Source organism: Rissa tridactyla, chromosome 11, assembly GCF_028500815.1.
Source record: "Rissa tridactyla isolate bRisTri1 chromosome 11, bRisTri1.patW.cur.20221130, whole genome shotgun sequence".
NCBI classification, from domain to species: domain Eukaryota; kingdom Metazoa; phylum Chordata; class Aves; order Charadriiformes; family Laridae; genus Rissa; species Rissa tridactyla.
The window spans coordinates 13,411,442-13,483,530 of record NC_071476.1 but is presented as its reverse complement, the minus strand read 5'-3'; the positions used below and the strand labels follow the sequence as shown (position 1 = coordinate 13,483,530).

General features: G+C 39.5%; 1 protein-coding gene across 1 annotated transcript; it reads left to right on the top strand.

The window, feature by feature from the left end:
* The first annotated feature begins 14,385 nt into the window (after positions 1-14,385).
* On the top strand, positions 14,386-67,476 carry ATP10B (ATPase phospholipid transporting 10B (putative)). The gene is made up of 22 exons (XM_054217611.1): positions 14,386-14,663; positions 15,731-15,925; positions 28,216-28,420; positions 31,271-31,356; positions 34,074-34,180; positions 37,780-37,911; positions 40,362-40,489; positions 42,202-42,454; positions 43,345-43,580; positions 49,764-49,943; positions 50,491-51,076; positions 51,603-51,709; positions 52,452-52,578; positions 54,094-54,278; positions 57,577-57,889; positions 59,085-59,161; positions 59,706-59,831; positions 61,188-61,388; positions 63,033-63,113; positions 63,222-63,326; positions 63,783-63,970; positions 66,978-67,476. The coding sequence occupies exons 1-22, from the start codon at positions 14,389-14,391 to the stop codon at positions 67,474-67,476; spliced, it is 4,392 nt and encodes a 1,463-aa protein (XP_054073586.1). The 5' UTR covers positions 14,386-14,388.
* Positions 67,477-72,089: the final 4,613 nt, after the last annotated feature.

The window sequence follows — 72,089 nt, the reverse complement described above, 5'->3', positions numbered from 1 at the left end:
AAACCGCTTGTCATGCCTCTCTGCTGAAAAATCACTAAAATACATTTCCTTCTGTAATCTTAGCATCTGTGCTGCTGTTCTTTAGGTAACATCTATATACAGCAAAGCGGGTGACAGATCTCTTGAGGAGAACTGCCTCATGTTGTACCACAAATCCCGAGAACCATCACCAACAGCTGGCAGCGCTCATCATTTGTTGTCATCAAAGGGTGGAGCTTCCTGTACGATAGCCTTGAAATTGTTCTTGTTCCTTTCAGATTACTGTAGGAAATCACCCTGAATGTGTCTGTATATGCTATATACCTGTATTTTATGAAATTAAGGAAGATATGGTTTAGGAGAAACCTCTACTTTATTTCTTGGTATGATCAAATCAAGAATTAAATCAAGTACAGACTTACCCTCAATACAGGAACAACTTCATAAAAGTATTGGCCAGTATTAATAGGAATTCAGGCTATGCAATCTCGTGCCCCAGACAGTACAAAACTGGGAGCCTTGACACTTCGGTTTTAAAAACAACTCACTTTTACCAATGGAAATACAGCTCCTTGGTAAAGTCTGCGCCAATAGCCCTTGTGAACAAGGTTCCTAAGGTGTATACATTGTCTTTCATACTAGTGTTCCCTGAAAAAGGTGCTCAGATAATCTGTAATATCTGAGATTGACCAACGTGACCTATGGTTTTTGTTGAAGGGTAGCTTACTCCTGAAAATAATTTCTTTTATGGAATTCACATGATACCATAACAAACCACATCTTGAGGTGCTGCAGTGCATTGATGAATGAGAAAGGGGGTACACTGGCTATAAAAATAGATGATTTTGCCTAAAGAGTTTGTCTTGTAACTGCTAAGGGAAACAGTAAAATTGCTGTGCAGTAGCTTCTGGTTTAGACTGGTTTAATAGTAACTACAGATTGCAGTGGTTACGTTATAACCTTCACCCACTCAAGTGACTGTGTCAGTCAGTTATTGCAAGCAGCCTATGAATGTCGCACCTTTATTCCAGGAAACGTAACTCCCAGCACCCTATGATATTTATAACTTCAGTATATGCTGATGTAATGAGAAGGAACAGTGGGACACTCAAGTTAGAGACAATATTTAGGAAATAGAAAAGAAAAAGGGAACACAGTTTGAAGGTTTGAAATTGTCTCTCTGAGTTTAGAGGGAAAGAAATGTCATTGTTTTCAGCAGGTCAGCTGGGCTTACATAAGATAACTGATCAATGAGCCAAATTCCAGGAAGTCAGATTGACTACTTCATAGGCTCATAGTATTGCCTGCTCAAAACAAAGCTGTTAAACAATTACGGTTTCCATCATCCACTTCAGGGGTACAGCTAAACATAGCTCAGTTGATAACTGGAGAAGATGACTGAGTCGAGTGCCACGTGTGACAGCAGGTTGTAATCAGCTTCAGCATGAAGATATAAACCCAATCAGGTGCTTTTAAAAGCAAAAAAATGTCAGCTTGAAATCACGGTAGTAACACACAAGTAGACTGCTCTGACAAAAACACAGTGTTTGGATGCAGCGGTAGAGAAGCTCTTTCACACGCTCTGTGGGGCCCATTGTAACACTTAAGATTTTTCTAGGAAGAGTTGGCTGCCCGTCTCTGTTGTGCCAACAGTATGAGCAAGAGGAGGATGATAAGAACTTTTTGTCCTTTGACTCAAAAACAGATTCATAATCTAATGCAATTTCAGTGGAAACTATTGTATGTAAAAAGTCAGCCTAGAAATGAAGTCATTTATACATCAGACACACAGCACTTATGCTTACTAACACTTTTTGTTGTGTTTGACTTTGAATGTCACCTGCTTTGGGTTATAATGAAATGAATGGAGTACTTTGAATAACCAGTCTTTCAATTTGCATCAGAAATCAGCCACCATCATACTTTAAAGGCAAGGAAAAAAGGATTTGCCTTTTTTGTTGAAACAAGCCTTGGCTACAACTCATCAGACTGACGGTTTACTTCATGTTCTGCTTTTTAATTACATAGTTTCATCAACCTGACTTTGTGCCAGTGTTTATGTTAGTATAAAGTTCTCATCTACCGCAACCAGACAAACAGCCCTCGGTATGGGTGAACAAAACCGCTTTTCATCTTTTAGAATCAAGGTTCTAAAACAGTTTCTTGGATATTTTAGAAATTAAAACAACAATAGCTGAAAAATACGTTTTTTGTCATTTAAGGCATTTCTTCAGAATGTTTTCGCAGTCTGATACTTATCATTCTGCTTTAAAGGTATGTTTCAGACTTAAGCAATCTCCAGTAGAATTAAAGTTTCCTCATTTCCATTCATTAGGTAGTAATTAACAGCACAGGTTATGATAATATGGTCTCAGATGTTGCAACCAGTAGCAAGTGAAACTCCGGTTTAGAATTACATTTCTTAAATTCCCTTTGGTTTCACTTGCTGTTCTGATATCACTTGTATCCTGTTCCGCCTCTCATTTTTTGGAATCAGTCAACTGATTGCTCACTATCATGATGATTTTGCATTCATGTAAATGACTGCACAAGATGCAAAGCAACAAAAAATTGAGCCCAGGGAACCTTCAGGATGACAGATTCATATGTTTGCTTTGTACTTTAAGGTTCCATATGAAGTTTCAGACCAGAAATAACAATTTACCAAAGCTTACTTTTCATTCCCTTGTAACAGATTTTGTGTTAAACCTTGCTAGAAACGTAGAGCTTGAACATAGATTGGGAGAGGAAGTTTGAACCTTGTGTCTGTGCTCCTGAGTGATTCTGGCAAGGAAGTATCTGTACCCCAGCATGAGGAGATGCTCACTTAGGATAACTGTCTCTTTTAGGCCCAAAATAGTCACGGCGTGGAACATTACAGCTTTATGCTTCCCATCAGCCCATTTGTCTTGGCAAGTCTTTGCCTTGCCTAATTTTATAAAAGAACTGCGCTGCTGAATAACAAAGAGGTGCTTCATCAGGTCTGTCCCAGTTCTGCTTAATAGTGCTGATATTTAAATATAATCACTATTTTCTCTACGTGCAGCCTGAGTAGATGGAGTAAAATTCATTTTTCTGAAATGTTTCTAAAGCTCACCTTTTTTATGTACTTTTGAGTCTCTGTGCTGCCTCACTGCAGTACATCTGATATTCTTTAAATACATAGTTTCTGAAGTGACTGGGTTCATTTCTCTTGTTTTTGGTATGTGTTTTTCAGTGGGAATAAGATGTGAAGTTTCCCAAGATTTCTTAATAATTAGCTCCCTTGCAAAAGGTCTGGCTTGAGTCACCTCGCAGTACAAAAGTAATCTCCCTTTGTCTCTGTTGAACGTCGCCTGTAGGAACTGCTCCTTGGTTTCTTGCTTTAGAAAGAGCCTGTAATAATTTGCAGCAGCATTTACCCCTGCCCCTCTCCTTGCCCGCTTTCCCCCGTCACTGCTGCCCAACCTGGCTGCCGGTCAAGTGACTCATTTTCTCTGGGACAAGGTGGCATTTCCTGAGGTTAATCTTATATTGCTGTGTCCTGACAGGAGGAGGAAAGAGAAAGATCGCAAAGGATTTGAGATATAGATAGAATAAGGTGATTAGATACCTTTGAAAGAAAACTAGCCTTGAGTATTGTGAATTTTTGTCTTTTAGATTTTATTAACACGAGGTTGGGCAGAAATAGCTTGTCAATAAGTGAACTTTTGTACTATAATTTTTGCGGTCTTATAAAATGGTTTCTGTTGCATTACCCTATTTTATCTATCTAGTTTAACTGAATGCAAAAATGTGCATCCCAGTTACCTTAGTCTGGGGGAGGATGAAAGAGTATAGGAGGAAAAAAGAGATAGGATTGAAGGGAATCTTACTACTGTTTTTAAAAAAGAATTAATGCTTCCGAGGAGCATTTCAGAAGTATGGTGTTATTATGCATTTTGTGCTCAGATTCTTATATGGAAATTCGTGGTTGTCTTTGAGGCCAAGGAAAGCTGTGGCTGAGCAGGAAGGGGAGATGGGTTTCCTGCGTCTTAACCTAGTTCCATCCTCCACTAGCTGACACGGTCCTCTCAGTTCTGATGCTCTCAGTGTGGTGCACTACTGCCAGGAGCACTTTTCTGGACTGAAGGCCTTTTCATGTCATTCTTTCAGAGGCCTGAAAATCATCACTCCTGACCAAACCAGAACTTTATCTTGTGTACACACCTGGTTCACCAGCCCAGGTGTTACTGGACATGCCTTCAACAATACTGTGTGATTAGATCCTGATTAAGCTTTCCTTTGATCTTTGATTGACGTGGAGCTGTGCCCTACTGAATTGGCAGTTGTTTTGGCCTCTCTGTTTTTTCTTTCCATTTCATATGAATAAGTAACTGTTCTCTTTGAGGCACTTTAGTTTAATATTCAGATTTGGAGAACTGAAATTAGAGTCAGCACATTCTCACAAAAACATAGTTGCATAAAAGGTTTTTACATATAAAGGATCTTCTGGTCAGTTTCCAATTTATTTTCAATTTTTCTGTTTCCTTTTGGACTTTTTCAGCACTGCTGAGTTCCCACATGAACATCTGCAACATAATTTTGATCATAAGTGCTTTATAATCATACAGGCTATAAATATTAGATTGTCTTTTAAAGGCCACTTCACTTTGATTTTGAATATTAAGTGGAACAAACAAAAAAAATTATTATTCAGACAATTGCTCTAATTTTGGTGTCCTCATTTCTGGGCTAAAATGCAAGTAAATTCTGCCATTGCCGGAGTTTGAAATACATGGTCTTCTAATTAAGTAGTGTGCAGGACCACTCAAAGAGCTAGAGATAGAGGCATACATTGGACTGAAACAGCTATTAGTCTCTTTTGCGATAGCAAACTCAAAAGATTTCTGAATAGCCAGATGAGAGCACAAGGGAAAATTTCCCCAACCTGCGGCAATGGGAATGTTTCTCATGTGACAAATTCAGAAAAACAAGGGCCAGCTGTGCAAAAGCCACCCCCGCCTAGGATACTGTGCTGGATGTGTATATTTGCCATCATTTACCACACAAATCTTTTCTGATTTAATGAGTTTCCAGTACAGTGGAGGTACAATTTGCCACAGTCTGCCTCACCCTAACCTTGCCTTGCTACGCTACCTGGCGTACCTGTCTCTCTGTGCTTTCTTTTTCTCCAGGATCTGGGTGGAGGTGGCTTAGCAAATGGCAATGCTGATTGCCACCTGGGTTGTGTGTGCCATGGAAGTTACTTTGCTCCAGCAGAGTTTCTGTTGTCATGCTTATTTTATGTTTTGGAGAGCTTATTGCAGTCCGTTATTCCATTAGTGTTTTTAGACTGACTGTTTTGGGCCCAACAAGAAATTGAATAACGGGGCCTAAAATTCTTCAATACTTTTTAAATCCTTAAAGATGGACTTTTCCGCACCATGGAGAGAAGTCAGAAATGTAGAACACCTAGTGATAGAGGTTGCTGCTGCTTTCTCTGATTACTAGTGTCTTAAGTGTTTTTGTGGATAAACAAGGCAGAGTCCTCAGATGCAGAACTTGCTGTTTACCAAGAACTAGAGGTGAGTTGGAGATGTGTGACGTGTCAGATGAATGAGCGAGAGGTAGTGTAGCATATGCATCTTTTCATTTCCTTATCTGGGTTTTCTTTTCTGATAACCAGGTTATGGCAAGAATGGAGATGTAGTTTTCTAGAGCTCAGGAAGGAGGTGGGTCTGGAACGTTTTTAATTTCACTTGTTCTTCATGAACTTTGTCAGTTACTCTTTCTTCTATGAACAAAGAAATAATTTAATGTTTGCCTGTATGTAAGAATTTACATGGAGGTTGTTTGCAAAGACCATGGTACATGGTATAGGCACATACCTTTGTATTGTATACAGTTTTGTTAAGGCCAATGTATGTTTATGTGGCATAGAAAAATTTTTAATGTTATTTAAAGTGAAATGTAAGTGTGAATAAGAGTTCCTATATTATGGCTCTTATATTTCTCTGGATAAGAGGAATAAAGGCCTGATTTCATAAAACATCTCTATTTAGGAGAGTACCTTCATGTGCATCTTCAAAAATACATATGTGTCAAGATGTGTAGTTCTAACTATTTCTTACAATGGTTGCTCTCACTTCTGCACTGGCCTGAAGCCTGCAGTCTTGTGTCTTGAGCTATATTTACTTGTTTGAAAAGCTATATGCACATAAAAGATTTTTAGGATGTATAGTGGAATTCACTGCCCATGTCTGAGCACTAACTTACAAGAGAAACCTCAAGAGCATCTTACTCAAAGCCATGAAAACCACAGCCCTGGCTGCCCTTTCAACCTGATGTCTCCAAGTAACACCTTGACGGTTTTGGACTTTGTAAAAGCTCTGTGCGAGTATCTCTTCCCAGTGTCTCCTCAGCTGAAGGTGTGAGCGGAGCAAATGTAATTACTGCGTTGGAAGGTGGTAAAGATGCAGAAGCTATCTCTGCCTACGCTTGTGAAAAGTGCAGGGGGCCCAAATGTAATAAGAATAGATCACTGTAGTATTTGGGCATGCTGGCAGCAATGATGCTCATTGCAGCTAGCCAAATAATTATAGTCTAACGCTTCATTTAAATGAGCGTGTAATATGGGAGACCAAAGCAAACTCCTTGTTCACAGAATGAATCTAAAGACGGCATCCAGCACTACTGTTTGCAAGTTGGCAACTTCCTTCTTGAATAATATCTGATAATCATCCTTGTCTGTATGACCTGTATGTCAGCATGTGCTGAGAGCACATCTATTTTGAAACCAGTCTTAATAACACAGCTGCAGCCCTGCAGAAGATTGTGCTGCCTGAACATGCCTCTGCACTGATCAAGTTAAAGGAAAGTTCTGCATCAGGCACTGAAATCTAGTCTGTCCTCGAGAAATAGTCTAATAATTAACCTATTATTGCAAGATTTTTGGATTTATTCCCCAAGGAAAGAGAATCTAGTTGAGACATGAAAAACATGTCAATCTAATATAATAATAGAATAGTGAAGCCTTGTGGTCTAATGACGTATTAGATTTATGAAAAGCTCTTTTCTGTTTATCCCACACAAACACAAACTTGCACTCAAAAAGATTATATATTTGTTAATCCATAATACATTTCCTTTGTCAGATGAATGACAACAGTCTGCAATGACCAGCTTTTTTTGAATGAAGCAGTTCTTTGGAGTGCTTTTTTCATTTCTAGCAACTTTCTTTCATACTGCAAGTATTCTTTCTCTGATATGAAATGTTACAGCATAATTTTAGGCTGTGGTCTGTATGCTACTAATCAATGTAATTGCTTTCCTCCTTCTTCCTAGTCGCTTTCCCCTTTTCCATTAATCTTAATCACAAAATATTTCCTCTGAACTGATGTGACTGAGGAAGAATTTCTATACAGTACCACCAAAAAACGAAAGAGCTTCCTCGCAGATAATTGCAAAGCAGATAAAGAAGTTTGTGGCTGAAATTTCTGTAATACTCTGCTCACGAGGTAATGTTTATCTCTCCAGCCAAACCTTCTCTGGAATGGCTTTTTTGAATGGGTGCCACATTGCCCATACAGGGCATCAAGAAGAAAAATTGCTACTTCTTTCAATTAGGAAATACAATAAAAGTTTTGGAATAATGGAATTAAGTATTAGAGGGCACTTGTATTATTTAATGCCTTCTTGCCTTAGAGGCAATGTAGAAATGAAAATATCAGGTGAAAACTTGGAAGGACGTTCTCTCAATTGTAGTTCTTGATAATGCACGCATCTTCATTTGAATGCTACCGCTGCATTTTCTCACAGTACTGATTTTCAAAAATAAGCTCCACCCTGTCTGAAATTTTGCCCTGAAGTCAGATTTTCAGAAATACCCAACAAACTATTGAAAATGAGTTATAGACCTTGTCTTACTTTGATAGCTCTGAAAGTTGCTGCTTTGTATTGCTAGCTTCTGAAGTTACTTTTACATATGCCTGTGAGCAGAATCATTCTTCTTTTAATGTGGATATATCATCTCCTTTAATAAACAGCACATGAGGCATGATTGTGTACAAGTTTTTGTGCATACGCAGGAGAGAGGCAAGATTCCTCTCTCCAGCTTCTGAAGTCTGGGATGCGGAGATCTGCAGCTGAGCCTGTCATTCTGCAGGAATGAGCCAACCTCAAAAGAGAAAAAGTAGTTTTCTTATTGCTGACTTTCTGATGAGCTGTCTCTTGCAGTCAACAATACCTTTTTTAAATACAAGAATCTTCAAAAAAGAGGTAGCATTTAAAAAGAATACTTGTAAAGTATGTGTCATATCTAATCCTTCCTTGTTAATAGCATTGGCATGACTCTCTGATGCAGTCCGTTTCTGTCATGTAAAGGGAAAGTTTTCTTTGCTGTTGGATGAGATTAAACAATCACAGGGAGGACGCTAATCATATAGGCTATCTATGAAAAATCAAGAGGGGCTCTTCCCATTGTCAACACAAGGATGCAAGAGGAAAATGCCATCGGTGGGCAGTTTTAGCATCTCTTTTCCAATAAAGGGAAATATTTCCCAAACGCTTTTGCTGGCTTACAATTGCAGTACTCACAAATAGAAGACAAGCTGAAAACATTTGGGGATAAAAATGCCAAATCCTACCAACTGCATCTGAGTTTTATAGAGCTGTCTTCCCTCTGGTTTGTTTCTTGTTTAAGATACGACTCTTAACAAGAAATTTCACCTCTTGTGTAAGAATGCCTACATATTCCCACTAGAGTGTGTATATATATATATAAAATAATGAAAAAATAAACATAGGCCTGCCTGACAGGGCTTGAGACAGATAAGTATACAGTAGTTTATCTCTGATAATGCTGAATTATCCGAACATGTTGAAATCCTCACTCAGAAAGGACTCAGCATCATTCCTTCTGTCTCTGCCAACCCAATATGCCTTTCAGCTCTTCTCCCCACAAAAGGAACAAATAATTATCCTGTTTCTCTCTGGTTTCCAAACATGTTCACATCCCCTGTGTATCTTTCCCAAGAAGAGCATGATGCGCTCTTTTTAGTTAATAGAAGTTGGATATTTTAATCCATATGCAAATGGAAAATAAAAAATTGTTTAATGACATTGTGCCTCTGAATTGCCTGATGATACAAGTTATTAAATCACACCCCAGACTCTACAGAAAGAGTATGATGTCAGTCCTCCTTTTGTTGCAAACAAATTCTGATTTTTTTCAAGAGCTTCCTGACGACAGTGTGAATGATACCTTTTTCATTTACGGTGTATTGTTCACTTCATTCTTTCATCAAACATCAGAAATCTTGACAACTTTCTTGGATGTACTTTCCCCCATAATTTTATGGGAGAGGTGCAAAGGTTTTCACGCTTTGGTTATTGCTTCACATTCCATAAAATTTTGATGCAGGCTTGCGAAATAATGTGACTACTGCACCTAACCTCCTGTGCTAACACCAGCTTACACGTTTCTTCTCTCACATCTTAGCGTAACTGGGTGTCTAGCTGCTATAAATAGATTATAGTTTAATCACTTATTATGTTGCTTGTCTTGTTTCTTCCAAGTGCAGAAGTTCAGGAATTGAGATACCTAGACATGTTTTAGGTTTTTGCTTGTCTCTTGATACCATAGTAGCACCACTGAAAGGTCAGAGGAGAGTGACAAAAGTTTGGACTGTGGGAAGAAGTGCCTTTCCTAAAAGGAAGAGTAAGATAATGATTCCTTATAATTTCATATAATGAATATATGTCTGTGGTTGTGGGAACCTTGAGGGACATCTACACAAGGAGGGAGACGACTTGTCCTAGGCTAGATCGCCCAATGTTTTCTCCCTGAAAAACTGTGTGGGAGTTACAGATGGGAAAAATTTTTCTGCCCTGTTGAGGGCTGCCCACAATACATCCGTCAATAATGAAATAGAAGGAAAGAAAGAAAGAGGGAAAATTAAACTGAGGTTTTTCAGGCTGTTGAGTAGGAGTCCACGGGAATGATGGTAATAGCATTAATTGAGTGCAACTTCACAAGAGACTGGACAGTGAGACACTAAAGGCTTATGCTACCATGACTATATAGTAATAGAGGGAAATTTTCATGGATATTCCTCTGTATGATTTAACTGAATAATTTCTCCAGGCTTCCTCTCTACTTATTAGGTTCTGTGGTTTTAAGGACATAGAGGGCTTCTTTTCCAAGTTTGGTTTCCAAGTCTGACAAGTGCTGAGCTGAAGCACAGCCGTGTGTTTTCCTCGTATGTCTCGTGGAGTTGTACTTTGAGCAGTTACAGGGCAGTGAGCATAACGCAACATTCCACAGCCATGGCTGGTGCTTCTCTGGCATTCCTGACTTCATGCTGCAGGACATCTCAAAATCCCAGTTGGAAATAAAGCAGACCACTGGAACTTGCTGATTCCTTTTAAAGGCAAGCATTTCTGAAGCAGCTGACAAAGGGGAGCTTAGGCAAAACAGCAATAGCTCTAATGTGCCAGTACTGGAATTAGCACTGGTAATCTCTATGCTGAAGTGGAATAGATGGCAAATCCCGAATTTAACTGTCTTGGAAAGGTCTGCGCCACCTTGATCTTTCCTTTTCAGGATATGTATTGCTGTACTGAGGTTTCACTAGCTAGATGGAAGAAAATCAGTCACTTCAGTAAATGTATGTTGAAAAAATTCACACTTCATGGGTTCTTTCAATAATATCTCTGTAAAAACATAAATCAAATGGGCGTGCACATGTAAAATATTCTAGAATTGCAGAAAAGGGATTTTATGAAGCTCTTTTAGAAAGAGTTGGGACAGATACGTTGGATATATTGCCAGAGGAATGCAATATTTTTATGGATTTCCTACCATACAGAAAGTAACTGGCATAACACATCAAAGTGCTAGTAACTTGAAAGATTCTTGTAAGCTGTTGGCTGAATTATAGAAAATTGTCATTTTACAGAAGGAAACGTCTTTGAGTTCTTTCTTCTTTCCTCCTAACATTGATGGCAAGTTTAGACTCTTTTTTACTCTTACTGATCCGAAATAATAAGTACTATGTTCGCTTCTGCTCTTTTCATTGCCAGCATCTAAAATCATATGTCAAGAAAGCCATTAGATTGCTCCTTTGATTATCCATCCATCTGCATAATTTTTAAATTTAAATCCAGATACTTACAGTTGCCTAGTTTTGCATGATTTATGTTACGAAGTCTCTACATCTCCTGCAACACATTTAATTGCAAGGTGGCACCAATTGGCCTGTCTCTTCATGGGTATGGCACTGTTTATGACCACTGCATTTCAAAGAAAGCCATGAGGGAGAGGGTTGATTTCCAAACTGAATAAAACTAAGTCATTCTTTCATTGATTTATACGCTAAGGAAATAGTGAAAGATGGGGTGGCATCTTGAATGTCAAGCAGACTTGCCTAATAGTGATTTGTGAAGCTGTAGAAAAAATTTCCCAGGGGAAATCGTGGAAGATATGCTACTATTTATGTGTAAAGCTGCCTTAATTAATCTTGTCTGCTTTTATTTTTAGTAATATGCCTGAAACTGTTGCCTTTTTTCATTTGTAATTTCTAAGGAACATCAGCCTACCTTGATATACCTCAAATACAGCAAGAATTTGGTGCTCTGGTAGATGTGTGTAACTCCATATGTAAATCTGTTATGTGCAACTTTTATTTATATATACATAATGTGGTTAAAGACATGTAATACATTGTGTATCTGAGCCACTAAGGATTGCCCCTCTTCCATCCACTGTTCAGATATTAATTTATGAAGGAGCTGAAATCAACTGGAGAGCTTACTGCTCAGAACAAGGTGGCAAAAGTGTCCAGCCTTTAACTAGCAAACATGAGCTGCACCATTTCACCATAGCATTTTCACTGAGTGATCGCTGTGCCTGTTTTAGTAAGTGACAACAATTATTTTCTGCCTATTCATTGTAACATCTTTCAGCACCACAGATTAAAAGTTATACTGTAAGGAAGTGCTGGCTCTAAGATAGTTTAGGTTGAGTATCATTTTGGTTTCAGTCAAAGTTCTCACTCATTTGGGCATTGGCAGAGTAGTTAACACGGATTGCAAGAGGTCCTGTCTATGGATTAAACTACAAATTTATTTGGTTCTGCATGAAGTCATTCAGAGCTTTAGGTTGTGTATGTTAATGTAACACATTCAAATGATTGATTTTCCTCAGTAAAAAGCACCAAGTGCGCTAAAATCCAGACACAAGGAAATCTGTTGTCAAGTCTGCTGTGTTTCCAGTCCTCTCTCGTGTTAGTAATTTAATCTGGTATCTTGTGGAGAAAAGGCTCCTGAGATCCAAGTTGTCCAAAACCGTTGGCTGTTATAGCTTGGAAGATATAGAAGACTTTCCTTCAGTTCTCCAGGCCAGTACTTCATACTTCTTGTTGTGCCTAGGTGTCTTTTTTTCCTAGCTGTTCACACATAGTAAAACAGAATAAACTCAATGCCACTATATCGTACTAAGAGGCAGCTGCTTGTTGGTGTCTTGTCTCAAGGTTCTCACTAGTGAAGCCTTAATTTTCTTCTCCTGCCTATCAGCACAACGCTCCCATGGGTGCCAAAGGTCCATCCAGGAACACAGCCCAAAAGCAGAGTGAAGGAGAGTCTGATGCTCAGATTTAGGTTCAGCACACCTTCATCAAATCGCTGTCCCTCTCCATGCAGGCCATCATGGACTTACTACGTGTTGCCTACAGTTCATCTGTGGCCTGGGATCCTGTGGGCATGCTGCTTCTCTTGACACTCAGCGAGATCTGGACATCATTTTTTTAAGTATACATGAACCCGTTATCACAATGGCAGCTGCTTTACCCTGCAGTGGCTCATCTTTCAATGGGTGAACATAGTTATTGCAAACACAGTGAAGGCATCTAAAATCAAGGGATAAATGCTGGAATTCCAGTCTGTGAAGCACAGCACAAGTAACAGCAAGTTCTGTTAAAAACTCCTTTCACTTGCTGCTTGTGATATTAATCTTCCCTTGCATGTTCCCAGCAATTCATACTTTCAATGTTCCCTGTCAGTGGAATGTGACGTTAAGTCTAGATTCATTAGGTTCGGGATTTAAGTTTGTATCAGCCAAGCTAGTATTTCCAAGTTTCTGATAGGCACAAATTAGCCATTCATGCTCAACACAGTAGAGGATCCCCAGGCGCTGCCGAGCAACCTGAACTCTGAATTAAAGTTTTTTTGAGCAAGGGAAGTCACATATTGCACACAGTTGAAAGTAGACTTTTTGGAAAAAGGAAGCTGAAAAGCAGAGAGAAACAAAAGAATCACTGGTAATGAAGGCATAAATAATTTCAAAGGTTTGATATATTTGAAATGTGTTTATTTAGACTTGTACAAACACGTACAGATATTCTCAATCTGTTTCAAATACAGCTGCTATTAAATAAAGTATAAACCAATTCTTCAGTGAATTAATCTAAATTACCATTGTCAGAGTTTAAATGATTTTTTCTCTCTGTATTTCCCACAGTCTAAGTGCGGTGGCTTCAGTTCACGTGGTTGTTTTAGTGGAACCTTGAGGTTGTACAAGGCCAGTGCCTTTTTTTTTCTGTTTGCTTTTTCACATTTAGTGCCTCGTCATTGCAAGGCAGCTTGCGGTCCTCAAACTCCAGCTGTTGGATTGAGATTTTACTGTGTTTGCACTGAGTGTAACAGCATATACACCTGCGCTGCCGGAGCCCGAGCATCCTGCACGTTGGATGGCAATTGCAGTTGTGGATGGGTGAACAAGTCAGAAGACAAGAGTTCAATGATAATAGGATTAGTATTGGGAGACTTAATTCCTTTATCTTTGCAACCAATAAAACATCCATTGTTTTAGTGCTGACTGGTATTTTCCATTCAAATCAGATTTCTATGGAGACTCTGGAAAACTGTTACACGAGTGTAAATGAGATTAAGCTGATGCTGCAGTTCGTTATTATCCGAGCTATTAAGATTCAACACCTGAACTGGTCCCTTTGTAAATAAGTGTGAATAGAAAAAGTATTGTAACAAAGTCAGACATTTGAAGAAAAGCGCCTGAATAGATTTGGTGGCAGTTTATGACCGAGGAAAATGATAGAGAATTTGTGATGGAAAAGAGATTGTTCATCTCTGATAAACTGGCTTTATCTATGTTAGTTTGCTGTTATACCACACAGAAAATAGATTTGGAATATTTTTTCCCCAGAGATAGAAATAGATTTTTCCATATTGAAGATTTTGCTCTACCTTTTGTTCTATGTATTCTCTGCAGAAAGTGCTGAGCTCGAGGACTGAACATGTAACGCACTGAGCAGGAGTATTGTTTGCTGCTTTAAGCCTCTGATAGCAAGACACGAAGTGCATTTTCTAACAGAATGGAATTGGTTTTCAGTCCTTGTCATGCACTTGTCTTTCAGCCTGACATCCCTGCTGTGAATGGCTTTGTCTGTGGACTCTGCTCTGTACCGTTGGCAGCGACTAGGAGCTGAAAGTCCCTCCCATGCTCTGTCAGAATCGACACCACTGCTGTTTCCTCTCGGAGACAAACCAAAACTCAACTTAAACAAATGGAGGATTGTGTTTCCCAACAATGGGAGACAGTGGAACAACTGGAAACAAGCTTCTATGTTTTATTCTGCGAACAGGATACAGACCACAAAATACACGTGGTTCACTTTTTTGCCCCAATTTCTTTTTGAGCAGTTTCACAGGTAAAAAAAGAACTCTGAAACTGTGACATCTGAGGGTGATGGAGAAGGGCTGCTTTTGTAGTTGGCATGTTACTAAAATTTAGGTGATGATTATTTGTAACCAAATGTCACTTGGAGGGAAATGGAGGTTTAAAGCAAGTAATCCCTACGTGTGCTTAAACTGCTGGCCAGCTTTCTTGTCTGAATGCTGGATGAATTTTCCATGTAAAAACGGCAAGTTTTTATTTAAAAATCCCTCTGTTTCTGTGTTGAATAAACCTCTAATTTTTAAGAACACAAAAAGATACTCATTGGTTGTGTTGAGATACCTATGAAATTCCGTAGATCTCAGAGGCTCATAGGTTAATTTTAGTACATTTTTTATGGCTTGCAAGTGACTTTGAATACTGACTTATAAACAGTATACTTGTATATGCATACAGTGTTTTATATCCAAGATGGCAAGTGCTAGGTTGGGTTTCTTTCCAAGTGATGATTTGAAATTATGTACTCCCCCAGCATAATGAATCACGTCAATGAGATGCTCAGGGAAATATCATTATGATAAAGATAAATAAAAGTTGCATATCTATCTCTAGCTTTGAAATTTTCATTCCGTATATTAGATTTACACATGCGCAATTTGACCTTCCACATGTGGAAACCTGCAAGGATTCCTCATGGGGACATTTCCATAATTCTGAACAAGTGGGGTTTTACACCCATTCTGTTACATTGGTTTGGGTTTTTAAGGGTTTTTTGGCTTTTGTTTGATTTTGTGCTTATTTTCAAGGCTGAGGCAGTGGGAGCTCATTAAAGAAGTTCTAGCTCCTAGAGATAAAAAGTGTTTGTAATATACAGAAAAGGGGAGGTAGCTATAATATTATGAAAATATACCTCACAGGCTCTTCTAAAGAAAAAAAATTAGCATCTCAGTTAAGTAACTGTTTAATTCATTCAGTGAAACGAGGAAGAGGGTAGAGGTGTGATATTATTAATGTTCCTTTGACACAAAAAGGGGGATGTTCATTAAGAAAAGGACACATTCTAGTTTCTGTCTACTTTTAATTTCTTTTATACCTTTGCAGGCTGGGTAATCTTTATTTCTTCTTTCTGGTGGTTCTGAACTGGTTCCCACAAGTGGAAGTCTTCCACAGAGAGATTACCATGCTGCCTCTGATTGTGGTTCTCCTTGCCAGTATGATTAAGGATGCTATTGAAGACTACAGAAAATACCGATTTGATAAGACGATAAACTTGTCTAAAACCAGGGTATATGACAAGTAAGTAAACTAAACCAATTATTTTTCCTTGCATTTGGAGTGGTGGAAACTGCTCATCTGATTTTACAGTAATTCCCTCACTGAACCTTTGGAGTACATTAAGTTTGGAAACCTGTTATAAGAGAGTTTTATTCTGCCTTTAAAAATGCCTCATTTATCTTGCTTAAGTGATCCTAATATCACTGAAGTTTTGTTTCATGCCACAGCAGTGTGTGCTGATATACAAGTTTTCATTCCAAGTTTCCAAACTAGCTTGCCAACACACACAACATCCTCTCCAGGTAGTAGAAGGATCTGGAGGAAAAATGAAACGTATCCAAGTCTGGAAATGATTTCTGAGGCTGTTTAACAAATTGGAGCAATGTCTTTTGGACACCTCATGCTGAAACTATTAATACAAAAATTAATAATCAACTACATTCAAGGCGAAGCATAACCAGAAGCGGAAAAAAAAATTTATACGACTTCCAGTAGACACAAGTGATCAATACAGCACGGTTTCGCTTTGGAGATGGTACAGCACCCGCAGTAAGCTGCAATGTTTGCTCACTACTGACTCAGAAGGAAGAAATATTTTAAAGTGCAATTCTTATTGCAACATTTCGATTTCATCAGAGTTTCTGGTCCAAGTACTAACTTGACTTGAGACTACTTAGCTTGTCACTACATAATGCAATAGACAGGAGTTTTCATTTAAAAGAAGTTTAAATGTTTGGATTTCCTCCTTTTCTCACCTCTCCTTAAGCCTAAGCCATAGAAAAAAAAATTACTATATTTTGTACACATCTCATTAGCTCTCTTGGAAATTAGCCCTCATCTGTGCCATATACTTATGTGTCAGAGGCACAAGGACCAATGAGGAAGAAGACATGAGAAGCTGGAAGGGGTTACTGGGTGAGAGAGGGACGCTTTGGCTTTCCAGCAGCGGGAGGTCTATCAGAGGAGAAGGATCAGGCTGAGGGGCAATCTAGGTAAAACTGCCCTTCAACTGCCTATGTCTATGTATCATTCTCACAACTACCAAGTCGTAGGTTTGCTTGGTTTGGGGGGGGATGGGAGTTGGTTGTTTGTTTAATAGTCCATCTTATGGTCATGAAAACAAATAGTAGATAGAGGACATAAAAGAGAGAAATACTGTCTGTACTGAGGCTTGTAGCAGATTTCTGTTGACTTCTGGGACGCAGAGCTCTGCCCATTACCTTTGAACTTCCTGGCAACTCCCAGGCTTATAAAGTGATTCCGAAACTCATGGAGTGAACCGTGAGGGGTGTGGGTATGTTCTTGGCTTTGTCACTGCTCTGTGCTAAAACAGACACTTCATGCGAACAGGCAGTCGATGCCAGGGAAATGCTCTGAACGGGGCCTCCAGGCATATGCTAACAGGAATAACAAAACATTCAGGATGCTTTTGCCGTAAGTGAGGTGCAGCCTTCCCAGCAGGCTCTAGGACCCGGTGCAGCTGAGTCAGGATGATACCTGTCCCTCGGCAGGTGGAGGCTGGAGTCAAAGGAGAAGTCTGCCCTGGGCTTCCGACATCTTGACTCTTCTCTCTACCACTTGGGAGTTTATCCAGATTATTGAACTCTTCTAACTTTGTCAGTTCTCAACTTGAGGCTACGTTTTGAGAGAAAAACAAGATGTCAAGGAAAATTGTTCCAGGCTGCTTCTCTAGAATGATATGGAAACAACATTTTTTCAAGGAATCCTGCTGCCGATGTGGTGCTCCAGACACTGAAATCCAAAATGAAGAGCTGGAAAAGAGAGGAAAAGTAAAGAAAAGAAAGAAGAAAAATGAAAATAAACGAGTGATCATCTCTAATTTGCCCTTTGGAAGTAAGAAGTGGAAGGAAAATCCAAACAGATACTATGACTCCAATAAAATTAAGACAACAAAATATACCATCTTGACTTTCCTCCCTAAAAATATCTATGAGCAGTTTCACCGCTTTGCCAATATTTATTTTGTGGTCATTGTAATGCTGAATTTTGTGCCAGTGGTGAATGCTTTCCAACCAGAAGTTTCTGTGATCCCAATTTGTGTTATAATGGCCATTACAGCCATTAAAGATGCTTGGGAGGACTTTCGGCGGTATAAACTAGACAAAGAAATCAATCATATGGGATGCTACATTTACAGCAGGTAAGTTTTACATAGCTTTTATTACAAAAAAAGTTGGCTTGAGATCTTTTATCAACGGTGAGGCTTTTTGTTTAAAAAAAAAAAAAATAACTCCTGGAAATTCATGGTGATTAAGTAAAATGTAAAATTCATAGTGACTGCATAACACCTGGCATTTGTTTTGATACAGGGAAAGAAATTTCTTTTTTTGTTTTAAACCTCATTTTCAAATTAGGAAGGTAAGTTTGAGTTTCATGCTGTTGAGGTGGCCATTGGCCTCTTAAACGTGGGGTGCACTGAAAACAGGTGCTTAAATAGCTACTGAACACCTGGATTTCTAAGGAGTTTTCAAGAGGTCATAATTCTGTAAATATAAGGTAGCACAAAACAAGATCTGTCATGGGACCTATTTGCATTCTTAGCTGCCAAGAAACATCTTAAAAACATACTCCTTTGAACTACATTTAAGTTTATTCTGTACGCTGTAGACTAGCTTTCAGTTGCATTTCTTTTACTAGCCTCTATGTAAAATAAAACCATAAAAATGCAGTTTAAAAATGGGAGATAGTAATATATGCCTCTGTTCAGTCATTTCTAAATGAATTAACTACATGTGTCTGTGCTCACTTCTTCAAAATATTTCTTGATCTCTTGATTTTAGAACTTTCAGAAGTTTGAAAATTATGTTTTATTGTACCAAAACTGTTCTCAGCAAGGTAGAAAATGACTTCTCCCTGTTAAAATATTGCATCTGGGAGTCAGAAGACCGAAACTTTCCTTCTCTGTGAATGTTGCTTGTCATCCCTCAAATTAATCAACAGTGCTGTATATCATGTACTCTTTCATAAGCAAGATCTTGCAGAACTCTGGCTTTTATCACATGGTGCTGTCATTTCTGTTTGTTTCTCTTGCATGTGTTTGTCAGACTTTTATTTTTATAAGCTACTGGTCAAACAACAAAACAATGGATTTGCTTGTTTGGGGGCTAAACTTATCCCCACATATAGATAATGACTTGTCAGAAACAAAACCGCACTGCTCTCCTTGTCAACTTGTCTGAAAAAGCAGAGATTTTACAAGTGTCTAAATACCGTTCATTTAAGATTTCTTCTCTTTTTTACCATGAAGACTGTCAATAATTGTAGCTCTTTGGGTAGGGTGGCCAAATTGCCTCTTCTGCCCACCTTTGAGATTGCAATCTGATTGAATTTTTTAATCTTTTCAATGTTGTATTAATCCATGAGGCAACGGATTATTTGTTAACACTTGTTAAAACCCGTATGAAAGAGAGCAGGTGGTGCAGTAGGTACTAATGAATGGATCTGCATAGGAATCTTATTTATTTCCTCTTTGCATAAAGCAACCATGTTAATTTATTTCTGAAACCCTTTTACCATGGGAACACGGGAAGTTGGAAATACAATAAAACTTTTTTTGTATAAGAGAAAAATGTCCATAATGGAATTATAACACACGTACAGATCCAGATTCAAGTTATAGCCATGAGTACTTTCTTATGCAGAAACTTGACATGGGCCTGTCTTAAAATTGGTTGTCCCATCCCATAAAAAATACTTTGATCTATGAATAAATCTTGTCTAGAATCTTGTCTTTCACCAAAGTTTTATGTCCCAAAACGATGATGTAAGGGAAAGGAAAATGAGGAAGGCTTCAGACTATAGTATTCATCCTGTCTGGAAAAATCATGGGTAATTACAATTGCCATCAGATCAGCAGCTACAGCTTATTATGTCATGAATATTTTAATCAGGCTTCTATAGCGCTTTGGGAAGCTGATATTTCTTGTTCTTCTTGCTTGCTGCAAAGTCATGGAAGAGCATGTCTTCTAATTTTCTTCCTAATGAATCATCTGCTGTAGATAATTTTTTAACATAGGTGAAAGTCTTTTTTAAGACACTGCAACTTTTGTTAATCATGTGGCATCAAAAAATACTTTTTAATAGAGCAACTGATCTTCCATCCTAAAAGGTAAGATTACTTAGGTCTTAAGAGTTAATCTTGGAGAGTATATTGCCTTTATTTCAGATTTCAATAACAAGAATTCTGGTTGCTGTTCCAAAAGCAATACGAAGGCAACACAATCTCCAAATGCTGAATGTTCTCCGAAACTTCCTTGAAGACTGGGGGAAATGCAGTAACTTGCCTTCTTTCAACATAGAGCAAAGGAAATTGAATTTAAGTAGGCTACCCTGTAAACACATTACTTCTAATTTTCTTTTCACAGAGATCAGCTTAAATGGGAAGTCCAGTCTGTTACTCAAATAAAGGAAAAGACACTTCAAGTAGTGTATTTAAAGAATGTTTAATTAAAAAAATAGGAAGCAATTAATAGGCATTAAATTGTCTTGGGGAGATGCAATAACTTAGACTGTGGAGATTTTAGTTTCTGAACCAAAACTTTTGGAATTGTAAGTTTTGACCCCACCTGGAGTACTGTGTCCAATTCTGGAGCCACTACTACAAGAGAGATATGGACGTGCTGGAACGTGTCCAGAGAAGGGACAAGATTAATTATAATCTTCAAATATGTGTGATTTTTATCATGTTCATTTTTATAAGCCCAGGCGCCTTTTAGTAAAGATCTGTATATAGATCACTCTTTTCATCTTTTTTGTCAGTCAGTCCCTCCAGACCTACTGTGGTTACTTTTCTCTGAACTCTCTTCAGTTTGTCATTAACTTACTAACAACAGGGGCCGGCACTGAATGTTGTATACAAACCTGTAAGTGAACGTCAACCCAACAGCTGCTAAAAGCTATTCTCTTGAAAACCTATAACATTCAAGGAACTACTTGATATGTAATTAATGTATGGACTGGATCTGATATACTCCTAGGATTAAGCTATAACGGTCTGTAAATACTCTATAGCATCCAGACAGGTTTTTACATCAATTTCACGCTTCTGGAAGATTTAACCTAATTTTTTCGCAGTGTTTCAACAGACAATGACTGTGCACTGTCCAAGATGGCACAGCAGCGCACTTGACTGAATGCACATGTATCAGACAGGAGCAGCCATAAAGACATTAACATTATTTCAGCTATTCACATTGCTTAATTTTAAGCTCCTAAATTCGGATATCTGAGACAGTGACTCAGAGAAGCCTAGTTTATATGCTTTGAATCATCCTGTGGAGCTGCCAGATAACTAAGTCAGTCAACAGGCTCCTTAAATGAGACAGCCTGATTGCTCTGGCAATAGAAAGTTCCTCTGTGATGCTTTTAGGCCCCTTGATTTTAAAGTAGTTCCTGCAAGCATCAATCTCCTCTTCCTCTGTAGGTCCGCTGATGTCTGTGATACAAAAAATTCAGGCTGGCCTTAGCTGTGACTCTTCACCTGCTCAGTGTAAGGTTTTAGAACAATTAGAGATTTCTGCATCAGCTCTAACTCTGGGTTAGTCCTAGAGCAGTGATGTGCAAATAAGGAAAAAACAAAGAATTCATCTCTGTGTTGCACAAAGTCAAAACTGCCAACAGCTGAAAAGCTGGAATTGGCTTAAGCTAGGCTCACTGGTTTGAAAGAGAATTAAAATATTTCAGTCAATTAAAGTTTTGCAATTTATCTCTGTGACAGCAATGGAGATCTGCCTGCCTACACGTTACCGAATATATATTTTCTTAAAATTAGGGAAGCTGGATAGATGAAGGCTACCTTTCTGTTTCAACCTCCTTCATATGCTCTGATCAGCTGGACCTTCTGAACGGAGGAGAACTTGCACCTCCCCTGGATGTTCCCCATGTCTGTGAGAGCAACTGGGTCTGGCCAGGGATGCAGTGACCAACAGAGGTCTGTAGCATCTGGAAGATAGCAAAGAAGGGTAGGGGGCATGCTTGAAAACAGGAACTGACCTACTCTCAAATCTCAGGGGTGGGAAAAAAAAAAGACAGCTTTTCTGTAGACCCAGGAAACATCATATGCAGCTCATTCAACCCAGGGTGAACCTGAAAGTTTGCAGAGTAGAAAGCAGGATGAGATAAAAATACCATCCTGTCAAGGGCACAGTAAGCAAAAATTTTGTTGGCAATGGTTTCTTTTAAAGTCTTGTTCAGCAGCACTGAGTTTTCACTTGTTAGGGAGCCTTTTCTTTCTGCTTTATAAAGCATAACTTCAAAAACAAGGAGCCTGCTGGAGGCTTTTGTGGGTTCATTTCATGCACCAAAAAAAGAGAGTCTAAAGCCTGTGGTCCTTCTGAAGTCCCACCACGTTTCCTCAGGCAAAATTGCAATCAATTTTCTTGAGTATAGCAATATCAAGGCTTCTACAACTCAGTGGTGCCTTCTCTGAATGTATGAATTTCATCAACTGGAGACTGAAGATCTCCTGAAGATCTCCAGCTCTTGCATGGCTGAAGGTGCATTCCTATAACAGCTGCAAAGCATGAACTTTGATCAATTGAAACATGAATTATTTCTTATAAAAGCAGCAATATGAATAAGTTACAATGACTGCAGGATTAGTATGTGCTATAAAATTATTACAACTCAGTATCCCTCAGGAAAGACCCAATGCCTCTCCCTTGCTTAATGTCAAACATGGCTGTATTGTTCCCTGTGTGGGACTATCACGAGATGATGTGGGCATCATCTGCTCTGTCATCCCTGTAACGTTTGTATGTACTTCAGGTACTGTGGAATTCTTCTACCTAATTTAACTCTGGATACCTGAATTAACAGTGGGTCTTACTGAAGGCGCTAACGGTGTCTTCTGTTTGCGCCAGCCAAGGCGTTCTTCAAAATTCCAGTGAGCTGGGAAAACGGCCTAAACCAACAGTATGCTCAGGTCTGTTGTGTCACTGTGCAACTGCTTGAAACCAGTGGTACCAAAATTATGAAGAAAAATTTAAAATGTGCATTCATCTTATGGTGAGCATGCCGATTGTGTGGTGAAGAAATATGTGACGTGCATACGTGACTAAACGCAAAAGAAAAATATCAAGTTTTCGACGCTCAGCTGGTCCAGGCAGCAGCACTTGAAAGTCAAAGAGCAGCGAGCTAGCAGTTCTCATCAGTCAGTGCGTATTGCTTCAGTGAGGATCCTTGGTCTTTGTGGAAGAAAATCCATAAATACATTGCCAATGTTACCACTGGTTTGCGTATTGCTTTATCAGAGCTTTGGTCGAGATCTATTACCTGCCAAGGCATTTAAAGCTGCTTCACAGAAAAGGTGGAATGGTTTAGCAGAGAGCAGCAGAAGCTAATGACTAAAGACAAAGGGCAGATAAATGAGAACCTATGGTTTTGACTTGGAGACCTGCAGAGTCATGACGTCATGGCATTAAGTTTCATCCTGTCTGTCTGAATTTTTAAAACACCATTGAAATGTGGAGAGAAGCAGGTCTCTACTGTGTGACCTCAAGAGCTATATGGTCATGTAAGGAGATGACTGTAGCAAAAACGCTGATCTAAGCTGTGGCTTCCAGAAATTCGGTAAATTAATGGGAGTCCTTTAGAAACTAATACAGTTTTTAATACAGAAACTAATACAGACTGTTTTGCAGTCATTTAGGAAGTAACCTTGGAGTTACCTGTTCGTTCCAGCTGGTGCCAGGCACACACATAGCAATAGCATTTTGTTCAAGGGAGTATTAATAAAAAAATAATTACATTTTCATGAATACAATAATCCATAACTTACAAAACTTACAAACTTATGAAATGAACCTAGCAAAGTCTAAGGAAATATGTTCTCAAAATACTTTTTACTTGTATTTTATTTCTTCATTTGGTACAGGTCATTATAAAATCAAGACAGATTAAAAAAGGTGACATATGGACATATAATACATTTATAATAGTTCTGATACTTACTTAAAGTTCACATAAACTTGAATTGATTACAGAAGTTGAATATGAGCTTCTTTTGTCATTGGGAGTATAACTTCCTTGTTAGGATGCTATGAACAGTTTTAGCACATAAAAAGATAGGATCTGTATCTAGCATTAAGGAATTTAGTAAAGATGTGCATTATTAGACTACAGAAAATTTTCACTCCCTTTATCTTAAAAAGATGCTTATAGCTGTCTTAAAGTAGTATTCAAATGATGAGAGTGGGTTTGGGGCCGTGGGGAAAGGCTATTGCTGCTTGCTAACGAGGGCTTGTTATAGGACCAGCCACTGCTCAATGGCATCATTCACTGAAGCTGCCGGGCTGATGTCCACGACACAAGAACCTCCCCAGCTACTGTAATGGTAACGTGGCAGAAGCCAGTGATGAAGTGTCACAGACAATGCAGTACCTTCTCGTGCTCGGATAATCTCTCTAGCTCAGGAATACTATCAGCCAAGTTGTGCTGTGCTCCAACCTACGGACAGGTTTCATAATCAGTTCCTTTCCAGTCTAGTGCCTTCCTCAAGTCCTAAATCTGCTCCTAGTCAGTTTTTCAGCTTCATGGCAGTAGCTCATAAACGTGAAGTCATCGCCAAAGTGGTCTTTGAAAACATTTTGTGACGTTTTTCCATGTAAAAGCTGGTGTAATCTTTGATAGCACAAAAAGATGTGGGATTTCTATTTGCAAAAACAGCCTGTAAAGGGTAAGCAGCTGTGCGATTCTGCCTGTTGTCTGTGTAGAACTGGAATCTTAGAACGTGAGCATTTTTTATAAAGTAGGTTGTGCTCGAGGGGGGTCATTTTCAAATGTAACATTCTAGAGAATTTACATATTATAAAGTACCAACATTTGGTTTTGTGTATTTGTGACACTGATATTTTTCTCTAAGTGCTATAACCTAGTGGCAATTTAGGGGGTGAAAGTTAGAGCAAACGATGTCTTCACTTCATGCTGCAAAGGATCCTGAGATGGAGCTTGCAGTTAATTCAAGGGAATAAGACTCACTGAACTAATTGGTTCACGCAATACTTCTAGGTGATAAAGATTTCTGAAGGTCTTTCTCTAAGACAATCTAGGACTCATAGGTGTGCTGTGGCGTGCACGTGAAAAATAAAACCCTAATCTTCTCTGGGGAGCAGAACAATAATTTTTATTTGCTCCCATTCACCATCCATTTTGACCCAGTTTTTGTTTGAGATTTATCTTTATTGAATCCAAGAATATGAAATGAAATTGTTGACACAAAGTCAATAATTTATTCATGTTCGCCCACAATCTCCAACCGCAGCAGGATTTTTTTATGATCCTGTCTTCCCAGAAATGACTTCATAAAGTCTATTTAGTTCAGGCCTTCTTGTCAGATATGATGAATCCAGTAGCAAATTCTGGCGGACTTCAATTTGACTGTTCAAGGCTAACTGCTTCTTTTTTTTCTGCATTATCCTCTGATGGGCATTATCATGGTACCCATTATCCCAGGACAGCAAGGGAACACTTTTTAAGTGCGCTGTTGATAAATTGGCTGGTAAAGGAGAGAAGGTACTGAGAAACTTTTATCTTAGATCATGTCTTTGATTTGCCACAGCCCTGATGCCACATGCTATAAGAATCAGATTTCCAGCTTTCCATCTATTGAAAATCACCACATCTTGTTTATTTTATTGGATAAATGCGTTTGCCCTTTTCGTATGTTTCTCGTCAGACCATCTCAGATTTATGAAGCTCCTCTGTTTATTTAGCAACTGGAGCTTGTGCTATGAACTTTAATCACTGAACAGAAAATGGGCAGCGTTCCCAGTTACAGCAATTGCTAAAAGGAAGCTGCTTCATTTGAAAAATCTTGCTAGGCAACTGGGCCAGTGCTGCTGTGGGGTGTGCCAGGTTCCTCGTGAAGTACTTTTCTTCCTTTCATCCACTGGTAATTCTCTACAAAGTTGTAGAAAACCTTTGCGTGGTAGGAAATTGTTAATCTTACAGCTCCAGCTGAATAGTTCTTTTAGGAAAAGAAAATCCATTTCTTTAACAAATTCAGTGCTCGTGGGGAGAGAGGAACAGTCTGTTCATCTGAACTCAGGTTTGGGATTCTAGCAATTCCTGAACTCTAGTCCCTGTGCGAAATAAGGCTTTTCCTCTGATCAGAAAGAGATCATTTGGCTTTTCTGACTCACCGTCTGCTCTATAATTAGTGAATGGGCAGAACCTGAAGCTTTATGTGTAATGTATGTTTCATAGGGAATTATTGCAAAAATGTTAGAAATCTATGATTTCTGTGGATTATTTTTGCTAACCTGGTTTCTTAAGGCTGATGTGGAAGACAGCCAGCTGGGCAAGGCCCTTCTATAGCATTCTGTGAGCAGAAAAAATCAGAACTGCGTTCCATAAACTTCAGAATTGTGCAAGAGTTGACATACAGAGAGGAGGATTGCCCTGCAGAAGTCATAGCAAACATTATATGTAAACGATACACAGCATCCAAATGTCTTAGGATAGCAGGAAAAGCCATCTGCTTGCTCTAAACTGCTTCTGTACTCTCATTTTTATGTTTTAAACAAACAAACAAAGAAGTTCTACCCAGAAAGCATTTGACATGGGAAGGATTCATAGTTACATAGTTGTTTTGCAATATTAACATTAGTATCTACTTTGTAGAGCAATAAATACTCAACATGCACCTGCTTAAATAATTTTCAAATAGAAATTGATCTGGATTATTTTTTTTTAAATGCACAGCAACATCAAACTAACTTACAACAAACCTCTGTTCTTTGGTTCTTTGGTGTGGTCTTTTATGTCTGTTGTTGAGCAAAAAAAAAAAAAAGGACATGCAGGTAAGTAGAGTCAGACAAAACAAGAAAGAAAAATGAAAAATTCAGGAAAGAAAAAGTAATGTAAGAAGGAAAAGTTATTGCTACAATACCATTATTTAGTAAGCACCTGACATCTAGCACTAAAGGGATTTAAATAGTTCAGATTTGGGGGTTCTTTTTTTGAATAGAAAGAGTGGATAGCACAGAAATGAACGGTGTGCATAACCTTTGCAGGAAGCTGTTATTTCATGTTGCTTTACCGATGAGGGCAGCAGCCACGCGGAAGGGTTTGCCTGGCAGCGCCACGGCTGGCGCCCCTTTCCCGGCGGGCAGGTTAGCGGGGAGCAGCCTTTGGCCCGACTCTCAAGCAGTGCTTGGACCTGTGCTTGAAGCTGTGGCAAAACACTTCATCTACTCTGTCACTGCTCCCCTGCTCATGATACAAACGCTTCATTGAAAGACCATGTTCTTCAGGCGATAGATGAGGATGATTAAAAACTTAAGGAAAAATGAGACTCTGAGTCATAACAAGAAGCCTTTTACTGTCCGTCTGCTAACGTATCAAGAGCGTTTTCCTTTTTGCAGAACAAGACATAAGATGGTTCAATTATTCATATTGAAAAAATAATTTCCTCTCAGAGAGTTAGAGGAACTGGGCCATTGTTGCCCGTATAGTTTTCCCATTAACTATTTTAAAGCTTAGTGTGCGATTTTCTGTTTGCTTAGATGATTAAGAGCAGTTGAAGGATCAATTATTGAAAAGGCAACGTCAAAAAGTTTGCTATTTCCTGAAACATTGAGCAACAGTTTGTTGATGAAATAGTCATTTCTTTTCCTTGAACTCCAAGGCAGTTTTTCCTTTTTTTATTTTTTTTAATTTAGAAGCTTTTTATTTCTTATCTTAACTTTTCCATTACACTTGGACTCTAGTTGCATCTTTTTGCTCAATATTAAGAGGTCATTTGGCTGCTGTTCTGCGTCTTGAAGTTGTTCCTGTGGGCTAAGCTCAGGATTTGTAATTACCTTTTGAGAGTTGCAAACTGGAGAGACCTGAAACAAGCGTAGCTGAGGTAGCAGTTTGTTTCTTTCAGGGTCTGTATGTCGTTTTTGGAAATTACCTGAGAAATAGTCACATAGTTCAAAGCAATGATTTTTTTTGGTAATTTGTCTGTATTTGTTGAATAAGATACTTTAAAACACCTCTGTTAGTCTGAACAACTTTATGTCTTTTGCTGTGGAGATTATAGGGCTAATACTAGAATGAAAAAGAACTTTTGTTGTAGTTCCTTTTTATTCCATGTGAAGATTTTATTTGAACGTGATATTTGGGGACGTGATACGATGGAAGTGCCTAAATCATTAATTACTAGCTTGCTGTGCTGTCTTTCAAAAAAAAAAAAAAATACAGCAATGTGTCACCACCCCCCTATTTTATTTTTTTGAAGCCTCACTGACCAGGAGGCCTGACTTCCTGATGTTGCTATTCACACATGACGTGTTTTTATGTCACAGGGAAGAACATGCTTATGTTGAGAAATGCTGGAAAGACGTCCGAGTGGGGGATTTTGTGCAGCTGCAGTGCAACGAGACCATCCCAGCCGATATCCTCCTGCTGTACTCCTCTGATCAGAACGGGATCTGTCACTTGGAAACTGCCAACCTCGATGGAGAGACCAACCTTAAACAACGACAAGTGGTGATGGGGTTCTCCAGCCAGGTAAGCCTGCTGAAAACGCAGCCCATGCAGCGCGGGGTTGGCCTGTGCCCGTCAGCACACCAGCTCCAGCCATGAATTGCTTCTGACGGGCTGGTTGCCCCGTTAGAGCTATGAAAGCATTTTGCTGTCCAAGCTTATGCCCTGTATGGAAAGCAGCAGTTTATCCCAAAATATTTTTGTTATTCTGGCCCAGGGATGGCTGTATATAAAGGAAGATTAGTTCAGACAGTAGTTGTTTGCAGAAAACTGCATCAACAGATGCTGAAGCAGCAACACGTGGCACCACCATTTGGGACAGCAGCAAATCTTTCGTGTGTATTCACCATCCCTGCACCACAGGGTGTCACGACACACAGCACATCCGACACCAAAGCAAAAAAAATACTGAGTGAATTATTTCTGCCTGGAAATTGGAAATCAGCCCGTGGTGCCCCTTCCAAAGCGGCCACGGGCTTCCTGATGGATTTGCTTCTCTGTTGGAGCTGACATACCATTGCTTGTTTGCTGGGCAGGTGGATGTATGGCAGTTCAACTGGGAAATGCTCTAAGGCACGCTAAATTGTAATGAAATAGCGGAATCTTTTACAGGAGTATGATAAGCGTTTCAATAGGAACTCAATGTAAATTAAAATGCGTGAAGTTAAACAAAACTTATATGATTAACATCATTTTGATTGTTAGCAGAGATTCAGTTTGGATGCCTAAAGTCACCTTTTTCCATAGGCTGTATCATTTCCTTTTTAAAAATACTTTACTAGTATATTCTCTTGACTTGTGTTTGATAAACCTGAAGAAAACAAGAAAATATGACTTAGGGAGAATTGTTCTTGTTACATTTTTAAATATCTTTTGAAACAGAGCAGGAAAGTTTTTCAAATAACACAGAACAAGTTTAAGGAGTTGTAGCATGTGAAGAGGAATATTTTGTTCCATTGGCATCACTCCAGCAGACAGTAAATCCAAAAAAATGGCAGGTAATTCTAGGAATTATGTCCATTTATTTAGCCATTAGTAGCAGTGCCATTAGGAAGATCTTTTGGGGTTATTGGTGGGTGGGACACCGCTGCCAGTGAGCAACCACATTTATTAAACAAAAGCACTCCATTTCCATGGCCAGTTGTGGTCAGGTGCTGTACTCCAGCGTTACTTGCTCTTTGTTCAAATGGAAATCACTTTGCAAGCACAATTAAGGGCTTTCTCGGGTTGTGGATGACATAGTATAAAGCGTACTGTTGCCAGCGCTTTCCAATGATGACTGGGGAGAGGTTTTTCTCCTGAGAAACACTGAAAATTTTCAATATGTAGAGATTTAGCAAGAAACCCAATAAACTGGCTACTTCACTACAAAAAATAAACATTCTGCCTTTGTGTCACGTAGCCATAGTTTACACGCTACGTTCTGTATTTTTGCTTTTAGAGGAAAACAGAGTGCTCTACTATCATACAAAATGCAAATTTTTGCCTCAGTCATTTATAACATGAGGAAGTCTTCAAAATCCCCACATGCTGAATTATGCTTCAGACTGCCTAGTCAAGGTTATTTTCTTTAGACTTTGAGTTGTTATTTAGATAAACTGTATGGCCGGAAGTGTTTAAACTTACGAAGTCTTGTTACCTTGGCAGATTGGAATGCAGTTCTGACCGTGGTGACAGCCAGTGTTCAGGAAGGTCAGAGCTTAAACAGTCGACTATATTCACCTGTTATTTTAACGTATTAGTGTAAACAGTCTATTGGCTAAAAAAAAACCCCAGTGTGCTAAATATCATAGGTACAGGTTTTAGTGGGCTCACTTCTTCCTTGTTCTTTGAACTTTGTTTAGTCCTGTCATTTATGTGCTTTACAAAACTTATTCAGATCTAATTGTGTCTATAAAGTGTGACTCTAAGGAAGGAGGAAATACATATGAACCGGGGTTTGTTCTTTGGTTTAGGATATGCTTAGGAATATTGAATTTGCCTACCTGTAAAAGACTAAGGAAGACTATTTTTTTTTCCCTTTTATGCCAGGGGATAAAAGGGGATTTTCAAAAGTAAATTTTCAATTTCATTTTCAAAAGTAAAACTCTTGTCATCAAAAGGAAAAAATGTTGAGAGAAGAACCATTTTTCTTTACCCCTTTCCTGCTAGAAACCTATTAGCTTTCTTCATTAGTAATGAATCCTCTAGGTGACTTTTGCATCTTCCTGATCTCCTGTTGTACAAATATTTCCAGCGCAACCAAATATGTACTGATTTTCCTGTTGAGTTTACTGTCTTGAACAAGATTCAGTGGAGGTGAATGATACCTCTCAAAAGAGATTCTATTAACATTCAGCCACATGGGTCAGAAGGTACACAAAATGCCGTTATAGTCATCAAGCTTTTATATTTGCTCCAATTTCATTTTTTTTTAGATCAGATTCTCTACTTGCTTGTACTTAGATATTATATATATTAAAAAAAAAAAAGTTTCAAACTCCTGATAAATCCTGAAATTATTTTCATTTGAGTTTGCTTTTGGTTGAAGGCTAGTTTTGTTTCATAAATAATTTGAACTATTTGTTACATTCACTTTAAATGAAGACAGACGTTTTCACTAATTGGCATCTGTGATGTCTTGTCCAATACCCAGCATTTTCTTCATTTAATTTAACCAGTTGTTAATCCAAGAGAGGAAAAATCTCAGATCTTTACTCAGCCCCTCCAGACCTTTGCTTCAGGCTGAATGAGCAAACTGCCTCTGCTCCTCCTCGTAGGGCAAGTGCTCCAGACCCCAACTATCCTGTGGCCTATATTTAGCTGCTCTTATTGTTTATCTTTTCAAGTACTCATTGGATTGGACGCTCATTCTCAGTGTGTTTCCTCTTGCAGAATACTTTGTTTGAACCCGAATTTTTCCAAAACACCATCATCTGTGAAATGCCTAACAATGATCTCAATAAATTCAAAGGGTACATGTAAGTATTTGTTATCCATAAATGCATTTTGTATCTGAACTTTAATATTTCTCTTGGATGGAAGGAATGTATTTTGCAGAAATTGATGGATCTCACTGTTACCTATTCCTGGATTCAGAAGTTAATATAAGATGTGGACTGGAATATGTGCTTTGAAGCAAGGCAGGACCAAGGCTTGACACTGAATTTGCAGTTGTTTCATATGAACTGTTTGCACAAGGTTTCAGCTCTTTTCAGAATTCAGACATAAGCTCGTTTACATTTGACCTGAGGGTTAGGCTAGGCTAGATTTTAAATCTAAATCCTTCCTAATGTTTAAAGATATTCAGCTGCATGGCTTTAGTTTCTTCATACTTACGGCCACAGGGAAAAGGTATCCAGGACAAACAAATGTGATTTTCTTCTTACAGATAGAAAAAGCAAGCAAGCAAGAAAAATCCTACTGAACCAATGTTTTAGACTAGTATAAAAAAGTGCTTTTTTTTTTGAGTGTAAACCTATGTACGTGTGGAAAAAGCCACGTCCTCTGTTCCTTATACTCTTTCTTCATTAAATAATTCTGGCACAGGCATAACAGGGAAATCTATACTAGCAAATTCAGCAGATTTAAGCCCATTCCCTGGCTATAAGGCAAATTTGTATGGCATGGTTCATGTCCTAAAATTCTCTTGTGCCCCAGTCCAGGGTAGCTGTTTCCCAAAGCCCTCTTCAGAGCAGTCGTTGGTCCATGCTGATTCCCACACCACACCAGAGAACTGTCTGAAATACCTGCTGCCCCAGACCCAATGTATGCTCCACATTATACAAATAATTTAACTGTATGAATGTGCCAGCATCCCCATCCATGCCCCAGATTTGTTAAGTTTACTAGTAGCTAAACTAGGATTTAATGTCTCTGCAAGAACGCAGTGAGAGTGTTGCACCTGGAGTAGCTGCAAATGGCCAGATCCTCTGACATAAGCAGGGGGTTCTCGCCCATTAGCACTGACCGTGCTTAATCGGGTCTTGAGGATTTATGCCCTGTAAGAATGATGCCTCTAATAGCAACGCCATTTCCCCTCTACTGTGATATCTTAAAAGGCAAAAAGAGGTCAAGTTTGTATCGATTGCTGACTGTGGTTGCTGGCTTTGAGGACCATTGGGTGTAATCTAAATTGAAGCAATCCTTCCAATTAGCCTGCTGTAACATGGCACAAGAGCACTGAGATTATAGAAATCTAGGTGATATGTCACAAGAAAACACACACAAATACACACCTTTAGGAGCCAGGATTCTATTGAAAGTCTGTAACAGAAGTCTCTTTTGGAAATGCCTATTATCTCACCTGCTTGGTGGAATATGGAATTGGTTGCCTTTCTCTCACTGCTTCAGGGGTAGACGAAATAATGGTCAGTGAAAATTATTTATTAACATTTAGTGGAGTTTTTGTCTTTGGTTTGCTGTTATTCGAGCTATTTTGTAAACGCAAATTACTTGGAACAGGTTACATTTTTCTCCAAGAACCCTTAATAAATCATTGAGGCTCTGTTGCCTTGCTATAAAACAGTAGCAGTATTCTCTCTGCTAAAAATGGTAAGAGCAAACTTAGTGACATCCATCTGACATGCCTGAACACAGCAAATTCTGCTCAAGGGGATGCAAGAAGGTTTCTATTAAATGAGTACACCAAGACTGAATACAGATTCCCAGAAAAACAGGTTTCTGGCATTATTTTTTACAATTCTGCCAGCTGTAGGTTGTTGGTGCCTAAACCTTTTCACTTGTCTATTTGGTGTCATGTAATCATGTGCAGCTGCACACAGACATAGGACGGTACTTAGCCCTGAGATAGCACCTAACTTTGCCCTCCGTTTATGTGATGCTGCAGTTTACTGGTAAATGCAATGCCAAATATAAATACAAAGTAGCAGAAGATACATATTTTAGAAGAAATTCTTTTTGTGTGCTGATATTTATGCAACAAAACCGGATGGAGTGACTGAAGTAAAAAATCTCAGCTTTGGCATAGATCTCAGGAGGAGCCTACCAGAGTATATAACAAAAACTGGGAGCAAAAGCAGTGTTATGCTTCCATTTTCAGAGACAAGTAACAAATTGTCTGCTTGATGGAGCACTGACCTTATAATTTTCATTAAGTTTTCATCCGCCTGTTCTGCTAGCAGAAGGATCTGGTGTGTGACAGGACATCTTCAGCCAGGATGAAAAGTTTTCCATCCAGCGTGAGAGTGAGGAAGAGAGCCTCAGCCCTAGAGACTCTTCAAGCAAACTGAGCTTCACAAAGATGAGAAGCCCTTTGGGGGCTGACAGAGGCACAGAAGCTCTTGCAGGGTGCAGATGTGTTCATCTGAACCTCTACCAGCAGGCAAACCCTCCTCAGCTTTCTAAAAGGGTTTCATCTGATTGAAGTCACATAATGTATCTTGGCTTCATTTATGAGATACCGAATCTGCCAGATAAGGCACCAAGTGAAAGCCAAACTTGCTTCATATTGCCGTCATGATACAAACACCATTTAAGTGGTCTTTAAAAGAAATACTTAGACTTCTCTGACGCTTTTTACTGGAGTCTTTATTGAAGCTGAGTGAAATAAGAGCAAAACAGGGCCTTCACAGTTCCTTGGTTTCAACTTGAAAAAGACATGGCCACAAAAATTTTGTTTAATACTATATAGTAGAACAGAAAAAAGCACTACTTTATTTTATTTTATTTCTTCTAGGGAGCAGCCAAATCATGAACGGATTGGTTTTAACATTGAAAGCCTCTTGCTTCGTGGATGTACGATCAGAAATACTGAGGCTGCAGTAGGAATTGTTATATATGCAGGTAAGATGTATTTTCCATTTAGCTAAACATAGAATTTCCCTGTAATTAACCAGAAGTAAATAAGTGTAGTCTAATATTGCACCACAATTTGACATTTTCTTTTAAGAACTGGTTGTGCATGGGAAAATTACATAACTTTTTGAAGTAAAGGTATTACGCATCCATCTCCAAAGCCCAGAGTCCTGCACTGGGTCTCTGGCAAGTAACGGTGCCCTTCTGTATGTCAAATATCTTGCTATCGTTGTCATACCTTGCAAAAATATCCAAACGAGTAAAAATTGTTAAGGTGAGTTTAACTCTCAGATCTGCAGCTCTGATTATAATACTAATTCCATCTGGCGTAAAATCTACATGGCTGCCCTAAGGGAGGTCTCACTGGCTCCTCAGGGCAGAAACTGATGGAGCTGAAGATCTGCCCAGAAAAAAAAAAGTCATCCCAAAGCCAAGCTGTGCCCGTGCCAGCACACAGGAGGCAGTGAGAACAGCAGCTGGAGGTGACAGAAGAGGCAGCAGCAGCACAGGTTTGTGCTGACATAGACATAGCGCATCCATGCAACCATGAGCTTCATGCAGTAGAGACATGAACCAAGCAAGACAGTGTCAGTGCCCAGATCAAATGCAGCGCTGCCAGGTTCAGTGGTGGGTCAGCTCATCTTTTTTTCAGCATCTTTTACTTTTGGAGTGTTGCCACTGCTTTTATTCAGTGAGCATGATTTAACATTGGCTTTGCCAGCTGTGCCCTCTTTTGCTCCAGAAACAGAGTATCAGCTACCCTCTTTATTTGTAGATTAAATAAAAGTAAATTTAAATACAACAATTAATCCCATTGTTGGTTATTTTTATCTTTCCAGTAGACTCATGTCACCTGTTTTATGTCTAATCAGCAGCAGGGAATTCAAGGCTGAGCCACCTAAGAGAAAATAGAAGTCACCATCTTTGTAAGAGTTATTTAGTTTAGATTAATCTCCACCATCCAGATTATTTTACCTGATAATTGGCCATTTTATTTCACTGCTGTGAAAGTGGACTTTAAATGACTATACAGGTCTCATATGTTTCCAAAGTAACCTTCGCTTTGTGGGTCTTTCATTGCCCATCTCTCTGAACACCACATGTAAAAATGGTGCCTACCAGACAGAGGAGGAGAGAGAGAGCCAAACCCATCAGTTATTTTTTTGGAAGTAACTACTATATAAAAACCTCTGTAGGAATCGTTCCCTATAGAATTGGAATAACTTCTCTTCCCTTCTCCTGTTAAGGTGCCTATTTTTCTTCTCTAGTCTTTTCCCAGTATGTTCCTTTGACCACCAGCACAGATCCTAACATGGATCTCTGTTAACGTTGCTTAAGCTGCTAGTAGGAAAGGTTGGAGTTTTAAAGTCATTTTCAAGATGTGGTGTCTTTGATCTGAGTAAGTCTTCAATTCAATTTCCAACTGACATCTTATTGTTAATGTCAGAATAAAAGTTTATTCATTTTCTTCTAAAATTAGACCCACTTGTGACAGTACCAGCTTTATTTCTAGGGTTCTTTGACATTGATTATGCTCTAGCTTTTAATCATGGTCTGTGACCTTTTCTGAACAGTCAAGATCAGTTACATTATAAGATGGCACATTCTCCCTTTTTAATACTCTACTTCTCAACCCTACTCTCTAATGGAAGTCTTTGTGAAGAGTAGAGCCGTCACTTAATGGGATTGTTCAGCCTGTGCGGTTCTCATCTGACCCAAATATGGTTATACTTTTCATGGTTACCCAAATGGTTCTACACAAAGCAATAGCGCTAATGCACAACAACCTCATTACAGAGCAACAGCCAGTGTAGTTTTCTCATTGTGATAGGGGCAGCAGCAAGAATTACACACTTTTCAAATAATAAAGGATCAGAATGAAGTTTTAGATAAGCCCATCAGCCTGCACAAATAGAGAGACGAGGTACTAGTGGGGTGGTAGGTGCAGCTGTGTTGCACAGCATATGAAACTGTGAGGGTTAGGGGAGAACAAAGTAGCTTATTCCTCTTATTTCTGATATTAAGTTTCTTGCAAGGTGATATCTGTATTACAGATGTCTCCTTTTCCTGTTGGTCTGAACTGGAAGGGAATGATTGAGCTGATATTTGGAAAGAAATCTCTTCCCTTTTTCTTCCTGAAATAAATCCATTGACATTTCCTTGAGGCTTTTCTGGGAAGGATTGAATGGTTTTGTCTTTTTTGGTTTCAACACAAAACATTCCGTTAAGCCTGACAACATAAAAGAAAAGTGAGGAACAAGATTCACACAGCTGCTGGGGGAAGAGAAGTGCAGGCAGCAGTACCCTCCTCTTCTGTGTAACTCGGTGGTTACAGCATTTGCTCACCGATGGGAAGACTTGGGTTTTGTTCTCAGTTCTGCCTGAATGGGAGCGAACATACATCTCCTGCTTCGCAAGTTGTACCCTGAATACCCGACTCTGTGGAATGAGTGGGTACGTATATAGACATGAGTTGGAAAGGAAGGAGCGTTGGTGGTATAAGCTGGTCCCACTGACGTAGCTCCAGGTTATGTAAATAATTACATGTTCATTGGAAAAGGAAGACAAGAGTCCCAGCTCTTGGGTGAATGTCCTGAACATAAGGCTGGAGAGTAATTTTCTCTCTTGCTCTCTGCCTCAATTAATAACCTTTGATGTAAACCTGGGAAAAATCCAGCAGGCATGATTGAATCGTACCTAACTTCCAAATCACTTCCCTGGAGAAAGTCAAAAGGTAGCTTGGAAAACCATCCCTCTCACACAAACCATGCACATACAAATGAAAATGAAATACAAGTCTGCGGGGTCTGTATTTTCAGTGAAAAGGACTGTAGAAGTAAATATAAAAGATACCATTTAATATAGCAACAGATGGTATCCAGGTATCCCAATTGTGGAGGCGCAGTTTAGATAACATTAATAGAATAGCAAAAGCAATTTCTGCTTCTTGGCTTCTTACAGCATCCCTATTTTCCCATTGCAAATATACCATCTCAATACTAATTCAGTAAGTTTTAAGGATCGTTTGCTTTTTTTTTTTATTTCTTGTCCTACTGTTTTGTTAGCACTTTACAACCACATAGTGAAAAACTAAATAACATTACTGTCTTTCACAGCTGGGTCTGACATGTTGGATTTTATTTAAGTTAATACAAGAAGTGTGTCTAGTGGCTTTTAAAGAACTGCTGAGAACTATTCATACGTGGATTTCAGGAATCTGCATAGCACCTAATCAAGTTGTTTGTAAAATACAAAAAAATAATATTATTGTTCTTTTTCCTTGTTGGCATAGGAATATTTATATAAACCTTGTGATCCTACTGAATCTGCTCCTTGGGAAAGTAAAATGTATATCACAGCTGAAATCTGTAATGTAATGGAGGTCTTTTATAAACCTCTAGATTTATTCTCTGACATATGCTGTTGTTCAGTCAAATGAGAAGGTGAGCATACTAAATGAAACTAGAGTCAAATTAACATGTTATGAGTGTCCTGCTCATTTTGTGAGAGAAATACTTAAAAAAAAAAAACCAAACCAAACTACAAAATATTACATAAACATGTTGATATTCATTTCTGTTTTGAAGGTCATGAAACTAAGGCCATGCTAAATAACAATGGTCCTCGTTACAAGCGCAGCAAGGTAGAGCGACGGATGAATATGGATATATTCTTATGTGTGGGACTCCTGTTCGTGATGTGTCTTGTTGGAGCTGTAGGTACGAAGCACTTCTGTTTCATTATTTTTTTGTAAATAGTGGTTAAAATTGATCTTATAGATATCAATGAGATCAGATCCAGAGCTGAGTGCTCTCGGGGTTTTTATGCTCCTTGGGCTTTCCAATAGACAAGTTAAAATGGGAAATCTGAGCAATTCAGATGAAAGAAAATTCAGCCATGGCTGTAAATATTTCAGATAACACCCATCTCCGCTGTGGTAAAATATGTGTAAAGCAGGCAGGTGAAAGCCACTGGGTTTGATGCATTGTAGGAATTGATAGTTGCCAACTGAGACCTGCTGCCTGAGTGGATGTTTGTTCCTTGTGTGTAACAACAAGAGTAAAATGATGTAGCTTTACCTTCACTTCAGTAACATCTTCTCCAATATGTTCAGGAGTGATGTGAGCCAGAGCCACCTGATTTACAGCCCATGAGCTGCACATGACTCCTTCAGACGGTTTATTCTCCACAGCTACCTTCCTTCTCAAAAGCCCCTTTACAGCAGGCAGTGAGATGGATTAATTGTTTAGGTGGGAACAGCCTGCATTTTTCTGGGATCCTTGCAAGGGAGCACACTTGAATATAGGAACTGGGGTTAGCTAACTCGAGTTTACTAGCTTGCTATTCTCAAAAACATCATCTTCCCTGCATGTAAGCACCTGCTTGCCTTCCAGCTCTGATTGCAATCTGTCCCAGGCAGGTCAGGATTAATAGGATCTCATAATCCTGAGGAAAGGGCCAAATTTTAAGGCCACTGACTTTTGAATGGCTCCCTGCTTTAAAGAGATAACAGAGGCTCCCATGAGCGCTTTGTGTTCAAAGCCCCTTTGCTTTTTACTCGATTCCATCTCGGTGATAACTTGCTTAGCGCTACTGCTCTGAATTAGTTTTGTAGCGACAAAGTCAAATGACGTGGCACTGTCAAGTTTTCCTGAACCTGCCCTGGAGGCGTGTGATGTGACACACCAGCCAGTCATCACTGTAACACCATTAGAAGTAAGGGCCGTCCAAAAAAGATAAACAATTGAACTGACTTAATCGCTTTTTAAATTTTACTGCTTCATGTTGCAGTGGGCTTTTTTGGCACGGAAATGGGATTTCACTCTGACAACTGAGCTCTGTGTGAGGGAGAGAGAGACTTTATTTTCATTGTTCCCTGGCTGCTGTCATGTAGATTTAGAGACTTGTCTTTGTCTGGTGTGTAGGGGCCCTTGAGTAATAAAGTCCTTTAATTTAAGGTTTAAAGCAGTCTCAGATGAAAAAATCAGCATTTAAAAACCAATTTATCTATTCAGGTTTAGAAAAAAATAAGAATATAAAATGTTCATAGCCTAAGTGAAACACGTAAAACAAGTCCATTAGCTTTCATCGATTCAAAATGTCCCATAGCTCTACCATCAGTTCTTGCTTTGCAGCCTTGTCTGAATGTAGAGTTCTGGGAAGAAATATCACTGGTGGATCGATTATCAGGATTTTTCTTGCACACAGTGAAAAACTGGGGTAAGAAGTGGCTTGTAGAGCATAGTTGTCCTTGCTCAGCTGCGACTGTGGTCTCCAGCAGCCAGAAGGTATTCAAGATATAACTTGAATTCCTTTGGCAGCATTTTATTAGGCAGGTGCGGCCAAACAACCGCTTCCTTACCTGGTGCTAATAGAAGTTTTATCAGAGCTGGATATGCAAAGTGGACTAATAGAGCAATGACGTAATGAGGAAAACCGAGTTGTTTGTCCTAGCTGTGTGTGAAGTTTCTGATGCTGTAAATTTAGTCACATCCTTGAGCAAAGTTCATTTCAGTAAGGGCAGCATGAAAAGTGGTAAAGTCATTGTGATGGTAAGTCCTGAAATGCAGGCTTTGTTGTAGTCATGCAATGACACCTACTGATATTTAAGACAGGGGAAGAAGCAGTTTTGGGGTATGACTTAATCAAAGGGAAAGTGAAAACGAGCTGTCCAAACTGAACTATAGGGGGATTGTCAACTCTAATGAAGACAGATTGAAATCAAGAATGGTCAGGAAGGATAGGAAAGATTTCAGTTTGTCCATATAAAGGTTATAAGGTTTCTTTCTGTTAGGAAGAGGAATGGGAGTCTTCATCACTGAGGATTTTTAAAGATAGGTGGTAGAGATGGAGTCGTCCAACAGCAAGACATAGAATGAGGAAAGATCTGTGCAGAGCTAGAGCCCTGGGGGACACCTGCTGAAGGAGAGGTGAATAAAAATACCCGTGACCGCTCATTTCTTACTAGCATATCAATTATATGCACGTGCTACAGAGCTCTGCATATACTTTGCATTCTCCAACAGATTTACAGCATTGCTTGGGGACTGTTGCTTTGGAAATGTTCTTTCTTTTTAATTATCATAGCAGTCCATATCTGCAAATTTCAGAAGCTTTGTCAATCACCTTATTGCTCGGTGTATTTCAATATTGTATATCATTCCTACAGGGCATGGCATTTGGACTGGAAACTTCTCAGAGCATCCGCCTTATGATGTCCCAGATGAGAATGGCAATTTTCTGTCTCCAGTTCTCGCTGGTTTCTACATGTTTTTGACAATGATAATCCTGTTGCAGGTAAAAGACAAAAACCTCCCTGTTACCTCCAAGGAAGAAGCTATTGAAAACTAAGTATAATCACTAATGAACAATTAATATCAACTAATAGCTGTGCAGTGCCTCCTTAATCCTATTTGAAAATACTGCTAGGAGTGTTTCAGATCATCCAAGTGTGAAATAATGTGTCTTCTCTTTTTTTTTTTTCTTTCTAACTGCAGATTTTTCTTTCTTGCTGTTGAAACCCCACAAGGGTATAGATAGGAAGGACGTGTATTATATCTTTAAATAACTCCACAATCTCTAGCGTGTGCAATAAAGAGGATGTTTACATCCAAATGTCAGCTTTTTTTTTTCCCCGCCTATGGACAGACTTCCAAAATAAGAATGCCACTTAATATCTCAGGAAAACAGTGAAACAAAAATTGTCGGTTTTGCCAGTGGGGAATAATAACTAGGTTTGGTTCAGCTGGTTTAGGAAAGGAGCTAAATTAGAAGTAGGATGCTTGTATATCTGAGTCTGATTAAGCCTAATTGGGAGAGAACATTTTATGGGATGGGGGAAAAAATTACATTTACTTTTCAGATTTCTTGATGTAACTACTGAGATTTAAGTGGACAGAATTTATTTAATATGAATGAACTGTGAAGATAGCTTTCAGAGCTGCTCACAGATTCCTTGGGGGATTATTCTTCATTACTGAAACAGAATATTTGTGCAGCTTAAGAATTCATTATTATTTCAGGGCAGGAAAGCTAGTGGGTGGGAAGTGCTGCGTGCAAAGTAATTGCATGTTGTCCTGGTTTCAGTTGGGATAGAGTTAATTTTATTTGTAGTATCTGCTGTGTTTTGGATTTAGTAGGAGAATAATGTTGATAACACATATTGGTTTAGTTGTTGCTAAGTAATGTTTACAGTAAATCAAGGACTTTTTCAGCTTCCCATAAAAGCTGAGAGGGAGCATAGACAGGACAAGCTGGCCAAAGGAATTTTCCATACCATAGGCATCATGCTCAGTATAGAAACGGGGGTTGGCTGGGGGACAGGGATCCACGATCACTGCTCGGGATGGGCTGGGCAGCTGATCTGTGGGTGGTGAGAGCAATTTGTGCTGCATCACTTTATTTTGTGTATTCTTTTACCATTATTATCTTTTTTTTTTTCCTCTTTCATTACTGACCTACAAAACTGTCTTTATCTCAACCCACGAGTTCTTTGGTTGTTTGGTTTTTTGGGTTTTTTTCCTTTTTACCACCTCCTTTTTCCCCCCCTTCTCACTACCCTACTGGGGGGTCGGGGAGGGAGGGAGGGAGTGAACATCTGCATGGTCCTAGTCACCCGTTGGGGTTAAACCATGACACTTGTGAAACTTCTCTACATTAAGAGTGAGTCTGTGCTAGTGCATCCTTTCAGAGTTTCAGGAGGATAAGAGCAAGCATGCTTCTCAGCCCAGAAAATGTGCTTTGTAAGGGCGTCCTCTGAAAGACCCATCTTTGCATTTGGTATTCTAGGAATTTTGTCTTAAATTTGTCACTTATTGTTCCTCTTTATCCGTAGCTGTTATATGCATGATTTTTTTCCACCCCCTGAACTATTACTATTCAGCCCTACAATATGTCTCTGGGAGGAACTGTTTCTCTGAAAATTGTTAGTATACTTGTCCCAGGACATTGCTGACAGAAAGCAATAAGACTTGTCTCACCCCTCACTGAGCATTTAAACTCTTTTTCAGGTTTTAATCCCCATTTCTCTTTATGTGTCCATTGAGTTAGTCAAGTTGGGCCAAGTCTTCTTAGTTCACAATGACATTGACCTGTATGATGAAGAAGCAGATTTGCCCATACAGTGCCGTGCCCTAAATATTACTGAAGATCTTGGACAAATCCAGTATATCTTCTCAGACAAAACTGGGACACTAACAGAAAACAAAATGGTATTCCGACGCTGTACTGTTGATGGAATTGAGTTTTCACATCAGGAAAATGGTGAGAGACACTTTCTTATGTTTGCTTTTCTCTCTGAGTAACTAAATTTTATTAATTTAAATATTAACATTTAAACCTACTGAGCCCTCTGACTGAACGTAGAGCTTTGTGGATTTGTCTCCATTTTGTGAGGGACTGCTGTTATGGAGATTCACGGAAGTGAAGGTGTTTTAAATGATTCCGAAGTGAGATGGGAAAGGTTTTCCAGTTCCCTCTGCAGACATCTCGGGTTTTGCCCTGCATTCGATACCCACTCGAGAGTGCAAAGAGAACATTTTCTCTTCCATTTCTAAATGAATGCCAGCCAACCTTTTATAAGCTTACAAACTGAGATTAGTTGGTAATTAAACTCAGTGGGTCCAAAAGTAATTAACAGAGTCTTCTGTGTGATATGAAAGGTACAGCTACACATTTTCTTGAGCCGACCCTAGCATTCAGTGCTCTGAATATGGGGGTTTGACTCAGGCCCGTTCTTGGTTGCTGCTTTCTCTCTCTACGTAGCGAGATGGATTTTATTAAGCTGGCAAGCAGCTGCCAAAAAGAAGTTTGTGCTCTCTGACTGAAAACATTAACAAATCTGTGAATTACAATATTTCACTCTCCTGTTCAAATCAACTGCAAAATGCAGCTAAAGAGACCAAGCATTAGCAGAAGTCCATAAAAGTGACTGATTGCTTTGAAAACACATTTTTGTTTTCTTGAAAAAATAAACATTGGAGAGTGGGAGTTGCCAGAAACTGTAGTGGATAGTGAAGTTCTTCTGGTGCTGGCTTTTGAGATGTTTTGGCTTTGGGTTAGTCTGTTTCAGTTTTTTTAACCAACCAAGGAATTCCTCCTGAGCAATGCAAAGAGCAGAAGACAACATGAGGTTTCATTTTTTGTTTTTACAGCCAGACGCCTGGAAACCCACAAAGAGTTGGATTTAGATGACGAGGACTTTGCAAAGCTTCAGCACTTCACTCTTCCTCCCATGAATATTGAGAGACCAGCCGCTTATAAGCAGAGGACCATGAGACCTTTAAGGAGGTGCCAGAGTGCTAGAGCTCATTTTCAGGGGCATACAAGGAACAGGTCACTCGGTCGTTGTGACAGCAACCAGTCTCAAGTGGCATTCAGCAGTACCATTGTGAGTACGAGCAGACTGAGCTAACAAATTTTAAGGAATTCTCTTTTCTGGTGCATTTTGTAATGGGGAGCCAACAGGTGGACAGGAGAAATCCAAGCACTGGTGGAGTTAAGAGAAGGAAGGGGGAAACAAAGCAGTGGGGTCCCTGCTTAGAGTGTGTGGGCTGCAGTCGGGGGAGAGCCAGATGAAGGTTTGGGAATCTGTGTCCTTGTATCAAAGACTGCAGCAGAAGAGTAGGGATACAAGGTGAGTTCTTCTGATGGTTGCTTGATAGGTGGAGAAGACACGAATTTGAGGTTCAAGGATTGAGGCCATGGTTCATAACAGCAAGAGGTACTTTGCACAAAGGGGAATGAACTTTTTGTACTGTTCTGGTACGCTAAAATACCAAGGAAAGCGAGGTGGGGATACTGGGCTGGGATTGTGCAAGAGGAGCTAGGGATGTGAGTCTGGGGCCTGGCTTTGCAGAAACAGGAGGTACAGGTCCTCCGGGGAGATGATGGTCAGGAAGAGGGTATGGGTTTGAAGTCAGAGTTTCAACATAGCTTAGAAAGCCACAGACTGCTTCTGCTACTAACGCTGCAACATATAGTCTTCAGCCACCCTTGCACCACTGTGTGTGCAAAAGGGCCAAGCAGCACTCTCCAGAGCAGTTCTGGAAGTTTGTTAGTGTGTCAAAAGATAAATGTTGCATTTTTTTGAGAAAAAAAAAAAAAAAAAGCAGTACTTTTCACAAAGATAATATAAATTAAGCCAAAAGGGTTTATCGGAATAAGGCCTTAAACCCTGCAAGATGTTGAACTCTGCAAGATGCTGAGGAGCCTTGTCCCCTTTTAGTAGCTATAAGTGTCCCCCTTTAGTAGCTCAGAGTGGCCTCTGCCTCACTTCAAGTACCAACTTGGAAGTACATGTCTTCAGTGCAATTCTGGGAAAATCTTAGACTCAGCTGAATTTTACATCTGAAACTTCCCAAAATCTAACACAGCCTAGTTATAGTCAGACTGTTCTTTTCTTCTTGAAAGTTTTTTTAAAAGACGTTTCAGAAAAACCTGTTATGGACTCCAGGAGAAAGTTGAACACCTTTCAAAATTAGAATTCCATTTAACATTAAACCGCTGGAAAACCCTTCCAAATCTTGTGTTTTTTAAAAAAATCTAATAAATATAGATTTCTCAGAACTTTACTTTCTGCAGTTGTTCTTCTTGGCAAAGTATTTTAAGATCCTACTTGCTTCATTCAGTTCCTCTGCCATGTAGTAGATATCAGTCAGTACTCTTCCTGCTCCTGGAATATGGGGCATTGTCAGTTGTTATCCTAGCATTTTCCAGCCCAGTTCCCGTGGGCTGCTGAGAACCCATGGGTCATGACTTTTGAAGTGTGATAAAGGAATTTCTTGCCAGTATATCTCCCCAGTTATGTTTTTTACTGCCAGGCCTCTTCGCTTTCTTCTATAAATAAACCGCCATGTTATTTTTTTTCCCTACTGTAAAGACAATATCTGAGGAACTAGTATCAAACATCTCCTTTGTAGAGGAAGATGAAGCTGCTGTCAAGGAAATAACCAGCCTTAGCTGCTAATAGGTGTCACTCTCTGTGGATAAATCATTTAACCTCTATGACAAATATGAAGATGTATTAAAATGGAGACACAGGTATTGCCCAGAGGTTGTCCTGTATGTTGATATCCTTCAAATGGTGCACAGTAGTGTTTCTCTTTACTAGCCAAACCAATTCCCTATTAATAAAATAGAGAGAGTAAAATTCTCTCTGTCTCTGGTTCCTGCTCTTTGGAACTTTTATCACCTTGTCTGATGCATTTGTACTTTGCTACGAATCTGTAACGTCTTGAGTACTCCGGTTATACAGATAGCATCATGGGCCTGAATGTATCTCAGTAGTCAAAGTTTCTTAAGAAAAATCTATCTTTGAACAACGTGTGATTGAAAACACAAAGATTGCTATTTGACTTGATTAATTTAGGGTTTGCAGAGCCCTTCTGGATAAATGGCTCTGTTAAAATAAAAGTATTGAAGTATTCAGTGGCAGTCAATGATTGTCAAACACAATCCTCACGATGAAATTGTGAGCCTCAGCTTCTTCAGACCAACAAAATGCAAGAGAAAAAAGAAATGCTTTACATAATAAACAACATAAAGTCCAAAGGCCAGTAGCTGACATTGTACAATTTGTTGTTGTTGGCTTTTTTCTTAATAAATGTCGAGTTTCCAAGGCTTGATGTGCCAGCCACATGAAACTGTTCGTGAAAACTGGTAGCCTCAGGTAATAGTAAAATTGAAGAACTTTGCACTGCTGAGAAGACACAGTGGTTTTTGGGTAAGGGTTAGTACAGCATCTGCTATGAGCACCTGCATGTCAGAACTGTTGCCAAGAAAAGCATTTTAAAACAAGAGGGCCGTTAACATAATAGTATCCTACAAAATGTAGAGAGTTTAATTGGAAAGAAACTGTGCCAAACAAAAGATAATAATTTACAAATGTCAAATTTATATGTGAACAGTTTTTAAAGGAGAATTATCTATGCGGTAATCACAAAATTTACTTACTCTCAATCAGCCTTACATGAATCAGTGATAAGCAGGTTGCATGTGGTATTTTAAGTGCATTTGTACAGTGGTAATTGATTGTGCCTGCAAATCAGCGTGTTTGAACTTTGTCTCAGTATTCTGAGCAGTTCTGCAATTAGGAAGCTCTGCAGCTACAGAATGTATTTCAGCCTGCCTGTTTGTGAGGGTGTTCTCTGCTTGACAAGTTTTGATGTTTTGCTGAAATCTGAGAAGCTCTTATCAATTAACGTTCATCTCAGTGCGTCTCTGAGATAGAGATGAGGATGATGGGTTTTTCATGGCATTTGATAAAGTTAATTAACTGCAGTCTGCAGATCCTAGAAGAATAACTAAATAGCATTACTTGTCTTTTCTGGAGTAAAATAACAAGGTATGATGCAAAGCCGAACTCCTAGGACTTACCCTGTGGTTTTGCCCCTTCCAATACCTTTGCCATAGTCTTCACGATCCATAGCAGTCTGTGGAGCCTCCTTACATACGATTTATGCAGTTCATCAGACATGGTGAATCCTATGTCCAGTTACAGCTTCCAAAAATACGGTGGCAAAGTTTATTCAGTGGGAAGGAGCTTGACCATGTCTTGGACAACGGAAAAGCAAATTCCTAGCTTATTGTCAGCAACCATATCCCTTGCTACTCGTACTAAACATAACTACAAGGAGATGGAGATCTACCCATTAACAGTTACACTTGGAAAATTAGAGACTGAGCTGAACAGATCTGTTTGAACACAAATTCAAGCTATTCTGAAAACTTATAGTTGAAAATTGCTGCCAAGTCTACAGTGTTTATATTGATACCATAAAAATGTGCGATGTCTGTGTGTGTCTTAGGTTTTATGTGGAATGCAAAGGAAAGAAGAACAGTGTAGTCTTTACTTCAGAAATCTCCCATGATAAATATAGTGACTGATTAACTCATTTCATAAACATTTATGAAAAATCTGGAGGGAGACAGACGTCACAGAAGCACAGAATTGTTGAGGTGGGAAAGGATCTCTGGAGGTCATCTGGTCCAACCCCCCTGCTCACCTCAGCCAGTTACCCAGGACCATGACCAGACAGCTTTTTAGTATCTCCAAGGATGGTGGCTCCACAACCTCTCTGGGCAACCTGTGCCAGTGTTCTGTCACCCTCACAGTAAAAAAGTGTTTCCTAATTTTCAGGTGGAACCTCCTGTGTTTCAGTTTGTGCCCTTCTCAGAGGGAAAAATAAAATAATGTGTTACAAAACAACAGAGCTATGGTTGACAGAAGGACTTAAAGGAACTTTAAAAGAGTAGGAAAAATATAAAATGATAAGCAAATTTGGAACAAGACAGAGCAGTAACATTTCCTCTGTCTACCTTTAGGTGTTCTTATGAATTAAGATTGTGACAGCACATTTCCTTCTAGATTTAATCATTCCAATAAATAGTGCCTTGCTATTAGAAGCATTTCATGAAGATTTCAATTGTCCTGTTGTCATCAGGTTTTAGTGCCATCAAGTAAAAGAAATGTTACCAAATTAATGAGGAAATCTTAAAATCTGAACGGCACTAGCCATTTTATAACATCAGCATTTTTACTAACAAAATTGGTAACATTGAAAAGGTGGTACATTTAACTGATCGTCATCATTAGTGCTGTTTTATTTCACTTTCTTTCTTTTTCTTATTTTCACTTTTCTTTCTTTTGTTCATTTGTTTGTTTTTATATATGTTCAGGCTGGTCAATTAACAGACTTTTTTATCTAAATTTTATCTCCTGTAGTTCCGTAAAGCTCGAAATTCAGGTCAGCCCTGTTTTCACTGAATGTGAAAAAGGAAATGAGAAAAACTTTTCTGATAAATATTGATTTTTATATTACTTTGTCTTTAAAACCTATCTCTGAGGTCATAACTGACCTGACACTTTTCTGTTTTTCCAGAGTAATATTTTGAGTTCAGAAAGTTTCTGCTGAAGTGGAATACCTACTAGTGCATTGTCATTTTTGGCATGAACTAGAGGCAGATATTGAGGAGATATATGCAAAAGAAATTGTGTAGGATGATGACGGAAAGGAGAGGCTGAGATCTGTGTGTAGTAATTCGTGGTTCTTGAGGTTCATTCTAACTGTAGCAATGCATGAGGAAATCATATGAATAGCTGGGCCAAAGAGTCAATTCGTTTATAATCATTCATGTTTCAGACTTAATATAATTCCCAACATAAATGTTTTGAGAGTTGCGTCTGCACGTGTGTTCTTCGTTGGAATTGTCCAGTTAAGCTATTTGGGATTGCTGTACGTAGGAAGCACAGTACAGGCCACAGACTCACAGTTACCCACAGTAACCATCTGCTGCAGTACAATATTGTGAAAGCGTTTCTAAAGAACGACAGCTTTAACTTTTCAGTCTCTGATCCTTTTTAAGAGACCTGAGATGATAACTAAAAAATCAAACTTATCCTCATTGTGTGTATTTGCTAGAGAAAGGACTACATCTATACTTAAAACTTTTCCCCATATGTGAAATGAAAAAGCATGAAAACACTGAGCCAGAGGAACCAGAGCCTCCTGTGGCAGAGAAAGGGCAAAACCTTGTTCCATCTTAGGATTTCAATTGAACTCTGTGCCGCAAAATAAGCAGTAGATTTATTTGCAATTACTAGGATGATTTAAGAACCGTTATTCACTTTAGCAAGCAGGAATTAGAATGCAACATATTCAGCTCAGCACAACGCAGCCGTGAAGGTGGCTGGATGACTTCTGTTGCATATTTAGGGAACCTAGGAAAACCATGCCAGATTGAAGGGGGAGAGGGTAATAGCCGAGATGAACTAGAAAGCAGCTAAATCACTTTTGGCAGTTCCTTAAAGAAGGCATCCAAAAGTGTTGGCTCACAGGAAGGTGTCTTTTAAACTTGTAAGCTGTTGTTAAATATGGCCCCGAATTAAATCCAAACCAGGCTCTGCTAACATGAAATTTCCATTAAAAGTAATACTCCCATAGCCCTACATCAAATGAAATTGTAGATAAGTGACATTGTTAAGTAGTTTGGCTTGCAAATTTAGGTTTGATTAGAAAGATTGTACTAGTAAAATTGCAGTAACATTTCAGGAACAAATGAAGTATGTATTTATTTATTTATTGTAAAACTGAGGAAGAACAGTTTGAGACAGCTTCTCTTTCTGGGTGCAGAGCAAAATGACTCTGGAAACAAAAAGTGATACTGTGTAACCAAGCCATAAGCACAATACATTCTCTGTTGAAATAACAATCAGGTCCCACACTGAAATGGGAGATCGCAAATCCACTTCTGTCTGGAATGCCCTTTAATTCACTGGTCAGCAGTTTCAAAGTTGGAGGATACAGTATATATTATTCTTGATTTCTAGTAGATCTCAAAAGGAATAAAATTCTGAAATCATCTTCTATTTCAAGATACATTTCCTTCTAATTATCTAGTTATGCAGCTTTTAGAAATTTATCTTTTTTCCCTAGATGTTAAGTACAAAAGGTATTTAGCTTACATAATTCTAGGTGTAAATTCAATAAGAAGCAAGAAGATATCAAGTTGATATTCTTCCTTGAGGTCAAGGGTAAATGGGAATAATCCTCTCAAGTAACTTCTCTTCCAGGAAAAGGATGTGACTCCGGATAGCAGGCTGCTGAGGCGAGTGAGAGAAGCTGCACTCCAGACTGAAAATCTTTCTCCTTTTATACATATGAAGACTTCCACATCCCTTACTGACTTCTTTCTTGCCCTTGCCATCTGCAATACAGTCCTGGTCTCCACAACTACTGAGCCAAGACAAAGGGTAATTAAGTATATGAGGCAAATTGATTATACTTCCATTTCACAACATACAGCAGTGTTCAGCAAAACCTGAAATGGTAAAAGATAGTCTGGGACTTCTCCTCTAGTTCTGTTACCTTTTGTGTAGTATCTACTGTTTCCCTTCCTGTGTATGTCCCTTCCTAGCATGGCGTTTTATGTAGATGAATAGCTATGGCTAGCACAGTATCTGCACTTTTTCTTTTAAATTTTATATTATATATACTGTAGGAAGTTTGTTGAACATACTGTGTTTTCTCTGATCTCCCATACCATTGACAAAACTACCAGGGGCTTGATTTCATCTCTGCTTCAGAGGTAGAGATACAAATCACCATCAAATTTGGATGCCAACTCACCTATGACTCCTCTACTGAATTACCCCACCACAGTTAAATTGGGGGGGTGGGGGGGGAAGTTGCTTTTCTAATTATCATCATTTACATACAGAAAAATATATTGAGGTTTTGAAAAGTATCTTGTAGTTCGCATGTATTTGTTTTTAACCATAGGTTTTCTCATATTTCTAGGTCACAGTCCCACCACCAATAAAACCTTCAGGAATCACCCTGGAGAAGATTCATCAGATATTTCAAAGGCTAAAACTAGCAAGCCTTAGTCAGTCCTTTTCATCATCTCAGTCTAGTTCAGACCTAGGTGCTAGCTTCAGTGCAAGGAACACTGAGGAGCATCTTGCTGCGTTGGATTGCTGCACCAATGACAACGACTGCAGTGCCAGCAGTAGAGGTGATGAGCTCCAGGGCAAGGGCAGCACAGATATTGGTAGTGCTTCCTTGGATGAGGTTTTTAAATCCGTGACTAACCGTTCTTTGCCAACAGACTTTTGTTATGAGGCTGAGAGCCCAGACGAGGCAGCGCTTGTCTATGCTGCCCAGGCGTATAGTTTTACTTTAGTGTCCCGAACTCCTGAACAGGTGACGGTACGGTTGCCGCAAGGCACACTCCTGACTTTCGATATTCTCTACACTTTGGGATTTGACTCAGTAAGGAAAAGGATGTCTGTAGTGGTGAGGCACCCTCTAACCAAGGAGATTGTTGTCTACACAAAAGGAGCTGACTCTGTTATAATGGACTTGCTGGAAGACTCTGCCAAAGGTAATTAGCCAATGAGCTATTTCTGTTGTGTCTCATATAAAGAAGCACAAGAAGTTTGCAGTACTCTTTTCTGCATGAAATATTGTATCTAGGCATGAGAAGCACATAAAAAGAATAAGCTTTCTCTAGTGCTATCCCTGCAGATCAGAACTGGGGTATTTATTTAACCTCAGTAATGTTTAGAATATGGAATGGTCTAATTAAAATTCACTGTCAGCGCTAACGCATGTGGATTGCGTACTCTGCAATAATACTGTCATAAGGGCCTGACCATTGTATTTCAGCTTGTCAGCAAGAGTGCTATAACATAAACAAACAAGAAAATCCAAGTAATGTTATCTTAAAGGAAACAAGGATCTTCCGCAAGCTTTCAGCTTATGCGCAGACAACAGTTTTGAGCTTTTAAAGGAATTGCTGTTGTACTGTAATCTAGTTTTCTGTAATGCCCACTCTTTTTTAATCCTAGGCCATTAGATCTGAAATTATCTGTGTTTAAAATACGGAATCTTTTCCTTGTATTTCACAGCTGACCTTAGCGCGGAGAGGAGAATGAAAAGAATAAAAGAAAAAACACAGAAGCATCTGGACTACTATGCCCGTGATGGCCTGAGAACTCTGTGTATAGCTAAGAAGGTAGGAGGGCATTAACCTAATATCGTTTACAGCTTTGCTCTGTACATGTCAATAGATTTATTAGAAAAATTTAATGGCTATAATTCTTTCTGCTTCAGAGAACAAGCCAGATACAGCCCATCTTTTTGTCTCTCTATTTGATCTCTCTGCAGTCTTTTTTTCCCTCTTTTTCTCGGTGCGAACAGATGATGGATTTTTGGTCAGCCTCAAAACTTTCATTTCTGTTTCTCTTATGGTAACTCTAGCTGACCTTCTCTACAGTGGTTCCAAGCAAGAAATAAAAAGTCCACAGGGGAGCCAACCTTTTTCTGGTTTGCTTGGCATTCAGCTTTCAAAAATCTTGCCCTCAGCCTGGGTTAGTACATCTTAGTCTGATACTTTAATACAGAAGTTGTCTATGTGCAACAAATAGGTCATATCCAAGCTACAGAGAAATGTAGAGCAACCTTCAGAAACTGTGTGTTCCTGTTCAGCATCCCAGCTAAGGGCTGTGTGATCAGGAGTCCCTCTGGGTCATGTTGTTAAGTCTCAGCCATAGGCCATTTATACAAACAGGAAGGCAGGTCTATTTTTCTCATTACTACTAGTTCTTGTCATCTTCTCTTGGAAAAGTTTGTGTTATTTTAAAGACAACACAGTACTTTACCAGCCTGGATAGGAGTTAAGTCTCTGTGATCCAGAATGTTGGCATTCTTCTCTTATTTAAAATTAAAATGAGGCCTGTTTAAATTGTGTTATGCAGGTCTTGAATGAAGATGACTTTCAAAAATGGGCCAATTTTCGTCGGGAGGCAGAAGCTGCAATTGACAACAGAGAAGAACTGTTAATGGAGACAGCGCAGCATCTGGAGACCAAACTCACCTTGCTGGGTAGCTAAAAATAAGAATCGTCTTTGCATAAAGTATCACTTGCTCTCCTGTGATATTCTTGGCAATCAGACAGACAACAGCTTATACTAATTTATATCAAAAAGTCTTCCTCTGAGGTTTGGAAATCTCAGGGCTAGGGTATACAGTCCAATGACAGTGTCTAAACGAGTTCTCGTGCATTTTGAGCAGCAGTAACTTTGCAAAAGTCTACTGAAACTATCATGTGCCAGAAGCAAAGAACATGTACATCAGCTGTTACTGTTGCTCAGCTGGCATAGTAGATAATGAAGTTCCCATAATCCAATCGTGTGTGTGTCCTTAGATAAACCTATAAAATAATATAAATTAACTTCAGTTTTGAGCACAAATTCCAAGGCAATTTTGGTAATTACACTGTACTATAAAAAACGGTAACTTAAAATGCTGTCCACACGTAAGGATTTTTGCTAGTGAATTCATGCTGTTGTTGCATTGTCATGTTTGCTTTTTGCACCTTATAAAAAGGATATTTCATGTTAAAACTTACATTCATTGGCACTTGTGCATCATCCATCACCGTCTTATCTGACAACACTATTCTGTTAAATTACACAGCGCTTCAGTGCTCTCTTTTCTATTTTATTTTGAAAAATTTTGTTCTTTAAGACTTTGATTTTCAGAGTTGTCTCAGTCTCATCTTTCTCTGAATACAATCTGTGCCCATACTTCATTATCATTAATTTCTCTGATTGCAAGCTATTAGCATTATGGCTTCTCATAAGCTCTGCAGTGATTTAAAAAATTAGAGTAATAACAGTAAATGCCATAAGCAGAACCACATAAGAGATACTGTAGATCTTGTCAGAGTCTGTTACCTTTGCCAACTCTTAAGGCTCTGTGTGCTTTCATACTTTATTTCACAAAAAGTGTTCTTTTAGCTTAAATCAGTATCTATCTTTAATGTGTCACAGTTCGGCATCTTCAAACTGACCTCTAGTGGAAGAGATAGGAAGAGAAGCATTATAACATTCAGATGGTGATTTACCATCAGGATGAGTGTTGGCATCTGCTTCTAAGTTTGTGCATTTTAAAAAAGAAAAGTTACTGTACCGTTTATTCTCGCTTTGATGGGCGAAGTATCTAACTTGACAAGAGGGATAGCATTCATCGAAATAGTCAAAGTTCTTCTTTTCTCTGGTTGCTTTGACGGGACTTAATGCAGTACTTTAAAAATGCATATGGTGTAATTCCTCTGCCAGTACGTTGCCACTTTGGATTATTAAGAAGAAATGAAACACATTGTTCTAGCAACGAGTAAAATGAAGAGCCAGGACTTGATTGCTGACACATTCAGATCTTAATCCAAACACAGATCTTGCACCGGTGTGTTTATTTGCTGGACACTGCCTTGGCTCAGCTCTTGATAAGTTCAGGATCATGACTGGAAGTCAAAGACCTTTTCTTAAAAAAGAAAATAGCGAAATCATTTCCAAATGAAAGAAAACTAGTTCATTTCTTCTCTTCCTGTCTGCCCAGGAGCCACAGGGATTGAAGATCGGCTGCAAGACGGAGTGCCTGACACTATTGCGGCTCTTCGAGAAGCTGGGATACAAATCTGGGTCTTGACAGGAGACAAACAGGAAACAGCAGTTAACATTGCATATTCCTGTAAACTCCTGAACCAAAGAGACACCGTCTTCACCATTAACACTGAAAACAAGGTGAGTACAGAGAGACACACAGAATTTGCTATCTTTTCCTCTTTCTTGTGTCTTGCAGCTTGGCATTATTTTGCTTTAAGCTGCGTTCAACACAAAACAGCCAACCAAAAACTCATATAGCAGCATTAGGCCAGAAACTCTTTAGACCACACATAATAGGATGAATTGAAACACAAGACAATTATGTAGAGTTTTAATCAATTAAAATACAATGTTTTTTCCAAATGAAAATATTCTTTAAAAAAATTACCTGAATAACGACCTTTAGAAAGAAGGTAATATGCAGTTTAAGTGCCTGATTCCTTAATAATATTGACAACTGTCTTTTCACCTTGCAATAGAAATTTTAGTTACAATGATATTTTAACCCTAGGTGATATCTGTAAGAAGACGTTTGGAAAGTGCTGTATGAGTCAGCCTGGAAAAAGCATGCAGGTGTAGATTTAATTAAATTCAGAACTTTCCAGTCGCCTGTTCCCTAATAGGATTAGGCTTAATCAGAAATTTATTAGTGAACAGTTTAATCCAGTATCTTTTTGTGTAAGCAGCATTTCACCTTCTTGGAAACCTAATATAGCTCTTGTGGGGCAGTTAAAAACACAGTCACTTTCTTGACATTCCATGGTGGCGCACGTGGTTGTTGATGTGCACAGATATTCCCTGAATTTGCATGGGCAATAAGAAGGTCAGGCAGTAGGCAAAGCAACCATACTTCAAAATGAGGGTAATCGCTTCAAGGGCGCGTCTGTCAGCTCCTGTGACTCACTAAAATACAGTGAACAATCTGTGGTGCAATCTATGGCTATTCCTGAAACCGTCTGAACAGAAGAGACAAAATAGAGTCCTAACTTTTGAAGAGGGTAAATGCCATTAAGGATGGTGAAAGTAAAAGGTTTTAGGAAAGCAACTTTGGCTTTTGCAGGTTGTGAAGCACCATAAGTAGGGTACCAGGAAAACTATGCCTTGCTTTTGGAAAGCAGAATGGCCTCCGCTGTGCACGCCTACATCTCTCCGGGCATCCTGGTGGGCCAGATGGCTTTGTGAGGTGGATTTAGGGGAGACTGAGTTCAGACATTATGGCTAAACCAGACCCATTTACTAAGGAGAGGTCAGCCCTGACCATTTCTAAAGCCCCAAAACAGGGTCCAAAGTGCCACCTGTGCTGCCCTGTTTACTGCCTTGCTAGTGACCTCTTACTTCCCGCATAGCCCCGGGTGTCCCTGAGGTGCCCCAGGCAGCAGCCGCTGCCCTTTCCCGGTGTGCTGCTCTGTCCTTTCTAGACAGCGTATGCTTGTGGCCCTGCTCAGCAGTAACAGGAGTTACCGTGGGTCACACGTAACCCAGCCTTTCCGCAGGTGGACGGGAGGATGAGGAGGGAAGGCAGGGCTTCTGTCTGCCACTAGGCAACTCACTGGTCTTGGTTGCCTCGGTTTTTCTCCCCATAGAAGAGGGGTTACAGATACAAGCTTGCCTTTCTCCATAAAGCTATTGTGAGGATTAATTAAATGCAGTTAAAATACCGACTGTTTTTGCTGTGATAGGCAATTGTATAGAGCGGTGAGATGGCCTACTTTCTAGCTGCTTTTGTCTGCAGTTAGTAGCTCTCCAAACAAGAATAAAATCCTATGCAAATGTCTCTCTCTTTTAATGTCACGGAAATAGGGAAACACGCAAAGATGATATGGAATTTGGCACGCAATGCATTCCTTGCTTCAATGTGTAATTTCATTTGATACGCATATCTGCTTTAACGGAAGGCAGAATGAATATATTTGGGATGGAAATTAGAAGATGGTTTCTGTCAGAGAAGTGATGCTGCAGGCGGGACCACCCTGGCTCCAGGAAACACAGGCGCCTGCGCGCACCTAGAGCACGGTGTAGGGCCCTCCATCCAGGCTCGGACGCAATCTGCGCGCGCGGGCGCTTGTGTGATCCCCTGTGGCTCAGTGGGCACTGGCGTTGCTCCACAATACCATTTGGTTCCCTCCCTTTCAAAATGAACCCGAGGACACTGGTTCTGAGTCTCCCAATGGCAGTGGCTGGAGGAAAACAAATAATACATGCAAAGCATTTAACCCACTAATTTGCCAAAGTTAACCCTTTAACTGGCTTCAGTGGGAAGGGACTCTCTGTCCCTCCTGAGCCCAGCAGTTTATTCAAACACTGAAAACTAAATATCTTCTAGGAAGAAGCAACACAAGTAGGTAGTTTGGGGGATTCATTTAAAAAGGCAAGCCAAGGCAAACCAGGAATTTCCACTGCAATTTTTGGTTTGTTCACAGAAAGATGATGCTGCTTCGATATTTTTTTAGAGGTTTTCAGCATGCAGGCTAGATGCAGCTTTTTATTAGATGTCAGAGGTACATTTGATTCCAGAACCTCCCACTTAAGTGTAATTTAAATCTTGCAAACATCCTACACATGTACCTTATGCAACATAAAGTGAAAATAACATTTTAGAACTGAATCATCACTCAATAAAGCTGACAGAAAAGGTAGAAAAGGGAGTGATTAGCTCCTCAGGTATTCAGTGCCATGCCACAGAAGGAGGATTTCTGGTACTAACAGGCAGCAAAATAACGTTTAGATCATTCTGGGTTTTCTCTGATAGTGGTGTGCCAGTTTAGGACATCTGTATGGGAGAAGTGAAAGTGGTCCCCTTAAATCTGTTTGTATTTGATACTAAGTCAGTTCTGGTTGTTTGCATCTAAAAGGGGACTTTGGTCCAAAATGAGGCAGATTTGGGAAGAGGGAAAGACTTCGTTTGTGTTTTTGAGGCACAGTGCTGGGCAATATGAAGTTTATTTCTGTCTCCAGCTGTGACACACAGCTGATTTGTGACTTAGAAAAGGCCAAACTTTCAAAGTTACTGGGTAATTTTGAAAATCTGGACCTCTGTCTCTCTACCGCAGTTTATTTCTGAGGGAAGCAAATGTTGCGCTATCGCACATCATTCATATCAGAACTACATTTTTAAAATTTCCTTTAGAAATAAAGGAATTTTAAAAAAAATTTCGGAACTCTCATCACTGTAAATACAAATATGTCCTCCTTTTCTTTTAAAATAATTCCTTGCTACAGGTAACTAGCTGCAAAGATGCACAGTGTTTTCACTGAAGGATTTGATGACATCATTGAAATAGTCTGATGAATGATTGCATTTCCCAGTCAGTTTTCCCTAATATTTATCTGATAGGCTTAAACTCACTGGCATGATTTTACATACGCTTCGTAAGGTGCTGTGCTGTAAAGGGAGATGGAGATAACTATTTCTAGAACCACTTCTATTTTCTCACAGGAAACTTGTGAATCTCTCTTGAATTTAACCTTGGAAGAGGTGAGGAAGAATTACGAGGTTGAAAAACCACGGAGGAAATTTTTTGGCCTTATCCCAACATCTTTCTCAGCCTCTGAGGCCCCCAGTCCCAAATTCGGACTGGTGATTGACGGACAGACGCTGAACATCATCTTCCAGGGGGGTCTGGAGGAGAAGTTCCTGGCGCTGACGAAGCACTGCCGCTCGGTGCTGTGCTGCCGTTCCACCCCTCTCCAGAAGAGCATGGTGGTCAAGCTCGTCCGGAGGCAGCTTAAAGTGATGACCCTGTCGATAGGTACTTCCATTCTGAATCTCATGGGAGAAATGGGAAGCAGGTTCTTTCTTTATGAGTTATAGGAACGTATGGAATATATTTTATGAGATATTTCTTGTGCCTCAGATAGATACAGCAGGAAAATAGTGTTGAATAGTCTTTCTTGATCAAAAGCGATATGAAAGTCCTCCTTCAGCTTTCACTAAGCAAATCTGGCCCCCATTTAAACAAGATGAAGGCACTCCAAATTCAGAATCTCCCAGCAGTCCCTTTCATGCACACCAGTGCAAACGTGTGTACGCATTCCCTCCAGAATGCCCTCGCTTTTGGGCATGGAAAGCCATCAATAGTAGTCACTGTTTTGTCTTTTCATAAAGCCCTTTTGCTGTCAGATTTTCCCAGCTGGTAAAAACACAGTTATCCCCAGAGCGGTATTAAGCGCTGACTCATTTGCTATCTACCTCCAAATAATGTGAAACGCTTTGAGTTTCCTGCTCCGCTTTTGGTAAGTGATCCCACTAAATTCCTTGCAGGATTGATTTTTGTGACTTAAAGCTAAAAAATACACCTCTGTGGACCAACCAGAAGAGTCTGATGTATTTTAAAATTTCTTGCTTTGCCTTAGAGTTCAAAATATAAGTTTTCAGCCTTCTGCTTCATTTGTTTTGCTTCACCAGCCAACCTTATTCACAATCTCCACACTGCAGGCAGCAACCATGGCTGTTCTTTCCATGGAAATTTGGTTATGTATTTAACATGTTGCTGCAAGTTGAAATGAGCAGAATAACTCCTGAAATTGGTTTGATACATTGTCAACTGCAATAAAATTTATGATGTACTTTGGAGAATTCAGTGAGTAGGGTGCTGCAAAGCATGTTGCTGAGCATATGGAGTTCACCAAGCAGAAACATACAAAGTGATGCAGATATAGATGGTAATGGGGTGTCCAGGCCACCACCCAGCAGGTCCCAATGTCGTGCTTAGCCCTGGTGGATCTAGGTCTGCTGGGAAGGAGGATGTTCCAACCAAGATCAGAGCCTAGAGGTCATGATTGCTTGATGCTGAGTATCTGTTACGCTAATTAAGATGTATTGTAGTACACAGTAGGCTTTGTTTATCAGCATAGCTGGGTTTTTTTTCTTGTTTTGATAGAGGCATTTTGTATTAAGTACCCTTTCTTGCACCTTTATTGTTCTCTCTTGTCTTCCTATTCTAGGTGATGGTGCAAATGATGTAAGTATGATTCAAGCAGCTGATGTTGGAATTGGAATATCTGGCCAAGAAGGCATGCAGGTATCCCTTCACTTTATTTCCTTTCCTCTTTTGTTACGTGGTCTCTTGCTGCTTAATAAGTTTCATAGCAGCCGTATACTCTTGAGTGTCAAACTTAAAATGCAAGTTGGCATCATTACTGTCATAAATTAATACGCAGTTCATAATTATGGGTCCAGCCAAAAAAGAGCATTTGGAGCCAACAATTAGCATGCATGGACAAATGTGTGTTTGCTCATAAGCCTGGAAAATTAGCAGATGCCTGTCCAGTGTTAGGTTAGCATCTGGTTTCTGAATCATCTCTGCTATAGTATTTCCAGGTTTTGTTGATTCTCTTTCAGTGTTTTCTGCCCCAAATTCTTTCCCACATAACTCCCTTCCTTATCATCCTAAGATGGAAAGATCTGCAGAGATAGAAATTTCCAACTATTTTCTCAAGGTGTTGTTGTTTTTTTTTCTACAATATTCAATAGTAGGAAATAATTTCAGTGTCTGTGTTCATATTTCATCATATTGGGTGGGGAAAAAGATATTTGTAAATTAACTTCTATTCTTTTTACCAAAGGCTGTGATGGCTAGTGACTTTGCAATATCCCGATTTAAGCATCTCAAAAAACTGCTTCTTGTCCACGGACATTGGTGTTATGCTCGCCTGGCAAAGATGGTGATTTACTTTTTCTACAAAAATGTGGTAAGATTATTAAAATTCTGGAAGTTTTCATCCTAGCAAGGGTTAAGTCCAGGGCTCGGAGGGCGTTTGTTTTGGGGGATTTTTTTGCAGGTTATACTCTCTTACTTTGAATGAAGCTACCGTTCCTGTTTCTTTACTTTGTAAGTTTATAGTATGCTACCTCCTTCTTAGAAATGTGCCACATAAAGCGTTGAGAAAAATATGGATTCTAGATGTATTTTGAAAGCACATTATTCCTGAGGGAAAAAGGACTCAAGGCTTAGTAACTTTTATATGGTAGTTCAAGAAACTTTATTAATAATACCCATGAGCCTCAAAATAAAATTTGCATAAGGAAGAGCGGATTATTAGTGCTAGAATATAGAAGATGACTCTGCACTAAGAATTGGTTGCCTGTGAAACCTCGGAATTTTTGCATTTAGTTTGATAGGAACCACTTGCAAATAATGATGCAGTCATATCTGGCATTTTTATTAAAAATTTAATGTATATGCAAATGAGCTGTGCATTGAAGAATAATGTAAAGTGGAAAAACCTGATAGTAATACAGTTTCTACAAGACTGTGCAAACAAGTCCATTTGACATGAAATACACTCTGAGCATGAAAGAGTATTTACTTAGAATTCAAAGTATCTGTTGGAGGATTTTTTTTTAATAATTTTGAATAAGGATTACTTCTTATAAGTGTTAAAATTTATAGTGGAAATGGAAACTTTTTTTTTCTTGATTGGGCATCCTTTTTGAGTTCAAAGGATATTTCTTTGCAGTGTGAAACAGCTCTCCAGACTGGGATGCTGCTGTCCTATTATCTCCCCAGTGCCATCAGGGAACAGGAGGCCTTTGACTCTGCATGGACAACCAGTTTGTAAAAGGATTTTAAAATCTGGTGCTCAGAGATGTGAACAGTTTACTTAATTATTCTCTGATATTTTCTTAAAGAAACCTAATGGCTTTTAAAAAGCTGTATCACCGTGGATTGGTGTGAAGTAGTTCCTTTAAGATACACTGCTTTATGGAATAAAGTGCAGAGCTGTCTACTGACGGTACCTTTAACCAAAATTATGTGTTCTTGGGAGACTCTGTTAATAACCAATGTACTACACAAACCTCATAGGTGGAAGGAACGAAGAGACACGTAGACCGTGTATGCATTGCAAACTAAAGGGCCCAGAGCAGCTGTAATAGTAGGGAACAGAGGACATAAAGGGGTGGCCACAGGAAAAGTGCAGCTTCACGACTCCCACAACCCAAAGAGAAACGAAATCACATCAGCACGACGGATGTGCTTCTGTGCATGTGGGGACCCACAGTTCAGCTCCTAACAGAATATCATGTTTGTATTTTCTTCTCCACAGAGCTACGTCAATCTGCTCTTCTGGTACCAGTTCTTCTGTGGGTTCTCAGGCAGCACAATGATAGACTACTGGCAGATGATTTTTTTCAATCTCTTCTTCACCTCGGTGCCCCCTCTTGTCTTTGGAGTCCTGGATAAAGATGTTTCTGCAGAAACACTTCTAGGTTTGCCGGAGTTGTACAAAAATGGACAAAATTCAGAGGTATGTCTTGGTTGCTGAAATAACTGCTCAATAAGCCGAAGGACCACAGGCTTTTTGGTTTTGTGAGGGGGGAGGGAAGACAAGTTTAGACTTACTTGGAATGAAATGATCCATTTATGGTTTCTAGTTTACTGATGTCCGCTAAGAGAAGGTATGATTGTAGCTGTCAGAAGAACTGGTAAGGAACGTATGATTGAAGTTGCTTCCTGGAAGCGAGGCTGGGTTACTTGGTCAGAGTTAGAAGATGTAAATGGGAAGGTTTATTCTGCCATTAAATATATGGAGCAATCCAGTTTGGTACCAGCATGCCGCACTGTACTAAGTAAGGTGATGTGCTAGTGAATCAGCCCTGTGTTTGGTATTTCTGATCTGAAGAAGAGATGATGGAGCAAGTGTGCACGCGCGTGTGTGTGTGTCTGTATGTATGTATGTATGTATGTGCACACCATATATATAGAAAATTTCTCAATGAAGGCATAGGGAGAAATAAATAAAATAGGATGAGAAATGTGACGAATGAGGGTAAAGTAGCTTAGCTGGTCCCTGCTCGGATTTGAACAGTCTCAACCTACTGAAGAAGAAAAGCTTGTTAAAAAGATTACAGCAAAAAGTGACAAGAAAATGCAAACCCTTAAATCAATAAACAGACCGACATTTTTTCTACTCTCAGGTTCAGAAATACACCTTTTAATACACAAAGGATTTTGTCACAGTACGGTGCCTAGGCTATTCCAGAGATGAACTTTCATTTGTTTACTTCTTTTACTTTGAATAGTCAGTATTCATAACCCTCAGAAAATATGCAAGAAGTATGTTATGTTTTTACCTCAATCTGCCTGTCCTGTTTAGAGAACCAGTCTGATCTCTGTATGTTTGCGAGGAGTGCACATGTACAGACATACATACCTGGTTTTGCATATACATACAGTGCAGTAGCACTAATTCCCAAATTGCCTTAACAATTTTAATAGGAAATTATGAAAATGTTAAGGAACAAAAATTGAAATGACCTTAGTTTTAAATCACAAAATTGCAGGGTACTTAAGAATTCTTCTCTCTCCTTCTTTTTCTCCTAATACCTGCTTTTTTTATCGTGGACCGTGATTTTTAGCACTGATGGTCACTGGTCGTTCATATCACGTTTAATGATGTTTTGAGAAACCTACGCAAGGGAGTGCAGAATCTGAGGATTCTCTCTGAAGGATTTTCCATCCCTTTTCTTAGAAGCTCTTGGACCTTACATATGTGCGAAATGCATGTTATTTACCATTTTGAAGAGGTCATTGTTGTTGCTTTGGCAATTTTTGACCAATTCTATAGGTTTAGGAAGAGCTGTATTTGAAAAAGAATTCAAGGAATGGGGTTGGGGGGGGCGGGGGGGGATGGGGTATTCATGACATTGAGCGTTTAAGACCCTTAGTTTACTACCTAGTCTTCCTAAGGTCTTTCTTTAGTTAATACAGAGAAAATGCCTGTTCAGAGATGGTGTAAATCAGCTGCTCAAGAGGCATTTACTCATGAAGGGAGACCAGTTAGCTATAATTAATAGTCTGAATGGAACAAAAACTGACAGCAATTATGTCTGCAGATCAGACTAGGGATGTGTGTCCCATCATAATGACTGTTATCTATAAACTCCTGCAGATATACAACCTGTCAACTTTTATTATTACAATGTTGGATGCCTTCTATCAGAGCCTCATTTGCTTCTTTGTCCCCTATTTGGTAAGTACCGGCGTCATTAATATTCTCGTTCTTCCATCCTTCTTAAAAAATAGAAAAATTCACTTCCGAATAGTCAGGTTCCTCACAGCCTATCTGCCTGTTTTCTAGACATACATGGACTCTGACATAGATGTGTTTTCCTTCGGAAACCCCATCAATACCATCTCCCTCCTGACCATTCTCTTGCACCAGGCTCTAGAAATGAACACGTGGGTATGTGTTTGACCTGTCCTGTTCACGTGACTATTTTTCTTTTCTGAACATAGCATACTGTGTAGACCTGGCATTGTCTTTCAGAGTCATTTACCTGAATTCTGGGTCACAAAACGTAAGTAACAGATGCACTGAGATTTCACGATGTGCCAGAATTGATTATTTGCCTCAGGATAAGATCTTCACGTGCACAGTGACAGAATTTGCTTCTACTGTGCCTTTGGACGGGACAGTACACAATTGGTACATCATTATATGAGGACATGTTTCTTAAAGAACTGTATTCCCTGTCACTGTTGTTTTGTAAGTTAATTCCTAGGTATTTCTCCTGCTGCACTTTTCAGTAACAGGGACCTGTTGGATACGTTCTTTCTAATCCCTCTTTCTATTCTCCTGTCTTACATTCAGAGTCAGTCTCATCAGCATCACTGTCTTTTCCTGCAATTCTGCTTACAGACCCTGTTCCACTTGGTAACGATGATGGGCAGCGTGGTGTTTTACTTCGTCTTCTCTCTGATCTACAACGCCGCCTGCGTGATCTGCAACCCTCCCACCAGCCCCTACTGGATTATGGAGAAACAGCTTTCAGACCCCACCTTCTACTTACTGTGCCTTGTTACCCCAGTCATCGCACTCTTGCCAAGGTTTGGATGATGCACTTTTTTCCTCTCAATTTTCGTTTTGTGGATGTGTAGGCATTTAAGTGAAATAACAATAATGTTGTATATAGAAACGAGAGATGTCGGGCACATGTGTTGCACAGGGATGGGTGATCAGTGTGGAAGTCACATGCCCGGGTTCGACTTTCCAGTTCACGAACCATTCATTTATTCAGTTACGTAGCCCTGGATAAGTCACTATATATCTACTGCTTTTGTTCTCCCATCAGGAAAACCTTCCTTTCTGGGGTGCTTCAAAGTTTACCAGTACAAATCTGCTACATAGTTGTTCACTATTACAAACAAAATGTTGTTGAGCTGATCAAGACTAGAAAGCAAGTCTTTGAAATATTCCTATATGCTTTGAGAGTTACAAAATGTATTCTATTTCTTTAGTATGTTACGCAATGCATTACTAAGCCAAATTTAAGAACCTGTTTCTATTCTATATTCTATTCTATATCAAATAATTTTCTGCATCCAGAATCTTAGTTTTCCCCTGTGCAAAGATCAGGTATGTCCAAGATAGCTTTAGCTGAGGCTGAATAATATTTGCAGAGGGATAATTTTTCTGATAGGTTGCTGAAAAAATCTGGTTTGAAAAACGTAATGATTCTGTTCCCATATATGTATATGGTAACCTTACTACTTTTGATGCTTCATACCTTAATCATTCCTTACGTAGATATGCTTTGTCCGAGTTGCACCACTTAATTAAAATTTTTCTTCCTGCTTGGACAATGAAAAAAAATTGGTTTGACTTCGTTGCTGCTCTCCTCATCCTAATTGTCAAGCAGTGGTGCAGCACACCAATATTGAAGGAATCAGGAAAATATTTTTAGCATCTGGTTTTGTAAGTTCTTTAAGGCATTAGAATCTGAGACCTAACTTTGTCTAAGACTAAATATTTTTCTTCAAATTATTATTATTATTTCCCCATTTGAGTTGAGATTCCCTTGTGATTTCATGTTACATTATATAACTTCAGGTCAGGATAAACAACACATAGTTCAGTAAGGTCTCATGTCTTCTAGGCAGGGCATCCTTTTCCAGTCTGTTTTGGTCCTGTGTGATTTTCGTTTTCCTATCAGCCCTCATTCACAGTGTCATTTTTGACCCTGAGCTTTCTATGAGCTACATCAAACACGTGATTAGAGAGCTCGTATCTCCAGCTCGGGCATTCAGCAAGGTTAAACGTGTTGCTGCCTCAGCAGGATACTGAGCTTAAAGATTTGTATCTTGATATCTTCAGAGTTGGAGAACTGCTGTTTCTTCATGTAGGTACCCCAGATTATTTTCGACAGAGTCCTCAGTTCACAGAATATCCAGCCCCTAGTTTCTGCTACAATTTAGCTGTGTCAGCATATCACAGCAGTGGTGAAACCACCCTTTGTTAAAATGCACTTAATTTTAAGTTTCAGTTGGCTCATCTCACCACGCTGCCTGCTCCCTATCTCCTTCAGAAACCAGTAGGAGCCTTGAGATTCTGGTCTCTTTGTAAGAAGCTTTGTTAAAATCCTTGTTCTCTTTAGTTCTTCCTCTTGCTACTGCCGCCTGTGCTAGGTGACATTCCTGAGACACTGGGGCGCTCTGCGGGGCTCGCCTGTGCCCTGCCTGCCCCCAGGCTTTCCCCGGCCCACCCTCTGCCAGTGCATCGTCTCTGCAGCTGCATCTCAAAACTGCCTCTGAACATTTTTTTGAGACACAAACTGCACAGCGTTAGGTACTAAAACCCTCGAGTCTAAGAAGAAGAAAGGGATCTGAATTTCGTGTTCATTCATTGGCAAGGGAAGGGGATTTCAACATACAAACCAGATGTATTTCTCCAGCCATGGAAGACAGAGTGGTCTGCCAGGAAGCCTTGCAGAGGCCCCACAGGTATTTGAGTCTCACACCCTGCAGGGCTGTGGGAAGGGCAGGAGCAAGTGAAAGCAGCACATGGGATGTGAGACACAGTTTTCCTTCCCTTCTCTGTCCTCCTTCCTGGTCAGAAGGTCCTCCTCCTTCCTCCACGCACAACTTGCACAGAAGATGCAGAGGACAACTTGAGAGGACAGACAGAGGACAATATGATCCGCACCAGATCTGCAGAGACGGACCTGGGCCCTCTGTAGTTGTGCCCTTAGCTGCCCAACTGTAACTGGCAACTGCACGGTTCCCAGGTGCTATGGGGTTGATCAGCCCGAGCATAGGCACACCAAATACATGTCTACCCGCTCCTACTTGTGCAGATAGGCCTGAGTAATCCATCACCTTAAAAGCCCTTTCTTTACTCAGTCTAGTTTGTTGGGCTTTTTAATCTTGTTATTTATGCATACGTTTAGCAGCAGGATGTGAAGACGACAGCTTTATTAATGCAATTTCAAAGAGTCCCCACGTTTGTTTTAAAATGTGTATTGAGGCCATGTACGTAAAGGTCAAATCCTATTAGAAAGATGCTTTGAAAGAGACTTTGGTTTTCAGAAAAAACTGGCATGACATGGACAGAGGGCTTGTGCCCCCTCACTGCATGCAGTCTATAGTTACATAAGTTCATTGTCGGGCAAAGGGCAGGTAGGACAATTATATTTTTTTTACTGGTTCCTGAGCAAATCCACAAGCTGAGGTTTTTTGATTTCTGGGTTTATGTTATCTACCAAATTAAGATCCCTTCTTTAGCCTTTTTTAGCAGTATAACCGCAATCTCAATCTCCTCAAATGCTGCATCTCTTGGTGAGGTTCTGTGTATCTTTCTTGTACTGTTCAGCAATCAAATGGTTCTATTATCATTTATTTAGTATTTATGTACATGTAGTTGACTCTATACAGGTCAAGATGTGTATAGTTACATGTTGTATTAATATTCAGGAGTCCACTTTCATCTACCAGGTACAAGGTGTCTACCAGATGCCTGTAGAGCAATGGAAAATTAGCAACTGGATTTGTGTTATGTGATGCCGATTATGGAAGGAACCCACTGGTAAGACAATCCATTCTCTTCTTCTTTCATCAGGTTTGTTATTTTTGCTCTACGAGGAACCTTTGGAGCATCTCTGATTCTGAAAGCACAGCAACTAGATAAGCTTCCTAAAGGACAACAGGATCTGGAAATCCAGAAATTGAGATCAAGAAAGCAAACTACTTCTGGTGCATCACCTGTATCTAATGATGACCTAGAGCAAAACATCAGCCACTTATGCGTGTCACCATTTTTACATCCAGCAGCAGCAGCTGTGTCTCATGGGGACGCAGAAAGTCAGGGACTTTCTGCCTCTGAAGTGAATCCTTTCAGGAAACAAACACCCGAAGACGGCTACTATTTCTTTAATAGGTGGGCAGAGGAGGAATCTACTGCTACAGACTCTTCAGCAGGACCTTTCTCTGGCCACTACCCCCTTGTACCCAGCAGGGTAACAACTCATGGGCAGGACGGTGGCAAACTGACTGAAGGTAATGCTCACAGTTTTAACCATGGAAGCCATCGGCGATCTGTGAGTGCAGTGACACTCTGAAGAAACATTTAGAAATGGGATCCACAGCCCGCTGGAGCTGTGGAGAAGGCTACCATAGGGATAATAAAAAGTCTATTTATACCTAACCATGATGCTTACTACAAAAGGATAGAGAGGCACGTGGAGTTACAAACCTGCTGGAGCACTGCAGTAACATCTCTAACGCGCAACTTTCCCTAAGTGCATATATAGTTTGGGTTTGTCGTTGCATGACTTCTTGATCTTCCTGGTTTTGTCTCGTTTGAGGAATGTTATATGAGCATCACACAGTTGCTGAGAAACGTACAATTACTTCCTTTCAACAAGAAATATTTTTATTTCACAGTAATAGTGATGTTTCAATGTTATTATGCTATTGAGGTAATAGAAAGAGGAGCCGTTCTATATGAAGCCAAGTCTTAGAGTAACACATCACACTCTGGTTTTTACTATCAAAGTCTTAAAAAGACCTTACTAACTTGAAAATCACAGTTCTGCCTGGAAAAAAAAATGTTACCTCCTGGTACTAAAGGTATTTGCAGAATAACAGCATTGGAAAGAAAACAGAGAATATTCTGGTTTCTAATATATGGACTTAATACATATTACACCGTCAGGTCTATAGTCTGTTTTCCCTGAATGGTAAGCTCAGTATTTTTATGCAGGCTGCGGTTTGACCTGATACTGTTAAGAAAAGGACAAATGAGTTTATGAAGTAGAAGGATGCAAATACTGGACTACGAGAACTGACGGGATAACTCAGGGATAGGTGGAGTCTACGTCTTCATACCTACAAAAGCAGACAGATATAGCAAGTCAAATTCAAGGATTTATGTTCTAGAATTCTGAAGTTGTTCCTGCTTTTTCATCTAGAAATTCTGTTTCTTCCTTCCATTCCGTATATTATTATATAATATTGTTGCATTCAATCAAGTATAAATCATGCTCCTCCCCACAGGTGGTTACATTTAATAGTTGATGGAGATCTCATTAACGGAGATTTTGACAAGCAATATATGAAGGTCACTAATCACATTGCAGTAATTACATGGTATAGAATGGCCAAAATATGCATCATACATTCATACTTTTCAGTATCTCGGGGCAACAAGATGCAGGAAAAAAAAAAAACCAACATAAAATGTCACCATCATCACTATTGCAATGCAATGAAAGTTGACTTTGGTATTTCTTATAGAAATGTTAACTAATAAGACCATTTCCCAAGTTTTTCTTCACAATGTGGGGTGAAATCTTAGCTACATTTTAAATTCAAGCCATCTGAACTTTTGTGTATCTACCACTGGTTCTGATTTAAGTAGGTTTTTAGCCTTTTTTATACATGCTATATTAATTTAGTTATTTACTGCTTGTCACAGTGTGTGATCTGTTTAATAACCTATTTAGCAAATACTAATTTAACTTATGTGTGTTATAATAATTACTGTCACTAGAGTATTCAAGATGTTACTTTAAAGCAACTCGGGCAAAATCAAATAGCGTATCTGCTACTGGGGTTTCTGGTAGCCAGAGCAAGAGCACATATAGAACTGTAATTGTTAAAGTATTAATTGTCAGCTGTAAAACAATTCAGAAGGAGATTTTTTTTGTATGATGTACAAAAGGAAGGGAATTAGGCATAGCTGAGATTATTGTTAACGGAGTGTGAGATTGCTCAAATGTTTGCTCACTAGCTGGGAACGGACCTTGGGTGACAAGATCAAGTCTTTGAGATTCACAGCTATTTTTTTACATTAAATGGCCTGTTTCCTTTGAACTTAAAGAAGATGCAATTTCTTTTTCGTTTTATTACAAAATGTGAAGTGTTTTTATAGTAATAAATGCAATATGGTCATGACTTGGTGTGTTGTTGAGAGGATAAAAATGGAGGCAGAGGATTGGTTTTCCTGTTGTCATCTGCGAGTGGCAAACTCATGTTTTCAGAGGCCACCCCTCTGTCTAGTAGGCCACGCTTATCATAAAAAATAGATAACAAATTTATCTGAATGTGCGAGGGGACTGAGTTTATACGGAAAAGGGCCAGACAGGTTCTGTTTAAGCAAATCTGGAAGACCTGTAGACGTTCCTGAATTCAAAGTCAATAATTAATTTTATGTTTTCTCATCACAGCTTCTGCAGACCCATTCTGCCATGCATTTTGCCCTGACAGCTGGGCAACCGTTTCTGGCAACCGTTCAGAAATGGCATATAATTAAGAGAGGGTCCTTTTAAGAAGGGGCATGAAGGAAGGATTGCTTATGATCTTCAGCGAAATAGCCCCTAAAAGCTCTATAGCGATGGAGTCCCTGCTATGTCAGGTCATGAAAGAAGTGGAAGACAGTCCCTCTCTAAGTAGCTTCTAGGCTGTAACCAAAAATAGTTATTTCAGTTAAAAGAAAGAAAGAATCCAAATTTGCATGGCTTAAATAACACTACAGCTGGACCTACAATCTGTTACTTCTGTTGTGTGGTGGATTATAACAAAACGGTCCAATAGGTTCATTTACCTGGAGAGTTTGCAACACAGAGGAAAAGCGTCCCTGACCCTTGAGGACAGAGAAAGCTGGAACAACCAGAAACAAAAGCAAGCAAGACCTGGGCTCTGCACCCCAGCTGGCTCTGCAGCTTTATAACGCTCTCCCCTGGTACCCCTCCTCCTGGGTGAGGATGCTGCCATCCCTCCTCCGAAGCGGATGCTGCCATGGCTCAGGACCTACATTCACTGCTGAACAGTGCGGTTGTTTCTGTGCTCCCAGGTAAGCAGTGACCATGAACTGTCTCGTGTTAAAAAGATGGTGATCAGGCACTTTGCTTTGATCATGAGGTAAATTAGTGAGGACTATCAGTCCCTTTGGGAATTAGGATCTAGAGTTTAATAACGTTATTTTTTTCCAATGAAAGCAAGCCTACAGTAAGAAAGCAAGCCTTCTAATGAATTTATTTGCAAGAGGGGAAGTGTATTTACTAAACGGGTTATTAAGACCTTAATAAGGTTTTTTTTTTATTTCCAGACATATTTAATAATACTGTCAAGATACATGTTCCATTAGTTCTAATGCGAATGCTTCACAACAGAACAGGTGTCTCACTTTTCAATGTATCCTCTGGTGATATTCAACATTTCATACACTTGAACTATAAAACACTAACGTAAATGGGGTTTGTTGTGAAATTACTGTATACTTTTTATTTTGGTCTATGATATTATTATAATAATGATACTGCATGTGCAACAGCTATACAGAGCTATACCTATGTGACAAACTGAAGGTGGCATCTCATATAGAGGTGAAGAGGAGCTGACTTTGCAGGTCTATTGGCTGAGTAACAGCTGCAATCCCAGGCTGCTCGCAATGGGCGGTGAAGAGCCATCGCTCATGTTCCCAATGAGGCAAGTTGTTTGGAGTTTTTTTGAAGACAAGGTGCGGGAAATACACACACGTCTACACTTCATTCGTGTCTGTCTTAGGACAGCATCTTGGAGATGTGGCCTTTGGCAGTTATAGCTGGTTATCTGCTTGATATCAGCAATACCTGTTCAGTCAAAAATCCAGAATTATTCAGGTGTGATAGAGGGAGAATCCAGTTCGTTTTCTTTTCTTATATGACTCAGAAATACAAAACCAGGTTTTAAACTATGTAGAGATAGATGTGCATCGTGCTCCAGCACAGAAACCACTTTTCCCAAGGCTGAATTGTGTATATTTTGCCACTTTGTTGGCTGATGCCGCAATGTTTAATTCATTTGTTTGATTGCAGTTTGAGGTGGTGTGTGAGTACAGAGCTATTTGCTTTAGGGGTAAGGTGACTGCGGGCAGGATGTGGCATGATTAGGTACTTGTAAGCAGCACTGATGAGTAAAAATATAAATGCGGAGACAAGAGACTCTTGAAGATAATGATCACAGAGGGTGAGAGCTGACCAAATAACACTGAAGATCTACAAAGTACTTTTGACATTGCCAGTGATTGGAACTTGCTGCAATTATCAGTACATGAGACAACTGTGAACAGAACTTGGTGCCCGGCTCTTTAATATAACACCTGATTATTTTCAGCTACATAAACAAGACTGAGATTGAATAGAATCTGAATCACTATTTTTTCTAAAAACGTCAGAGAGGTAACTGTCTGTTGTCTGAAGGCATTGAAGGCGATGGTTATCCACCATCCCCAGTGCAGCTACTGAAGGATCCCACCTCCAGTCATACTTTGCAGGTTTCTTTCCCTGTTAGTGCCCAGAGAACTTGTGTGGTTATTGTGTTCTTCAGCAGGAGAGCAGAGCTCTATGAATGATCAATGCTATAACTAAAGGGTCAAGTTTTGGCTCCAAAGAAACTGAATTTTGACCTTGACTTCACAGAAACCGAGTCATTGGCTTCTGCTTTGCTGTTGCCATGGGTTCAACCCCACAAAGCTGAGTCAAGGTCTTTATGGGACTTGGGGGGGGGGGGGGAGCAGTTTAGCATGTCATTGCTGCCAGCCCTGGGGGCTATTTCTCTGCCACAGTTTATTGCCCTCATCAAGAGGGTGGCACAACAGCCACAGCTAATCTCTTCAACTGCTTCAGATAACCCTGACAAGAAACTTGTCAGAGCTCTCAGTTATGCTTTCAATTGTTTAGATCTTGTTCTC

Bases quoted from the DNA above. Each gene is read 5' to 3' on its own strand.
- ATP10B (XM_054217611.1), top strand. From the start codon at position 14,389: ATGGCTTTGTCTGTGGACTCTGCTCTGTACCGTTGGCAGCGACTAGGA. The intron at 34,181-37,779 runs GTAAGATGTATT...TCTGTTTTGAAG, and splicing joins AGGAATTGTTATATATGCAG to GTCATGAAACTAAGGCCATG. The intron at 63,114-63,221 runs GTAAGTACCGGC...CCTGTTTTCTAG, and splicing joins GCTTCTTTGTCCCCTATTTG to ACATACATGGACTCTGACAT.